Source organism: Haliotis cracherodii, unplaced genomic scaffold, assembly GCF_022045235.1.
Source record: "Haliotis cracherodii isolate W230 unplaced genomic scaffold, xgHalCrac1.p SCAF_2, whole genome shotgun sequence".
NCBI lineage: Eukaryota > Metazoa > Mollusca > Gastropoda > Lepetellida > Haliotidae > Haliotis > Haliotis cracherodii.
This window is the reverse complement of record NW_027266275.1, coordinates 3301907-3356170: the sequence shown is the minus strand read 5'-3', so window position 1 is coordinate 3356170 and position 54264 is coordinate 3301907. Positions and strand designations below refer to the sequence as shown.

At 41.3% G+C, this 54264-nt stretch overlaps 1 protein-coding gene across 1 annotated transcript; it reads right to left on the bottom strand.

Moving 5' to 3' along the window:
* Positions 1-4940: 4940 nt before the first annotated feature.
* Positions 4941-54013, bottom strand: LOC139469472 (xanthine dehydrogenase-like). The gene is made up of 34 exons (XM_071251653.1): positions 53617-54013; positions 47877-47929; positions 43873-44042; positions 42981-43141; positions 41631-41787; positions 40813-41059; positions 39467-39540; positions 38254-38403; positions 37775-37880; positions 37239-37387; positions 36986-37093; positions 36184-36250; positions 34595-34695; positions 33811-33966; positions 31394-31516; positions 30828-30923; positions 30354-30411; positions 28869-29018; positions 27565-27644; positions 26546-26655; positions 24224-24328; positions 24003-24081; positions 20775-20892; positions 20427-20507; positions 19919-20028; positions 19504-19617; positions 19069-19230; positions 16165-16293; positions 15380-15510; positions 11377-11517; positions 10291-10414; positions 9366-9462; positions 8069-8179; positions 4941-6389 (listed from the first exon to the last, which is right to left on the bottom strand). Exons 1-34 carry the CDS (start codon positions 53652-53654, stop codon positions 6322-6324), a joined length of 3924 nt encoding a protein of 1307 aa, XP_071107754.1. The 5' UTR covers positions 53655-54013; the 3' UTR covers positions 4941-6321.
* Between the last annotated feature and the right edge of the window lie 251 nt (positions 54014-54264).

The following is a 54264-nucleotide window of genomic DNA, read 5'->3' as shown; positions in this document are numbered from 1 at the left end:
CTCTCGCTCCCCAGTTCCTACTTCCTACTTTGAAAACTCAAAAATACGTAAGCAAAATTAGCTTACCCACAGAATAATGAATTACTCCAGTCACGTGGTTAAGGACTTCCGTAACACTTGAATCTCAGTGATGGGTACTTCTGTTTACACTAGAATATCTCAGTGAGTTTGTAAATGTCTTTTTTCAGAAATCTTTCAGCTATAGATGGAGACCACCGAAAAGTAAACGACCTAAACTATTGTGAGACGACATTTAAATATGAGAATAGAATAGCTATTCTATTGACAGCATTTGAGATAAACTTCAATATTACTGGCAATTGAAAATCAAATTAAAGGGAGATAACTCTCAAACATTTAGATAGGTTATTTAGGGGCTGGGAAAGTTATAACCCGTCGGATACGAACCACAAGTCAATATGTAGTCACATTGTAATCTCAATGTCAGTATTGGTTTTGTTAATTGCTCTGTACTGCTGGACGGTACAGAAATGAGTGTCGATCAAGCGAAGTGCCTTGTCAAATCGGCCCAGACTCAGTTTTTCAAGGGCTGTGTAAACGACCACTACATCGACTTCATGTGCAATGTGTTGTGAAGGAAAGTAACCCTGCGGGACCGACGTCCGTTTATGTGCAGTGTGCTGAGAAGTCCGCGACCCTGCACAGTCCTTCGCTTGGATGAAGTCCGCTGGCCTTAAAAGTGAAACAGAAGGCTTTCTGTTTGCTATTCAGGACCAGTCACTTTCTACTCGAAACCGTCAATATGTGATTTTGCACCAAGAGAGAGAGAGAGAGATTTGTAGGCCATCGACCCATGTACACAGTTGACACACCAATATCATATACATATACATATTGTAATATACAAGCCTTTTGAATATTTCAGTCAGTATACAGTGATATTTATCATATTGTACATGTTGTATGCGATCCAGCATACAACCGTAGAGATATACGTTATTGCTACATGAATTAACGCATATCACCTCTGATCTTACTGACTGTTTGTTCAATGTGCAATTGATGGTCAATAGTGAGTTTATATCTCACCAAATGGAGATACGTTCGTCATATAACATTTGCATTAACATGTAATTTGTGGTGTATTTTATCATTTTGAAAAATCCGATCATCAGTTAATGTAGGCCACAGAATTACTCGAGATCGCTCGACATACCCGTGTTCGTTAACACAACATACATGTAAACATAGGGCTTCTTCCTCTAACACCTCGACACTCTGTGAAATACCGGAAATACTTTTCAAAGGGACTTTCAACAACCCACTCATCTCTGCGTCCTTCGTAAAGTCGTTTATATATCAAAGAAGCTTCAGTATCTATAGTCAGTTTATGGACAGTCTATGGACTTATGGTTTACAAATGATGGTTCACATAATTTTATTTCGAAATAGGCAGGTGTACGGTACATGTAACTCTTCTCCCCCGTTTTACAATCTAAAGGGAAAGGTGCAGGTTCAGTTTATGAAAGCAACGTTTATGTTTTGTAAGAAGACAACGATTCAATCGAATGGAATACATGTAGTTTGAATGTAACTATTCATTATCGAACGTTATATGTTCAAGTACTATTTTACCATTTGGGACTTCAGTGGACTTATGATGGTTTACAAATAAAAGAAGTATCTCACTATAAATATCTACATGTAGATATCTTTACACCTAGATTAATTTGATCAAAAGCGTGTGACACATTAGCACTGCAACTAAGAGGCTTCTCACCCCTATTTTATTTTCTTAAAGGATTATCAAAAGAGATTATGAAAGAGTAGCATCTACAATTTACTCACAGTGAAAAGGCTCCTTGTTATATGGTTCGGAAATATGGGGTTGCACTTGTACAAATGTTGCCAAATCCGGAGTTTTATAAATCTTTGAACGACATTTTTGTGTTAATAAGACAGGTGTTTACCAATGTTGTGAAGTAGGTATATATAGAATAGGCGCAGACTGTTGTATATGGATAGTTATCGATACCCCAAATAATGTTATGCTATTTTGAAACTCCATGATGAAAACTACAGCCACAACTGGGTAACGCATGTTCGTTTGCTGATTTTAGAACCATTTTTTGATTGCACGGGATTACGGCAATATATTTATTTTATACACTGTTTGAAGCAAATATGTAAAGGATTCGGAATTGACATGAAAAGGTTATTCCTGTAATTATTTTAAAATCATTATTCTAAATATAAATCTGTACTCGTACCAGAAAAATACATTGTTGAGTTATGTCCAAATACAGATCTCATCCGCATGTAAAGTAACTTCCCATGTCTGAACCATCAACTGAGAATTCAATGTTTTCGTTTCAATGAAAAAGTCAACAATGACTGCAAGAACTGTGTAATACAGTAGAAGAGGAAGATCGCCTTCTTCTCCTTAGAATAATAATCTAATTATTAAATAATAATAGTAATTCTACGTGCACCTATTATTTCTATTTATTAGTATGTGAAATTTGATCATTGACCTTACAAAGAAGGCCTAAAATGTTGCCAACATTCATATGCGAAGATCAATATACAGCATAAAGTCGAATATTGGTTTGGTATGTTTTATTCGGATTAGGACATCCTGTGTTTTCAATAGTTCCTGTAGATTTGACAGCGCTACATTGAATTAGGAACCAATCGCACAGCGTGAGCAGTGATGCAATGACAGACATGGTTGTGGTTGGGTTTATTATGTTTGAAGTAGGTATGTGTCTCCGATTTGAAGTAATAGTAATAGTAATAATTTTCCAATGGAGTATGTCTCGTCACGTCGGGGATGGCGATTGTCCCGGTTGGGAGTGTCCTGCGAGGCGTGTGGCCCTTGGTGGCGGTTGTCCCGGTTGGGAGTGTCCTGCGAGGCCCTTGGTGGCGGTTGTCCCGGTTGGGAGTGTCCTGCGAGGCGTGTGGCCCTTGGTGGCGGTTGTCCCGGTTGGGAGTGTCCTGCGAGGCGTGTGGCCCTTGGTGGCGGTTGTCCCGGTTGGGAGTATCCTGCGAGGCCCTTGGTGGCGGTTGTCCCGGTTGGGAGTGTCCTGCGAGGCCCTTGGTGGCGGTTGTCCCGGTTGGGAGTGTCCTGCGAGGCCCTTGGTGGCGGTTGTCGTAGCTTGAACAGCCCGTGTGTCCTGCAGGTCCACATTCCCGACTAGTGAACAGTTCTAATGCCGAAATGAACATTATTTCAGATCATACATCAGCTGGATGTTGAGAGGAACACCCAAGTCATTTGGGAGTCGGACGTGAACTTTGATCGACCCTTAGGGGAGGGTATGGTACTGACAAACAGAAACACATAAATCGAATCTGGGATTCCAAGCCATTTCTGGCACGTCTAAGGCACGCAACTTTGCACAGCGAATTGTGAAGACTGAAGTGCCCCCTTCCCGTCTTTTGTCGTATGAGATCCACCAAGTCATTATGCTTCTAGAATAAAACATAGGATAACTCTGCATACTGAATATTGTTTTGCGTTTGGGGAACCTCTGAACAGGAGTGAGTGAGTGAGTGAGTGAGTATGTTTTTACAACGCTGTTAGCAATATTCCAGCAATATTGCGAAGGGAGACACCAGCAATGGGCTACATGCGTTGTTCCCATGAGGGGAATCGAACCCGGACAAACGCTCTAACCACTTGGCTACACCACCGCTTCCTCTGTATAGGAGTGTACATGAGGTGACAGTAGACGGACATTTAGTTCCAGAAATAATGAAATATCACTTTAAAAAATGAATTTAAAAAAATCCAAATCGATTCCCGAACAATTTCAGGGCTGTGGCAATCTGGACATGCCAAATCATTCTCTACATGAGTTGGACTACCTTTTGGATTTTTTCTCTTGGGTATGGGAGACTAGAGGTGACAGGTACACTGAATTATGTTTCATTTCATTTCTGTTGTCAACATAGAACGCAACTTACCTATTTTCTCCACCTTGTCCCCTTGTCCCTATTAACGTACACTAATATGACAACGTGGTTCCAGCAAGCATTTTGTTTTGGGGCGGTAACATTCCAAATGTTCTATTGGCATTGTGGCTGGCAATACTGACCAAACTGTATATCAAGGGTTTCCTCTGTGCATTGATAGAACCCATGACTGGAGTCGATCCCGATATTGTTCTTGGCGAAATTACGCATTTACCTCTAGGCTATGTCATCACTCCACTTGAAACAAGGTTGCTCTGCAAGTCGTGGGAACTGTTCCGTATTACTAAAATGTTATTACAGGACTTCGTAAGGCCAACACGTCCTCACCATACCCCGGCCTTTACTGAAGGTTGTCTGTGTAGCGCACGTTGTTATACACGCATCTTCATTCAGATCTTGTTGATCGAGACGCAAAATCAGTAACGACTTATCGATAACAATACTTATAAAATACGCCCTTTTTATTGATAAATATTTTATTTCTATATAAGGATGTTGACAAACATAATCATGTATAACAGAAACGGTCAATAACAAATTATTCTTGAATATACTGCTAAACTTTATAAAATCAATACAGTGAGGGATGTATCATTCATTATCAAGACTTGGTATCCCAACCAATCCCAAATTGTCCTCAATTTACGTCATGTAAATTATTTTGGAAATTTTAAACCATAAATTTAACGAGTATTGCTATATATATACCGGTTGCATTCAAATCCAAACAGAAGGATAACGCGATCAACTGCAAACAATAATGTAAGCATGTACACAAATGAAAATGTCCTAGTCAAGGCGAAGGGGTCTGGTTCCACTTCACCATACACTATACAAGAAACCACTTCGACTGTTGGCCAATCTCATGAGTAACGGCACTCAACTTGCCAGTGAATGGCACATCTGTCTGTCCTAAATAAGTACAAATTGACTATTCTAACGCTACCAGAAAATACCGTTACTACAAGCTAAAGCTCGTACAGCATTTTGTGCAATGCCATTGTTCTTTCAAATCTGTAAATTTTACAGTTTTAATAATGTATTTGTTTCAGCTCTTTGAAATGGTTTAACATTTGTGATTTTTGAACATGCAGATTTTAAAGCAAATTTAGTGCTGATGCATACTAATCCCGAGGAATTGCCATTACGCGTGCACATCGTGAGACTAGTGTAAACTGTGTCGGAGAGTGACTCTGAGTGTAGTTGAACGAATAGTAATATTATCCATGACATTTTAATAACCTCAATAACTAATATATAGAATAGACAGAAAACAAATCATTACAACATAACATGTATTTAAGAAATTTGTGAAATTTGTGAAACTATTTTATTCTTATAACATAACAAACTAAGCGCAAAAATGTAGGCTTTCAACAAACAATGAACTCGCCGAATGACGATTTTTATCTATCGTCCATAGCTCTAATATTATGCCAAACTTGCATCGATTGTCTTGGACGGTGTGTCCTGTAACAAGGCAGAGAGACGAGTCAGAGTACTTTCTCCCTGGGTTTAATGGCCTTAATAAGGAAGTGATTATGTAACCTTTTCTTCTTAAAGAAAAGATTAACAGATATGGATGAACGAGTGCTGAACAGGGTCTGGGATCAAATCTTATTATCTGCATAGATGACTCGGGGTATATGTGTGTTATCGTGACTATACTGTTTGAGGAAATGTTAGTAAAACATGAGATGAAACGTACGGAAGCATTATTTCACAGCGATTGGTGTAGCGTCAACCGAAGTCTGTGTCATCACTGCATGTACTCTACCTGTTACACAGCTCAGAGCACGGAGACGATATTTTTCAAACATCAAACCAAATATCTGTTTCGAAAATACAGCTATTTAACAGTTCGCTACTTTTGAAATGTCATATATAGATGGTTAACTGGGATTTGGGGTGGTAAATATCCTGTATTAGGAATAGACATTGTATTTACCGAGCCATGGGTATTCCTCATAAAGAATATTTACCATCCCAAAGCAGACAAGCGTGATAACCTCTTTATCATAAAATGTCACACCTAAACATCGCAAGTGTTCCTGGTATGTGTGCATTAATATATCACGTCACAGGGTGAGAGATTAGTTAGTCGGAGAGTTACAACAGTCAATATAGTTCCAACTGAAACTTGTATTCCTAGACAATGGCGTCACTGCATAAAGAAAAAAACGATAATTGTCCTACACATAAGTTTTCAACGTGTCCGCCCGATTGAGTAATTGCTCTATGCCAAATAGGGAAAGTAACTCTAGTCTGTGAGACGTTCGTCCCACACCGCGATTAAATGTAACTAGGGAAATATATTGGCCAAATCCAACTGTAATATGTCTGGAAAGTGAAAGGTTTCCTTGGTTGAATTGTGTCTCCCACCTACAGCGTCATCTTGTCGATGTTGAAGCCGCACCCGAGGCGGAGCCTCTCCACCGTCAACGGCGCAACTGAAACAGTTGGAAAACAAAAGATAATTTTTGTTCATAACTATGTTTTTTTTTCCTTCGTCAGCTTGTTCTTCCTATATATATTTATCTCGTGGATGTATCTGTCCCATGTGTAAATGGGCACTCTTTAAACATTATCATGTATTATCAACGTACCTTCTCACAGACATGACATATTCTTTTCTATCCGATAGGGTCTATATCTGTTCCATATGTATCAATCCCATATGTACATGTGTTCATATTGACACATGACATATTCTTTTCTATCCGATGTGGGTCTATATCTGTTCCATATGTATCAATCCCATATGTACATGTGTTCACTTTTAATATCATATTGTATTATCAATTGATCTTCAAACATACATAACATAATCTTATTGCTCTGATGTGGTCCATATCATTGACGTGCATGTGATTTATAGGATGTTGAAAGAGGTCCTACATTTAGAATACAGTACCACAAACTGTAAACCACGTCACACTACCCTGTGATCGTCATGAAGTTGTGGTAATGTGTTCTATAGGTGAACCAAAACCAATTTCCCATTGATATCAAGTTATCTCGCGAGTGGAATATTTTTTTACATGAGCGAGAGACAGAGAGAAATGATTTCACCGGGTCATACACTTGGTATGAAATGGGAACGAATTTTGAATTACCAACGATGATTTTTAACGAATTATCAACAGAATAACGCTATATCCATCTGACACTATGAAATGCGTATGAATACAAAGTGTGAAAAATATGTTCATGGAGCCCCATCACTCCCGGCATGCATACATGACATCCTGCGATCTAAATATAGAGACCCCTGAATTACTGGAGAAATCAAACTGAATGGGAAACTATGTACACTATAAATGTTTGTTTGTTTGTTGTTTAACGCCACACTATATTCCAGCTATATTACGGCGGTCTGTAAATAATCGAGTCTGGACCAGACAATCCAGTGGTTGATAACATGAGCATCGATCCACGCAAGTGGGATACGATGACACGCATCAAACCAAGTCAGTGAGCCTGACCACCCGATCCCGTTAGTCGCCTCTTACGACAGGCATGGGTTGCTGAACACAATAAATGAATCAAAAGTAGTACAGCGTGGGTTATAAGTAGAGACTCTCCCCCGGTTGTCTCTAGATAACAAATATTTCAACAGGAGTCGATAAAAGTTTTAAACTCTTGCCGTGGAATAATTTACATTATCAGGCGAGTGTTGACAACAAAAGACACGAGGGTGAGACTCTATTTATCATCCAAAATCATTCTACCAACTTTTTAAGTTTATCAACAATAATAACCAGTGTCTTGGGTGTAAAACTAGCCATCTTCTAGGGCAGAGATTAGTGATGTCATTTGATAGTGACGTCACGGTGACCAATGACGCCATCGTGGTCTGCGAAGCATTGTGATGCAGTTTCATTTTGCACAGCAATTTTCACCTAATTTCAGCCTAGCGATATCTCCTGTGTAAGACAGTTTAGGATGCTAAATATCTTCACCACCTTAACGTTTGACTTCACATTGTATAGTTTTATTCACCTGTAGATGAACGGGATATGGTGGACAGGTGCTAATGATATGGTGCTTATGTTTCACAGCTTATCGAACTAATATTCCAGTCTGTGTGGCAGTTTCTTCTGTTTCAATGCGATTTTACAGCATTTACCTGACTTCTGGAAGTCTCCGGAGCCAGTAACGTCGAGACTGGCTGCCTCCATGGCCTGTTTTAGGGAGTAGTACACCCCGGAGGACAGCGCAATTGGGGGTTCACCAGACGCTTTGAGAGGAAGAAGTAAAGAGTGAGTGAATCTTGTATTATGCCGCAGTGAGCAATGTTGCAGCTTCATTCCACCAGCTTGTGGTTCATAGCAAATTATATATATAACATTGTATATAATAATATATATAATTGTCAATGAAAGAGAATAAGCCTCCTATAGTTTCTGCCGAAACAGATTCCATTTTGTAAAGGGCAAATAGCTGTGGAAATATTATAAATGGACCGCTGAAAGTCAGAAATGACGCAAAAAGGGCAAACATGTCCCTCCATACCGGTAGCACCCGGCACTCATACAATTTAGATAAAAAAAATAAGTTTTTACTGCCTGAAACAGCACGGCGGTACCCCTGCCATGCGACGTCAGCCTGTAAACCAATCAGACAATCAAGTGATTGATGAACTAGAACATCCGGTGACACGAGAGTACCGTTACTGATTTTGTTGAAACTAATAAAAACGATATTTTAATTTTGAATTACATCTGCTGTGTAAAAGAGCAGAGACTTTGCTGCCAGTCCACTTCCCACGTCACCGGGGCACGATGGGCCACATCCAGGCAAGTCACAGAGCCCGACCCACTGGTGCCGATTTGGTGTCGGCTCCTACGATAAGCGTAAGGATGTGGGTTCATCTTATAATTACGTCCATGTATGTATGTCCACGTGATGATAAGGAAATTACTTCATCTAAGTACACATCCTCAATAACTTTAATGTCTGCTTTGAGTTTGTTCCACTTCTATATCTATAGCAGTGAGTAAGTTGGGCTAGAATACAGAATACTGGATACCTTCCGCCATATTGATAAGGAATGTGCACGTCCTCCTTCCCAAGTAACGGTTTTTAAACTGTTCAGCTGCCAGTTTTAGATTCCTCGCTAAAGTAACAGGGGTTTGGTTGTTGGGCCGACAAACATGGTGATAAGCTACATTTATCCGGTATCATGTAGATGTACCCAGACTTGAGTTAAAGGCTGTTGTGATGAGTATTTCAGTGGCATATGAGTGAAAATGCCCAAGACGTAGGCCGCAAGTGTGTACCGCACTGTTGAAATGAGCATTGCTGTGGATCTGACAGATCACAGGGTCGTTATCAAGACAATTCTAGGAATCGAACCCACCACTAGAGGAGCCTGTGACTGCACGCGATTATCGTGCCCAGCACTTCCCTTGTTTTTGACCCACCTTTCGATCCTCTGATCCCGAGCGGGTTATGAGCTTCTGCCAGCAGCTTCACCCTCCAGTCTATAGGGACGTCTTTTGCCAGTGGTGGTTTGTATTCCTGACGGAAGATGATAATAATAATAAATAAAAAAAAAAAAAAAAAAAAAATAATAATAATGAGAATTGAGGAAGGAAGGGTATCAGCCGGGACCTCCTCAGCACAGATCCCCAACACCCCTTACTCATTTCCTTCACATCGATGACCTTGTACTTATTGCCAAGGGAGGATCCACACTAAAAGAACAGATTCTCCTTGTCGAGTCCTTTTCTAATGACATCGGCATGTCTTGGACATGCAACATTTTTCGTCTGAAACATGGCAAGGTAGAAGAGGGAGGATCAGTCAGTTTACATTGCATTGGGGGGGGGGGGGGGGGGGGGGGGAGAGTTATTGACCATCTTGTGGAAGGTCAGGCATTCGCGTATTTAGGGATGCAGATTAGGGACAAACTCCAGAATGCCCATATCAAGGAACAACTTCGGGCAGAGTGCAATTTAGGCCTAAGGAAATCTGGAGTTCAGAGCTGAATGCTCGCAATAAAGTTAAAGCCACAAATACTTATGCTGTACCCATCCATAGGCATAATTTAACATATTTCGGCTTACAAATTACCTGTCAATAATTGGAATAAATTGTTCAAGGGACAGAAACCATCGTCAGCATCATCAGCACGCGTACACTACAGACAATAGCACATTACAGAAGCGGCAATAACATTTCCCGTGATAGGATTCGAACCACGTACCATCTGATCAGAGGTCGGACGCCTTGTCCACATGACCAAAGAGGTTAACCCCGTCAGACAGCTGACACAGTTAGGATGTCATCTGCGGAATGACTAGACGCCCTGATACGTCACTATAGTCTTCTATGTGTCATACCCACCCAGGTGCCATCGTTCAGCACACCCCCTGTCTCCGCGTCGTACTTGAGCTCCTCAAACATGAAGCCGCCCACACCCATCAGGTATGCGCCTTCAATCTGACCGATGTCAATGGTCGGGTTCAGACTAAAATATAACAAAACATTCATCTCTTAAGCGAGTTCAGGTGATACTTGTTGTTTCAATATGCTTTGAAAAGGAGCATCAACGCATGGATTTTCTTTTCTAGATGGAATTTAGATAGAACCTTAACAAAATGCGACGTTAAAGAACAAGCAGTTTCCTTGCAGTGCTTTGCTAGTGTAATACACCACGCTGATATGGCCTTTGTTCTTTCGGAAACCGGAATCCTTGCAATTGTGCTTGAAACTAAAATAGTGTAGAAGCTTGTTTTACACATGTGAGTTGCTAAACCCTGTCCGAAACCCAACTACACCACTCCTGCCCTAAAGTACATACGACCAACCCACTCTACCATAACTCAAACCTCCTTAATCACACAGACATAGTCATAAACCCACACCCATCAAACACAAATACACAATCAAACACCAAAAGTCCACGCTCACGTCCACACCCAGGACCACGGCCACTCTCAGGACCACTACCACACCCACGTCAACGTCCTCGCTCACTCCCACGACCACTACCACACCCTGGCTCATTCCCATGCCCACGTCCTGGCTCACTCCCAAGACCTCTACCACACCCAGGCTCATTCCCATGCCCACGTCCTCGCTCACTCCCACGACCACTACAACACCCAAGCTCATTCCCACGCCCATGTCCTCGCTCACTCCCAAGACCACTACCACACACAGGCTCATTCCAACGGCCACGTCCTCGCTCACTCCCACGCCCACACCCTTAAAAGACAGACAGGCAGTTCATTGTCAACATTCAAACACCCACGTCCTCGCTCACTCCCACGCCCACACCCTTAAAAGACAGACAGACAGTTTATTGTCAACATTCAAACACCCACGCCCACTCCCACAATCAGGCCCATGCCTCTTCTTACTCCTCAACGTTACTAATATAAGCAGTTTGAAGTTAGTAACGACGACAACGCTTTAACAGCTGCATACCTTTCGCCGCAGTCAAACAGGATGTCCACCCGCCGTATCTGACTCTCGCCAGTGAGAACATCAAGCTCCACTTCCGTGACTGCCGCCGAGTAGGAGAAGTAGTGGAACATCCCGGGGCCGTCGTGCTTCTTTGGTACCCACCTGGGGAGGCAGTGCGTCGGGTTATCAGATACGGATTGTTATGTGGCAGTACATACCGTCGTAAATATATTAAGTAATTGTCAGTAAAAGCTTAAGTCAGTGACCGTAAAATGTTGAACTACTAGTATTACATAAGTAGTGTTGCAGTGGCCGGTTTTGAATCGCAGGCAATAGCAGCAGGTGGATCTCTACTTATGTAGAGTGTTTTAGAGTGATCGCCCTTGTGTGAACATGCGCATGACAGGCTTGTTCGTTCGATAAATTTTAGGATGGGACATTTTCGAGAAGGCTGGCTGTATCTATATAAGCGCGAGAAAAGGCCTTTTTCTACATGACCTGTGTCTTATCTACTTGCCAAGCGCGGATTGGGTACCAAGTTGTATACACCGAATTCCTACCATCTTCCATCAATATTCTTGGTTCAAGAACTGAACCTCCGCTTTAACCCTTTGAATAGCCCTTTTTGTTGTAAACCTAAAACTGTGTTTCAATATAATTTATTGATAATTCATGCATCTTTTGTAGTAATCAACTGATCTCACAATTTCGTTATGTACATACCGATTTCTTAGTTCCCTTTCAGTTTCAATCTGCACATCACCTCGTAACGTTATAAGGCTTCACGGGCTCATTGTAACACTTCGTGGAGACAGGAACTTAATATTACCACAATACTCTCTTATTACTATAAAGTACATATATTACAACATAGTTTTTTTCTACTTACAGCACAAATAACTATATTTATCTACATACATTATTTAAAGATGCCTTTACGAGCAGACTCAGCTGTGAATAAAAATGACACAAGTCGTAACTTGTTGCCTTGTATCACGTATTTTCATACTTACAAAAAACGTATAACGAATAAATAGAGAATCTCGCCCGAGAGGCTATTGACGACCTATTTCATATAAAATGACACGAATGTGAGCTTCTATTTATCATCCAAAATTATGCTTCCAACCTTTTCAGTTTGTAAACAGTTCTAACAGGATTCTTGTGTGTACAGAGTACAACTAACCAGCTTCAAAGGAAGGGAGATTAGTGATGACACATGATTGTGACGTCATGGTAAGTGACGACGTCACAATGGTCTGCAAAGCATTGCGCTGCCACTTCACTACAACCATGGGCGCGTTGCAAGCTACCAAACGCTTAGAGAAAGCAACTTACTCGCTCACCCCGGGGTCTGCAACAGTTCGAAGCGCAAAATGGCGGCGCAACCACCGCTTGGTTGCTTTGACGTAATGAAGAACGTAATAGAAGAGGCTCGATGAAGAGCTGATCAAATTTATGACTACTTTTAAGATGTGGATCCGACCGAGGATGATGGGGTGTCAGCTGCCTTAGCTCATTTCCTCGTTGATCCAGTCAAGAATTTCTTCTTCCGCTGTCAAAGTCAGCCGCCATTTTGGTTTGACAAAGAAGCGACCTCAGCCAGCGATTGTTTCGCGGCGTTAAGTTAGCGCACTGTTGTAAGGCGAATCGCTGTACATCGCTTGCAAGCGATTGGCGCTTTGTAACGCATCCCATGGGTGTGTTGCAAAGCGCCAATCGCTTGCAAGCGGGGCGCTAACTTTCAGCCGCTTGAAATCATACTAATCGCTTACTGAGATCGCTGCTTTCTCAAACCAAATTGGCGGCTGAGTTTGACAGCGGAACAAGATATACTTGACTGGATCAACTGGGAAATGAGCAAGCTAACACCACATCATCCTCAGTCTGCTCCACATCTTCAAAGTAGTCATACATTTCATCAGTTCGCCATCGAGCTTTTCTATTTCGTTCTTCATGAGGGCAAGGTAGCCAAGCGGGATGGCGCCGCCATTTTAGAAGAGGCTTCGAACTGTTGCAGACCCTGGGATGAGCGTTTAATTTACTTACTCTAAGCGATTCGTGGCCTGAAACGCGCCCCATATCTCCTAGGAGAGATCCCCTGACAAGCAACATTACCCGTGGAAGCCCGTTTTGGGTGACAGGTAACAAATGAAGGGAAAACACAGGCTCGGCTCGAACTAATTGGCTATCCAAACAAGTTTGATTCCACTTATTTAAACAATTTTGTTTATCTGCTTGTTCATCGTTGTAGAATAAGTTGCGAACAATTGGCCTGACGACAGAGAGACTATATGAGTTCCACACAACTTCCAGTGTGCCCCATACTGCAACATGTACATCCAGTCTCATTGAAATCAGACCTTAGATCTCTCTACCTCGAAAACTTTAACATGGGGTATTCAGAACGATAGTTACGGGTTTAACGAATGAAACATTACAATCTAGACCATCTAATAGCCATTCCAGAATGTTTTTTTGTTCAGGTTTCAAATTTGCAATCGAGAAATATGTCAAAATATGTTTCGAAGCGTTGTCGCCAATTTGAAATTCGTGCCGTAAAGCACGAGATAGCTGCCTTCTGATTGGTCATTCCATTGGTCGGTTAAAGTTCGCGCAAGGTCGGTCTGACGTGATCCGTAATGGGATGTCCTCAGATCTTTGTTTAGCGGTAGCGAGAACTAAGATCTGATTTTAATGAGATTGCATGTACATCTCGCTTTGGTACAATGTCATAAAGCGCTCTCATTCAAGCCGTCTTTTTTTCTTTTTGTAAAATAACGAAACATGTTTATTTGTGAAATATATCGCAATAATGATAAGATAAAACTGTGCAGTACACAGTAAACTACAGTTTAGATTTGTGACGACCACATTTACTAATTCCCTCGTACATCATTGTTTGGTTTTATGGAGCCCAGTTTTCTTGGTCTTAATTTAACATCGACAGCAGATACCAAGGGTACAACACGTTGCTCAAAACGAAGTTGAAAACGGAATAAAACAAAACGGTAAACAATATGGTCAATAGTTTCACTAAAATGAGCTGTTTTTTAAAATGTTCACAATGAAATGTTGATTTTTGTTTCAGCCAAAAGTAGAACATGTAATGTAAGAATGTTTTCGGCTCTACAGGACGGACTGACGGACGGATGAAGACCGATAACATAACCTTCCACAGAGACCTGTGAGCAAACATGAATATCAATAATTTATCTGCCCCTCAGTGTCCATTGCTATGGTAACATGTTTAAACAACACATCAGAAGGAGAGACTCTGATGCCTATGTTATGTGACATGGACAAGAACTGTACATGTTGTATGTATGTGTTCACGATAAAAAACAAGGACCGAGTTCTTTTTATGACATACATAATTATTGGTAGCCGGTGTACACATATTACCGACCCGTAAAGATCCGGGGTAGAATAGGCCTTCTGCAACCAATGCTTGCCGTAAAAGGCGACTCTGCTTGTCGTAAGAGGCGACTAACGGGACCGGGTAGTCAGGCTCGCTGACTTGGTTGATATCATCGTATCTCAATTGCGAGGATCGATGCTCATGATGTCAGTCACTGGATTGTCTGGTCCAGATTCGAGTATTTACAGACCGCCGTCATGTAGCTTGAATATTGCTGAGTGCGGCGTTAAACAACAAACAAACAAATACTACCATCTCTTGTCAATAGGTTTGTGCCCAGGACGTTTCCACGCAGTCAATCATTACAATGGGAATTTGTCTGGTGATATCATTTTTGATATCAGAAGAGTCATTATGATTCGTGCATGGAACACATGGAAAGGGTTTGTCATCGGGGTGGAGATCAAACATTATTCGTTACTTAAATAAATACAGACTGAGTAAAATTTTCAGTTAAATTTTCTTTCAGTGTTATCTTTCATTCAGGTTTATTTTAATTGGTATTCGGCTTTATCGCCAATGAATTGGAGCGTCTTAATGCGTGAGCCTGTTCTAAGAGGCTGTACTTTGGGTGCACCGTCCTGGGTAATATTGGCGACATACTTGTGCTTGGCAGACAGGTCGGTGCCGGAGATGTTGGCCACTTCGACGAGGTTCTTCCAGTCGTAGTCGGGATGTTTGGTCCGGAATGGCGCCAGCCTCTCATTCAGTATCTCACAACAGTTAAATGCGGACTGAAAGGTACGAATGACACCCGACTCATCAACCCGAATATTGAGAATGGCCTATTATTCCCTATGGCATGTTATAAAGTTTTCGGCAACAATGATCCGTACAAATGATTCGAGCAGGTGCAAAAGTGAGAATCTAATTTCTGTTTTGTCCATAATCTAAGCATCGATATTTTGTTGAATTTCTGTAACAGCACTGCCTCAATGATGTTACAGAAGAGAAAAACCAATTGTTTTAAAAAACAACGTTACCAATGGTTTCTTTGGATATAAATTGGGTGTGAACAGCTTTGAAAACTGACGATTGGACGCGACATTGAACCCCTTTTCACCTCACCTCACCTCAAACTGACGAAATGACTGTTGTTATGGTTACGCTATGGACAACTGTTATGAGCATGTAACTATACTTGAACTGTGAAAAATAGATATGAACAAGTTATGAAATACATGCCAGGATATTATTTTCTTTGGATAACACATATTCCTTCATGTTAGGTGAATTCTGAAGAAAACAATTGGATTGAATGACAATTCCACACCTTCTCTGAAACAAAAACCAACGGTCCTGACACGACATGGTGTTTCTACAAACCGTTTTCTATTGTTATTGGCATTTGTGTATCCCACAGACAGAATTAGGCCTGTCAGTCTTACCTGAACGGCGTGCTCGCTGCTGACGCTCCCACCTGAGACGGTGTTGTTCGGGGACACGTGTGAGTTGACATGTCGCATTCGGACCATGCTGAGGGGTATTCCCAGGGTGCTGGCCACAGCCTGCAGGACCTACAACACCGCGCGTCCCAATACACATCCTTCCACATGTGGGAAACACGCTATACACTCTATACACAAACTGCATCTGGGGATAAGTTTTGTTAAATGCACTAAAATCGCGTGGAAACGTCCTGATACAAGTTCCGATCAGACAATAAACAGAAAGTTGCGTCTGTGTTATTTCTGTCAAATTTCGAACATGACCTCACGTTGTGTCTCTTTCAACACCAGGTTAATAATGGATACATGTGTATGTAGTTGCCCATGTACTGCTGTATTTGACATTACTGCCCCATGCTGGCATGTAGGATCATCATTACAAGCCTACACGGACTCAGTAGGATAATACTGCACAATAGTTCATGTTTGTTTATTTGTTGTTTGTGTAACGCCTCGCACAGAAATATTACATCTCTATGACAGTGGTCTGTCTATAATGAATCCAGTGATTGACATCCCGAGAATCTATCCAAATGGGATATGATGACATGCATCAACCAATTCAATCTCATTAAAATCAGATCTTAGTTCTCGCTACCACTAAACAAACACATCCCATTACGGGTCACGTCAGACCGACCTTGCGCGAACTTTGACCGACCAATGGAATGACCAATCAGTAGGCAGCTTTCTCGTGCTTCACGACACGAATTTCAAATTGGCGACTACGCTTCGAAACATATTTTTATGGTGGCCCATAAGGGACATGGCGTCTGTTTTTCCATATTTTAATATTTCACTTACTTTTATCGTTACCTTTTGCAAATTAACACGTTTTGTCTTACAAATATGTGATAAATCATGTGTAAAGAAGATATTGAATCGCTGAAAAGTGAAACGAAAATGTCAAAAACTAAAATGAAAATGTCAAAAAACAAAAACGAAAATGTCAAAAACTAAAATGAAAATACAGAAAACTATTTCCACCGCGGTGATAATATTTACACCGCGGTGAAAACCATTTACACCGCGGTGATAATATTTCTACCGCGGTGATAATATTTACACCGCGGTGATAATATTTCTACCGCGGTGTCAATATTTCTACCGCGGTGATAATATTTCTACCGCTGTGAAAACTATTTCTACCGCGGTGATAATATTTACACCGCGAGGAAAACTATTTACACCGCGGTGGAAATAGTTTTCTGTATTTTCATTTTAGTTTTTGACATTTTCGCTTTTGTTTTTGACATTTTCGTTTTGGTTTTTGACATTTCCTTTTTAGTTTTTGACATTTTCGCTTCACATTTCAGCGACTCAATAGCTACTTGAAAGTACATTTTCCATGTTTTCAGTTGTTTTTATACATGATTTATCACATATTTGTATGACAAATCGTGTTAATTTGCAAAAGGTTACGATAACAGTACGTGAAATATCAAAATATGGATAAACAGACTCCATGTCCCTTATGGGCCACCGTATATTTTGACAAATTCTCGATTACAAATTTGAAACCTGAACAAAAAACCCATTCTGGAATGGCTAATAGATGGTGTAGATTGTAAGGATTCAGTCGTTAAGCCCGTAACTATCGTTCGAAATATCCCATGTTAAAGTTTTCGAGGTACCATGATTAGAAATCACATTCCGACTGTCACTTTCATAATCTGGTACGCGACGCACTGATTGGTCGGATGAAAGGTCGTTCTGACGTGACCCCTAATGGGATGTCTTCAGAACTTTGTTTAGCGGTAGCGAGAACTTAGGTCTGATTTTGATGAGATTGCAACCAATTCAGTTGGACGGGCCACACGATCCCATTAGTCGACTCTTACGGCAAGCATGGGTTGTTGAAAACCTCTTTTTAAAATAAAACTATGTAATAATGACAGGATTTGATAATTTTGACATCTATATCTAAAGGGAATATATATGAGAAATGAGAATTAATCAGTTAAGTAACGATACGCATTCATTGTGAAGAATTAAAGATGTCCTCAAAACATGTGGATGCTGTGACGTAGAATTCTTATTGTATCTTTAAAATCCTGTCATTTATCGTGTACCACCATTAGTGTTGTTTTTCTTGAAAAATAAACTGTTCTGATTATTTTTTGACAATTTGTGAGGGACCTTGACTTTCAATTTCCCGAGATTCTCAGGAGGGCTATCGGGTATGAAATCAAGTCCCTAATGTCTGATAATTGTGGCGTTGTTGTTGAGAAAACAAATTGAAGAACGTAAACCCAGCTGCCAGCTCTACAAAGCAGCAATATTATAAGGTCAAAATGTATCGCAACTTTATCACGGCGGGCTGTACAAAATCGAGTCAGGACTTGACAATCCAGGGATGGACATCATGAGCATCGATCCGAGCAATTTAAATACGATCAACCAAGTCAGAGAGCCTGACCACCCGATCCCGTTATACGCCTCTTACGGCAAGCATGAGTTGCTTTTCGTTCATTCTTTTGTTGTTTAACGCCGCACTCAGCAATATTCCAGCTATATGACGGCGGTCTGTAAATAATCGAGCCTGGACCAGACAAACCAGTGATTGACATCATGAGCATCAATCTACGAAAATGGGATACGATTACATGCATCAACTAAGTCACCGAGCCTGACCAACCGATCCCGTTATACGCCTCTTTCCATGGGTTGCTGAACACCTATTCGACATCGGATCTTCACGGGTCCCCAAAACGTATGGGTCTACAGGAACATATATATGTATGCTTAATGTGACGTGATTGGACGTCTACAGGAACACATATATATATATATATGTGTATGCTTAATGTGACGTGATTGGACGTGAGAGGATCATCGTCATACCTTTGTGTATAGTCCCTGTCCCATCTCGACACCTCCCTGGCTGACGGTGACGGTGCCGTCCCTGCTGTAGATGGCAACGTCTACGGTGAAGCCGGCTCCCATGTAGAAGAACCCGTATTTGACCGGTGTCATTGTGATGCCGCGTTTCTTCCAGCGGTTTGCCTGAAGAGCAGAACAAATTGTATGTTTGTTCGGGTTTGTAATAATCGAATCTGGACCAGACAATCCCTCGTAATGATATAATCAACATCGATCCAAACAATTTGGATACGATGACAAGCATCACCCGAGTCTGCGAGCCTGACTGCCCGACCCCGTGAGTCGAGTCTTAGGACAGGCATGGGTTGATGAAGACCAATTCTAACCCGGATCTTTACGGGTACATAACGAAATATATGCTTGGGAACAACGAAATTTCACTTTGCTGTCACATACCTTGTTGAAGGTGTCGACCCCTGCCCGTCGTTTGTCAAACTCGGATGATTGTCTCAGCTGTTGCCACAATTTACCAATCGTGCAGTCCTTTAACTCGTGGCCAAGTATGTCAGTCTGTGAATAGATAAGACAAGGAATTACGTGGAAATATGTTCACCAAATTTCTAAATCCTTATTAGAGTAGTTTTGATTCCCCCAAATTCTAAATAATTATTGTGAGTAGTTTTGACTGAGGCACTACATATAATGATCATACATTTCCTATCAATATCTGAGAACAATGACGTATTTGTGAGATTTGTGCACATATTCTTATAACGTCAAACATCAACAGCCTGTCTACTTTGTGACGTCATACACCTACAGACGTCTAACCTGTCCAACTTTTGACGTCACGAGTGTGCTGTCATCTTACCTGTCCTTCTTTGTAAAGGTTGACTTCCTTTACATCAGCTGCAACCTTTCCGAGAGCCTTCGCCACATTTTCCAACACGGACTCGATAAGGAACCCCGCTGGGTAGGGGCCTGGACAGAATGCACAACAAGAGATGATAAAATATACTTGAATAAATGAGTGTGTGAGGTTTTACGCTGCTTTTAGCAATATTGCAGCAATATCACGGCAGGGGACACCAGAAATAGGCGTCACACATTGTACCCATGTCGGGAATCGAACACGGGTCATCGGCGCGACGAGCGAACGCTTTAACCACGAGCCTACCTGACCGCCCTTCTTGCCTAAATGGTATATTATGTAATAAAGAGAAACGATTACATATAAAAAAGCATCATTGTCCATTACGAGAACATGTCAAAGGTCAATGTGTGTTAACTGCATACTTTATACAATGTCCATATTTAACGAAGGCGTCTTTACCGACAATATATGTGAGATGCAGAAAAGAAGATGTAACATTTCAAACCTGGTCCACGCATTGGATGTCCGGGCGCTTTGTTGGTTTTACACAAGATGATTTTCACTCTCCAGTTGGGGACATGGTAACCTGGAACGCGTGGAATAAGCCTCAGATGTCTCACGAAATAGTCAGCAATGACAAAAAGATTAATTCCGGAAAACTGTGGAATCGGAAATTAGGCTGCATGGTCTATTAACATTGAACAATCATTAACGTGAATCCAACAATCGAAAGGTCATAATATCCAACGGTGACAGTTTAAGAGCAATGACATGTCCTAGATTCCTAGACACTAACACATCATTCTGACACTAGGACTATATGGCTGGTATTGTCTGTGGAGGGGGAACTTACCTTCGTCAAGATGAGTCATTATTTCATGATATATGACGGCAAAGTTTGCAGAGTATCCAGCATTAATGTAAATTTCAAAGCTGATGACGTTGATTTTGCCGCTGTCGTCGAATCCAACCTGTCACACAAGACGGAATTATCTTTAGTACACCAAAAAGACAAGGGAACCACGCTCTTACATCCTTAGTACATCAAGAAGACAAGGGAACCACGCTCTTACATCCTGAGTACATCTATAAGACAAGGGGCACGCTCTTACATCCTTAGTACATCTAGAAGACAAGGGACACGCTCTTACATCCTGAGTACATCTAGAAGACAAGGGAACAACGCTCTTACATCCTTAGTACATTTATAAGACAAGGGACACGCTCTTACATCCTGAGTACATCTATAAGACAAGGGAACCACGCTCTTACATCCTTAGTACATCTAGAAGACAAGGGAACCACGCTCTTACATCCTGAGTACATCTATAAGACAAGGGAACCCCGCTCTTACATCCTTAGTACATCTACAAGACAAGGGAACCCCGCTCTTACATCCTTAGTACATCTAGAAGACAAGTGAACCACGCTCTTACATCCTGAGTACATCTAGCAGACAAGGGAACCAGGCTCTTACATCCTGAGTACATCTAGAAGACAAGGGAACAACGCTCTTACATCCTTAGTACATTTATAAGACAAGGGAACCACGCTCTTACATCCTTAGTACATCTACAAGACAAGGGAACCACGCTCTTACATCCTTAGTACATCTAGAAGACAAGTGAACCACGCTCTTACATCCTGAGTACATCTAGCAGACAAGGGAACCAGGCTCTTACATCCTTGGTACATCTAGCAGACAAGGGGACACACTCTTAGATCCTAAGTACATCTAGAAGACAAGGGAACCACGCTCTTACATCCTGAGTACATCTATAAGACAAGGGAACCACGCTCTTACATCCTTAGTACATTTATAAGACAAGGGGCACGCTCTTACATCCTGAGTAAATCTAGAAGACAAGGGAACCACGCTCTTACATCCTTAGTACATTTATAAGACAAGGGGCACGCTCTTACATCCTGAGTACATCTATAAGACAAGGGAACCACGCTCTTACATCCTGAGTACATCTAGAAGACAAGGGAACCACGCTCTTACATGCTTAGTACATCTATAAGACAAGGGGCACGCTCTTACATCCTGAGTAAATCTAGAAGACAAGGGAACAACGCTCTTACATCCTTAGTACATTTATAAGACAAGGGGCACGCTCTCACATCATTAGTACATCTAGAAGACAAGGGAACCACGCTCTTACATGCTTAGTACATCTATAAGACAAGGGAACCAGGCTCTTACATCCTGAGTACATCTAGAAGACAAGGGAACCACGCTCTTACATCCTGAGTACATCTATAAGACAAGGGAACCAGGCTCTTACATCCTGAGTACATCTATAAGACAAGGGAACCAGGCTCTTACATCCTGAGTACATCTAGCAGACAAGGGGCACGCTCTTACATCCTGAGTACATTTATAAGACAAGGGAACCACGCTCTTACATCCTGAGTACATTTATAAGACAAGGGAACCACGCTCTTACATCCTTAGTACATTTATAAGACAAGGGAACCACGCTCAAACATCCTTAGTACATCTAGAAGACAAGGGAACCACGCTCTTACATCCTTAGTACATCTAGAAGACAAGGGAACCACGCTCAAACATCCTTAGTACATCTAGAAGACAAGGGAACCCCGCTCAAACATCCTTAGTACATCTAGAAGACAAGGGAACCAGGCTCAAACATCCTTAGTACATTTATAAGACAAGGGAACCACGCTCTTACATCCTTAGTACATTTATAAGACAAGGAAACCACGCTCTTAGATCCTTAGTACATTTATAAGACAAGGGAACCACGCTCTTACATCCTTAGTACATTTATAAGACAAGGGAACCAGGCTCTTACATCCTTAGTACATCTAGAAGACAAGGGAACCACGCTCTTACATCCTGAGTACATTTATAAGACAAGGGAATCAGGCTCTTATATCCTTAGTACATCTAGAAGACAAGGGGCACGCTCTTACATCCTTAGTACATCTAGAAGACAAGGGAACCACGCTCTTACATCCTTAGTACATCTAGAAGACAAGGGAATCCCGCTCAAATATCCTTAGTACATCTAGAAGACAAGGGAACCACGCTCTTACATCCTTAGTACATCTATAAGACAAGGGAACCACGCTCTTACATCCTGAGTACATCTAGAAGACAAGGGAACAACGCTCTTACATCCTGAGTACATCTAGCAGACAAGGGAACCACGCTCTTAGATCCTTAGTACATCTAGAAGACAAGGGAACAACGCTCTTACATCCTTAGTACATCTAGCAGACAAGGGGACACACTCTTAGATCCTTAGTACATCTAGAAGACAAGGGAACAACGCTCTTATATCCTCAGTACATCAAGAAGACAAGGGGCACGCTCTTACATCCTTAGTACATCTAGAAGAAAAGGGGACACACTCTTACATCCTTAGTACATCTATAAGACAAGGGGCAAGCTCTTACATCCTTAGTACATCTAGAAGACAAGGGAACAACGCTCTTATATCCTCAGTACATCTAGAAGACAGACAAGGGGACACACTCTTACATCCTTAGTACATCTAGAAGACAAGGGAACAACGCTCTTATATCCTCAGTACATCTAGAAGACAGACAAGGGGACACACTCTTAGATCCTGAGTACATCTAGAAGACAAGGGAATCACGCTCTTATATCCTTAGTACATCTATAAGACAAGGGAACAACGCTCTTATATCCTCAGTACATCTAGAAGACAAGGGAACCACGCTCCTACATCCTTAGTATATCTTTGCAGGCATGTTTTACAAATCCAGCCTATTGAAAGGATACATTGCCTCAGGGTAAAGTAGTCCGATTGTATAATCTCCATCCATCACTGATGAAAACGCGCGTGTGTGCGTGCATACGTGCGTTTGTGCATGTGGGTGTGACAGAAATTGAGTGAAAACGCTGATTTGAAATTTGTATCATAGTTGTTCAGAGTATCGTGTGAAGAAAGACCTTCGATAGGCCTGTGGGCAAGATTATGTAAATCGGGCACACGATCACCTGATCATGGCACAACTAAGGGGCGCAACTCAGTAAATAGGGTGACTGGGCCCCCGTGGTGTCATTGTACTGTCAAAAACCACTTACCTCATACTTCGCCCAAAGGGGAGGTCTTTTCCCATTCATTCTCATGGAAGTCGATAAACTGACATTAGATTTCACCGGCCTGTGGGAATAAATAGCAAAATTACTTCAATTAGAATTAATATTTGAATTATGAATAACGTTATATAATAGCGCAAGCTATAATAGTGAAATATTAACTGTACAATATGTGCTGAATTGCACACAAGCAGGTAACAGCTCACCTGTTGTGTTTATAAGCCCCCACAGCAACCGCTGCAGCAACTGGGATGCTGGAAAGAGCTTTACCTCCGAAAGCCCCGCCAACTCGGGGGGTGTACACGTTGAAACTGAAGAAAAATCACATTTATCTTTTTACATGCAGCGGTTATTCATATACAGTGACCTATTCTGCATCAGTATTTTCTATATTGATTACATGGACGAGCATAATAATAATCATCTGCCATACCACCGGTTGTTGTTTAGACTGAATATGTTTTGACAAAAAGTAACTGCAAATCTAGATATGCGGTTGATATATACATGCAAATTCATAATATTTGACTTCAACCAAATAGGTACCATAAGTTAACAATGAGTAAATACAGAAGCGTTCACGCTATTTTGCGATGATGATCGGTTTATCAACTCTTTAGATTAATTAGGCATCCTGTACCAATCTTTTTATGGTCCCCGGTGGGTTAGCCTAGTGGTTAAAGCGTTCGCTCGTCACGCCGCGGACCCGGGTTCGATTCCCGACATGGGTAAAATGAGTGAAACCCATTTCCGGTCCCCCGCAACACCCCCCCACCCCCCCACCACCCCACCCCCAGTGATATTGCTGTAATATTGATAAAAGCGGCGTAAAACCACTCACTTCCTGGACTAATACAAGAGTGTATATCTCGTGGAAAGAATATCTAAAATGATATGTTTTAGTGTTGCCAAATTATATCTGATAAGACTAGTTTTACTATTTGATAGTTGTTGTACTGTGTGACTTACTAGTATTTAACTCGTTATATATGGTGGATGGGTTCGCGGCCGTTACTTATTTCAAACAGAACATCTAAGAAATGCATTGAGCTGTTCTGTAAGTGAAGTCCTAATTTGGAAATATTCAAACTGTCAGCAACATAACACTTGTTAAATGGCCAGATATAAGTACTACATGTAGTTCTTTCTACGCTTTGTTCGGGCTTTACTTTAGTATCAGCTGGTATAGAAATGAATTGGCCTCACATTCTAGGTAGGCGGTCGTAAAAATAATTTAAACACTTTTCAACCTCCAGATTCCTACTTATAGACATCTACAAATGAATGAAAATAAACAGGTTTTAACATGGCAAGATACCGACAGATAACCGACAGTTTTCTTGTCAGAAAATAGATTATGCTTACGTTTTATTTACCCTTTCTTACATCGGTGTCAAAATCTCATGGTTTTTTTTCTTTTCATTTCACCTAATTGTACATTAAAATCAGCCATGTTTTTGTCAAAAGTAATTTTTTTGTCGGTCGGTGTCGTAAAGCAACTAAGAAAAGTGTGCCTGCCTTTCGGATTCGCCAAATTTTACACAAATGTGGAATATAAGACATATTTGAGTTTGTTTATTCTTCCCACTGAGTAAACAAATTTCACCAAAGAAAGATACAAGAAGCGAAAGAACCCTTTTGCAAACCTTTTCATGTTAAATATATTTGTTTCACCCGACCGCTAATATACTCTTAAAAAAAGAAACGCAACACGGGTGTTTTTGTCCATAAAAGCGAAATTAGCTGACCAAGAGGTGCAAAATGAAGAAGTTTAATGTGTTTTAGTATCAGTGACAAACTTCCCGGATCAAAATGATCACAACAATGAAATGCAAACAATTAGTCGGGAAACACGTACGATTCGGAAAAATGCACCCAGTGCATTAACAAAAGGGCCATGGAGCTGCACGTACTACACGTGCAGCAGCAATATGAACGGTATCAATGTGCCTTGTTTTTGATTGTTTGGCATCTGCGTCAATCGAACCGTGACAGTTCAACAAAATCTCAACATAACCAGAAGTGCAAAGAAACAACGTCATATGCCGTTTGCAGGCAGGGGATTCCCGATCAGCTGTAGCCATGGTTTTCAATGTAGCGCCCAGCACCATCACAAGGCTATGGGATCGGTTTCAACAGCATGGGTCAACACGTGATCGGCTAAGGTCGGGACGACCAAGAGTAATCACCCCCGCAGATCACTACATCCGACTGCGCCACCTACGTGGAAGGACGACCACAGCCATCCTAACCGCATCCCAAATACTTGGACTACGCAGAATCTCCGGCCAGGCCGTACGAAACCATTGAAGGGCAGCAGGTCTACGAGCAAGACGTCAAAACGTTCAACACGTCATACTGAGTCGACAATATCGTCAACAACGGCTGCATTGGTGTCGTTAACACAAAAATCAGTTAGTTCTGCCAAAGCAAACCAGTCAATCAAGTGATGGACCAAAAATCCAGCCACACGATAGAGCATCTACTGATTTTGTTGAAACTAAATACGAAATTTCCCAGATACGTACTAGTTAAGTGGTTTGTCTAGAGCCATGGCAACGCCTGCATGAACGAGGTCGGTACCCTGACAGGAACTGTACACGTCAAGGCGGTCTTCAGCAGGAACTGCCAGCGCCACCTGCAGGAAAGAGTAAAATCAATGCCTCTGATATATTGTGGCAGAGACCAAGGCGAAGCGAATCAGGTATTGTAGCCCCTACCGACTTACAAGTATCAACATATCCTGATAATGTACCGTTACGGGTTTTCTATTTCGTTTAAAGTGCGTGCCTCATTCAGGACAGAACGAGCCATATCACCGCAGAGACATCAAATTTGGGCTTCAAGTACAACAAATTTCAACGAAATGCATGAAGCGTGGAACAGCTGTGTTACTTCTAGTGTTAACATAGTTTGAAGAAAGTGTTTTGCCTAAGGAGACACCACATGTGCTCAGTGTTGGGCAGGACCGAAACCCAAACTCTCAAGAGTCTAGTTGCTGCTGAACGCTGTCACCCATCCAGCTACTGTCCGCGATAGACGTTGCTTAATTTCGCCTGGTTTGTAACCTGCGTGCTTTGTCTTGGGCCACGTTCCGTGTTGTATCAGAACTTTGTTTATCAGGGTTTATGCGTGAGTCAGGTGGCTTTAACGCCGCTTTGAACAGTATTCCAGTTATTTTACGGGGTGTCCGTTTATTGTGGGAGGAAAGCCCGAAGTGATACAAATTTCAGACGTTTACCACTGCGGTGAAACCCATGAGCACGAGAATTATGTAGAAACATAATTAGGTCGAACCGGGTTTCGAACCCACGATTGTAGGTTTCCTTCGTTCCCAAGGGACGCAACTCAGACGACTGGGACACCTGTGCCTGGTATAATATGTACACCACGTGACAAGACTCTTTTGAAGCGATTTCAGACAGATGAAATACGGGTTAGTCGTGTTTGATATAAAAACATTTCAAAGAGGCTCGAATAGTGTTTAGAATTTAAGCTTAAAATATTTATGTTTGAAAAGAGTTAAAAATATTAATTTTCAACTTACGTTATTTTCCATGTAGAAATGATAAAGGCCACTTTGTCTGCATTCTCCTTTCAGTTTGCGAGAAGCATTGCCCAAAGCATCTGGAGTGAGATATGTTTCATCAGTGCCCATGCGCTGTTATCAGTGGAACTATATACTAATAGTGAGAGACTGAACTTGGAGCAGTATGTCAGTCACATTACGATGTGTCAGCTTAACGTTTATTGAACGATCAAAATTACAATCGTACTACTTTGGTTAAGCTGAATGACACAAACGTACTGACGAACACGGGCCTTCTTCAGGGCTAACTTCTAACCCATGACAGAAACCAGAGATAAGGGTGACCCTGACTAAGGGACACAACTCTGCACATAGAATTGTTGGTCCTTGACCACTGGGCCAAGGTACCTGATTCATCGGTCAGCATTAAAGTCAAATGAACAAACGTATGTTCATAATTAAATATTCAAACATAGCAGTTATAGTCCATCATAAATCAATTAGTATAATTAGTATATAGGATATACAGTGGAAATATCGTTCTTTATGGCGGAGGTTTCCCGTATTCCGACTTCATTCATAGTACACCATCAGCTGGTCTCTATGTCACAGCAAGGATCGAAAACGGAAAGAAGTAGCTGTTTCGTGAATGACCCCCATCGTGTTATCAAAACCCCATACCGGATTTCGTTAACGATCTATCTTCCTCATTCAAATATAAATGGCCAATGCAAGAGAATAACAAGCCTAGATTTTCTGCCGAAACAGATTCCACCTGGCGTACAAAAGTCAGTGAAAATTAAATATAAATGAACCACTTAAAATCAGTGATGACACCAGGTGTCACGAAAAGGGTAAGTATGCCAGCATCAGCCATTCATACAATTTGGATGAAAACAGTAAGTACTTATTGCCTGACGCAGCACAGCAGTACTCCTGCCATGCGACGTCAGCCTGTAGCCAATCAGACAATCAAGTGATCGATGAACCAGAACATCCAGTGACACGAGAGTACCATTACTGATTTTACTGAAACTAATAAAAACGGTATGCTAATTTTGAATTACGCCTGCTGAGTTCATTGTCATTTTCAATGACTGTTCATTTTCGATGGAATAAGGAGAATATATTTGGACATCTGTCATTTTGGTGGAGATGGTACCTAACATTTTTGTGTATCCAATCTGAGATGCTGGAATACGCTGCAAAGCGTACAGGATACATTGGCACACGTTTCTCAACGTGTGGAGCCGTGGCTCAGTCAGGGTACAGTAATGATCGATGAACGGGTGAGGGAATGAAGTAGCTACGTGCGTTCGTACCCTCCGGCTCTCCATTTTTATGATCTACAAAAGGGTTGGCATGGTAACTCTCCTCTCTAATGGCGTCTTCGATAGTCACAATGGCGGGTCTGACGTCCTTGTACGTGACCTTCACCTTGTCAGCAGCTGCATCGGCCAGAGTTTGAGATTCTGGAGAATAAACATATTCAGATTGACATGGAGCTTTCTGATATTAGTTCATATATCAATGGCACTGTAAGACTGATCAACGGTTCGCCCTGATAACGTTTATAAATTTGTCCAAAGCCAATCAGTACTCGTGGGTATTACCGAAGTAGTGACGCCTAAGGCCTGCATGGTGTACCTCCCACATACAGGCAAACGAACAGTGGGTGAGTTAGTTTGTATTATTGCATCTTAATCAGCGTATCAATTTACTGTGGGATTTAAAGAGGCAAAAACTCTTGCCATGATCATAAAAATACTTTGTACGATTCCAATTATATCATAAGCATTTGGACCTCTATCAAATGGTGATGACACCAGATGTTCGTGACAAGATGAGCGTATCCAGCGGTCTCTAAAATACCAAACACATCCACAGGCACGTTAAGTGTTAACCTGAACAAACACGGGAACAAGTCAAAATAGGGAATTGCATCAGACATCATGTTGGTCACTCTGAAGCATCAAATTTGGAACCTCCACATGTCTACTATATCACGAGAAAGGTTTACTAATGCCGTAACCCTGACCAAACGATTTTCGAGCAAGATTCGTTTGACGCTGTTTAAAAACTTTGTAGAGAGAGAATGCTCGATTGTTCCTCACAGTGACCTTAAAGGCAGGGAAACTGTAAATAATGCAGGCATACATCACTTACCAATTTGCGGGCACCCAAGAGCACGGGTATGGTGCCGACAATAATTAGAGCGAATCTCGGATTCGATTACAAGATTATCGTATTCTGGCAAACATAAGTGACGCTACGTTACAAGGAATTGTCTTAGACGACTGGGCCAACCGCGCCTCGTCGCCTCCTTGAATAGCAGGGATATCCATATCATAAGAAGGTTACACGTGGGTATCATACTAACACAATCCTAAAAACTTGGTCGGGTCGAAAAAGAAAAGTTGCTCGGATCCCGAAAATCGATAAATTGACCCCGTATGGTTAACCTTGACATCACCGTAATGCCGCGCTGTGCGCATGTAGGTTTGTGATACATAATTTTCTTTCTGAAGTATGACCTTGTCTTTTTCAAATATGCGAACTGTTTCAGTAGATTCTCGTCCATACTTTCACTTGGTGAGACTAGGATGAGCCTAGTTTGTGGATTACTATGCATCAAAGTGATGTGAGTGATCGGGATTATGAAGCGTCAAGACAAGAAATCTGAAGTTAAACCTACTCCCCAGTTTGATAACCATAAGCAATCGGTATAAGGTACCTCCTACATGCCAGATTGCCACGGTACACGCCTCGCCAGCCATACTCCACCGAGGGCCATGAAGTTCACTCACCCGCAATAACGAATCCCACTGATTGCCCTGAGTATTTTACGTCTCCACTGCAAAAGAGCTGCGAAAGAAATAGGTTCAAATATAAACTGATGGGACAAATGTCCAATCCCTGCGCAGGTAATAGGTGTCTTATATCACTGAATATCAATAATCACCTGGACACATATTCTCGAATATATTATGTATTTGTTTATTTACACGTTATTTGCTATACGGCGCAGATAAAGAAGCTATGAGTAGTAATGTTGTCATCTGCGCTTCAAGTTTATTTTTCCAAATTCAGAGAAGGGACGGAGGTGTCAACGAACGGACAAACAATCATATGGCCCTATCGGAGTCGATATCGACGCTGTGACAGGAAGATACACATCTCGAGCTAGCAAACTGGAGATAATCGTTCCCTGACCAAACTCGTACGCAGGAGGTGAAGAATTACTCGGGTTGTGTCTGACGGTAAAATTCAAGTGTATTTACCTCTTCTGGGAGGAACTGCATGCCGGGGATGTTTGGCATTGTGTTGTTCTCGACTACGTCTTTGGCTGTGATGAAGTCAAAAACTCCAGGCATCAGCTGCGTGAACAAATAAAACAGTAATTATATCACCTTCCTCCCTCGGTCACTCTCTGAGACAGACAGACAGACAGACAGACAGACAGACAGACACACACACACACACACACACACACACACACACACACACACACACACACACACACACACACACACACACACACACACACACTCGGCAGCACGCCCCTGACGACTTTTACGGGCCAGGCCGAACAATAACGGAATGTTACGATTGGTAGATAGTACATGTAATATGTCAGTTCTCGTAATCCGTAAAACACTTTACTGAACACCCGTTTCAAGAAAAGAAATTTACAACTCTGGCTCTGTGTAAACTCTGTGTCAGCAGTACTATGTTAGTACACATCATATATAGAAGAAAAATGTTGAAAAATGTACACCATTTACCTCCTAAAGTGATGGAAATCAGTTACAATTTAGAAGCTTTATGAAATCAAGAGTCCGTTTACCAATGCTTCCGAAGGATCAATGTGGTCAATAGTTCCTCGGCCAACAGAGGTCAGGACGAAAGCTCCAGACAACTCTTTTGATGAGGACGGCATATCATTGATGAACTCCGCCTCGCCAGAAGCCTACATCAAATAATAAATATATAACATAAATAAATATGAAATGAAAAGTGTGTGAGCAGGGAATAATCGATTCAGACAGTTAATAGAAGCAGGTTGAAGAACAGGCTCCCAGTGCAACTTGGGCCATTTGATGAACACGATGGCAGGACGGGTAGAATCTGTACTTAGATAACTGTGTGCCATCGAACCTGACGGTGTAGATCGTTCACCGTTCTATCAGCCAGTGTTTTGGCTGGAATTTGTAATCTGCGGAGCGCGGCGTAAAACAACATCTAATAACTCTTATGCAAAGAAGAACAGGATTTGAGACACAAGACGCGCTGAGTTGTCATGAGTACATCATTCACGTTTGTCATCTGCAAGCACGATTATCGTGTTGATACCACGGGTAAACTTTTACACTGAAATAATATAATGTCATGTGAGTGAGACTGGTTCAACTCCGCAGTCAGCACTATTTGAGCTATACCATGACGGCCTGCAATGACAAACCAGTGGTTGATGGTATGAGCAAAGTCCATGTAGTCAGGGTACAAGCATCCAATCCAAGGTAGTCGCCGCTCAGAGACAACATAGGCCATGGAGACCAGTTTTATTCCGAAATCTACACGGGACAATTGCGTTGTAACGTCGAGGTATGGGGACGTTTGTATATACATATATATGATTATATAATGATTGGACAATAGAAGAAGAAGATACCTTCATAATGATTGGACAATAGAAGTAGAAGATACGTTCATAATGATTGGACAATAGAAGTAGAAGATACGTTCATAATGATTGGACAATAGAAGTAGAAGATATGTATATAATGATTGGACAATAGAAGTAGAAGATACGTTCATAATGATTGGACAATAGAAGTAGAAGATACGTTCATAATGAATAGACAATAGAAGTAGAAGATACGTTCATAATGATTGGACAATAGAAGTAGAAGATATGTTTATAATGATTGGACAATAGAAGTAATCGGTAGTTGGGTTACGACGCCATGCATGTGCCAAGTAATCAGTAGTTGGGTTACGACGCCATGCATGAACCAAGTAATTGGTAGTTGGGTTACGGCGCCATGCATGAACCAAGTAATCGGTAGTCTGGTTACGACGCCATGCATGTGCCAAGTAATCGGTAGTTGGGTTACGACGCCATGCATGAACCAAGTAATCAGTAGTTGGGTTACGACGCCATGCATGAACCAAGTAATCAGTAGTTGGTTACGACGCCATGCATGAACCAAGTAATCAGTAGTTGGGTTACGACGCCATGCATGAACCAAGTAATCGGTAGTTGGGTTACGACGCCATGCATGAACCAAGTAATCAGTAGTTGGGTTACGACGCCATGCATGAACCAAGTAATCGGTAGTTGGGTTACGACGCCATGCACGAACCAAGTAATCGGTAGTTGGGTTACGACGCCATGCACGAACCAAGTAATCGGTAGTTGGGTTACGACGCCATGCATGTGCCAAGTAATCAGTAGTTGGGTTACGACGCCATGCATGAACCAAGTAATCAGTAGTTGGGTTACGACGCCATGCATGAACCAAGTAATCGGTAGTTGGGTTACGACGCCATGCATGAACCAAGTAATCAGTAGTTGGTTACGACGCCATGCATGAACCAAGTAATCAGTAGTTGGGTTACGACGCCATGCATGAACCAAGTAATCAGTAGTTGGGTTACGACGCCATGCATGAACCAAGTAATCGGTAGTTGGGTTACGATGCCATGCATGAACCAAGTAATCAGTAGTTGGGTTACGACGCCATGCATGAACCAAGTAATCAGTAGTTGGGTTACGACGCCATGCATGTGCCAAGTAATCAGTAGTTGGGTTACGACGCCATGCATGAACCAAGTAATTGACGAACTTTTTCTGTGAGCTGGAGACTTTTTGCCTGTCTTGCAGCAGAGGGTGGTCATACACACTTTTAATGTGACGTGTCTTTGAACATGCGCGATTTTAGATGTGTGTGCCCTTTTTATATATTTCTCATTACGTTGAAAGCTCACCTCAATTCGGGCAACTGTCATGCCAATATCGGATGTTGTATGACTGTCATTTTAATTGTTGATTTCGTTGAGATTTTGATCATTTTAATACATTTTACTTCATGCATCTATCCAATTGTATATTTTAACCTTGAGAGAATTAAAACTATCGTAAATTTATTTTGGCCGTCAGCCTTATGATAGATTCTGTATAGCACGTATATCTATCCAATCGTATATTTCAACATAAAGAGATTTGCTGTTTACCATGGATGACGAAGTGTTTATACACACCTGAAATGGGGCAGCAATTTTGGGCATTGGTTGTTTCAGAGGCCATTCCGCCTTTTGTTCTGGGAAATCTCTCTCCCCCTTGGAAGGTGGACGCTCCAGAGGAACTCCCCCGGACTGCACCGAGGAGGTCTTGGACTCGCAGATGTTGAGGATGAACTGAGGAACAAATGACAAATGATCTGTATCTGTGTTTGACAGAAGGACGTAACATGTGAGTGGCGTGTTTGTCTTACCTAGAAGAGAAATAATCAACCCCCACCGTCTCTACACGGCACGATTAAACACCTGTATATGATATGAAGCCTAAATGGTCATTTACGCTGGATAATTTCACAAATATGTTCAATTTAATTCAAATCAGATGTTGTCCTTCAATACGGAATTTCTCATGTGCCTGCAAATGCTGGATGTTCTGCTCCGTTCAGTGATCATCAAATTATCATCATTTCCATCAAATGAACCATTCATTTGTTCCAAATCATTTACAACATGGCCAGAAGATTTGTATAGAAAAGAGTTATCTCTCTCGTCCCAAGACAATATGGCGCCAAAGAAAATTCTTTGATGATCCCTGTATGGGTTCCACAAAACAAATTCTTCACACAACAGCTAGGTCAACAGTTGCCGGGAAGATGTTGCAATATCGTGTCTAGATTTATTTCGAAATAGCTCGATTCCCAACCTCCAAATAGTCTGCGGGAGCCCTAACAATTATATACACTAATGTTGTTTCAAGTTACATTTAATTTGTTCATCCTGCTGGGGAAACGTTCAATTCCCTTACCTTGTAGAAGAGACTGACGGCCAGGTTCCTCCGGAACTCGACGCTTGCTAGCACTGCCTCGTATTCGGGGTTCAACTCTGATTTCAGAGAATCCAGCGCACCTATTGGATAACAAAGTAAAACATTGACATATAGCCTAAATGCCTGGTCATTACGCTGGACATTTTCACAAATATGTTCAATGTCATTAAAATCAGATGTTTACCTCCGATAAGACATCGAAGAAGATCCGGGGTCACCTCTACAAGTCGCTTTAGATGAACACTCTAATCAGTGTGTCAATGTCAAGCCTTCTAAGCTTAAGACTCCAATATTTGACCCCAAACAGTCTACATTTGCGAACTTTATCGAACGTGTGTACTTCGGTACGAGTGAGCGAAGCATACAGATAAGCATGTCTGATTTCTGTATCTCGAAAACGGATATAATCAAGGAATTCCGAATGCCAAAAATATAGCCGCTCAAGTTGTATTGTTGTTGATATTTTATATATCCAGACGTTTTAGAGCGCCATGACATCTGTGCCCAAAAGGGTTTAGTCTTGAGGGTATATTTCTGTTCTGTGGCGGTTTTCTTTTCCTAAGATCGAATCATTTTCGAAAGCTTCCATTTTCGATTAGCTCAAGCACCCACGCATCCTTCATTTAGATAGGGTGGTCAAAGTTCGCTCGGCGTTCGCTTGCGAGATATTGTATGGAGGTGACTTCGACCTCCACGCAGAGAGCTGTCGTATCGGAGTGATAGGTCTGCTTTTAATAAGATTGTAATATGTTCAACTTTGGCACCTTCACGTGGAAAATGTGTATTTGAGGAAAGCAATATAATATCTGGTAAACCCTTTCCTCTCTTTTGGAAACATGGAGGATATTTCATGTTTCAAGTGAAATGTGATGTATCTCTAATCGAGTGACGTGGAAAGGGAGATATTTTCATTGGTGGCGCAGCCATGAGTGTAAATATCTCCTTTTCCACGACACTTGATAAGCGATATATCATATTTCACTCGACACATGACATATCCTATTTATTATTACTTCACTTTTAGCTGACAGTCTCCTTTTAAAACAAATTACCCAAAACAATTTAAGCGCACGCAAACGAGATTTCGTGCTAATTTGAAGGACATAATTATAAATAATAATTAACTACATAAAATATTTGAATTGAATGTTTTAATTTCAAATCTTGTGAATTAATGAATACTCATTTTCTGTTTGAGGTATTGCAGTCTATTTTAAACAATTAACATGTTACGATCGTGAAGCAAGGCATTTGATGGATGGCTGTTGAAATAGGAACACTTTCAAACAAGTAATGCAAGAGAACATCCCTTATGCTGGTAATCATTCGCTGCATGTAAAATATTTTCACTGAAATGTAAGTGTTCCGAAGTCCGGACAGTTCAGGTACAGGGATAAGAGAAGTAGCGCTTGTGTGGAAAGTACTCGTAGTTCCGGCAAAGTGTTATTTTCACTGTAGTGAGCATTTCACTTTCTGTCACTGTTGTGAAAATATCTCTTTTCTAAACGTAAGACATTTCAGCTTTTCACACTTAAGAGCATAATAAGTTTAACTAATATCCAGCATACCGCGTAGGACTGCAGGGTCCGTGAGGGTCTTTCCTGTAAGGAACTCCTCTGTCTTTGTAGCGTGGATCTGGAGAGATGAAGTTAAACATGGTCGTAAAGTACAGGTAGATATAGTATTGGTACAGCGATGGAACTTTCGTGTCATTTGCAATGCATTTATGTATTGTTACCGTCATATACGTAGTATAACGTCAAGATCAGTATCTGACTAAAGAGACTGGACTGAAGTAGAAGCCAGGTCATCCAAATACTCCCACAGAAGATGCTAGTACTACTACTTCTACTGCTGCTGCTGCAGTGTACAGTATTACTACTGCCACCACCACTACCACTTCCACTGATACGGATACAAAAACTATTACCCTCATCTACCACCACTACCACCACTACTAAAACCACCACTACCACCACCACTACTGCTACTATTATTACTTCTGCTACTACACTACCACTACATTCACCACTTCTCCTACGTCTACCGCTACCCTACAACTTTGACAACAAACAAGTTACTATTATTAATACGACTACTACCATTACCACCACCACTATACTACTACTACTACTACAGCTGCTGCTGCTACTGCAACTACTACTACTACTGCTACTACTATCACTACTATTACTACAACTACTACTACTACTACAGCTGCTGCTGCAACTACTACTACTACTGCTACTACTAACTACTATTACTACAACTACTACTACTACAGCTGCTGCTGCAACTACTACTACTACTGCTACTACTATCACTACTATTACTACTACTACTACTACCAACACTATTACCACTTCTCACCGTCTTTTTATCAATTCCGCCATACACAAGGGAAGGTTTTCCCAGCACTTGGAACTTTGTTGGCTCGATAGTGACCCGGAAGGCAGCGTTCACATAGGCGTGTGCATTCTGGAAGACATGTACCGCACATACTTTACCATACAGCACATGGGTATGTTTTAAACTCGGTATAGAAGTTGACATCAGTTTTCTTTTCATTAGAAATTTTCGAGGACATACATAACCTTTAACTTTACAGGTGAAAGTAATATACCTGTGATCTCGGCATGACTTTGTAAGACCGGAACCTGTATTTGTCAAGCTGCTTGAATAACTCAATGGATGTGATGATCTTCCCCGTCATGTCCAGGTTCAGGGCCAGGCTGGTCAGCGTGTGAGACTTGACACTACCATCCTTGCTGTCTGAACACACAGGGGCCAAACCACGGGATATAAATCTTATATATCAACTTGAAAGTACAACATAAGTTTTAGCACTTTATTACTTTGATATTGGCAAAATAATAAATCCCAAAATATGACACTTATTAAGCTAACCTGTGCGAAGATATATGGCTTCATACAAATGGCAATCCAAATATATATAGCTATTGTCACTGACTCGTCACAACATCGCCATAAGAATCCATGATACAATTATTACAATACCATTCACTAAGTGACGAACAATGCCAGTATATTTCCGTTCACTGTGGGAATTCTGTTATGGTATTCGACTGTAAACATATCTCTGTGACTACTCAGTTGATACATGGAATCTTGTCCTGCAGCTATCAAGCGTGAACACACCTAGGACGAAAATCTTTGCCCCTGCGGCCTCCATGGGGGTGAAGACATCGGAGGGGAAGTCGGGGTGGGCGTTCTTGATCATCAGATTCCCAGCCCATGACCCAGCCTGGGGGAGAGGCAACAGAATACAAGGCCCCTGTGCGCGTGCTCGCGAGAATGGTTGAGCTACATACCTACATACTAGCATCACCATCAGCTACAATTGTACCTTCATGTTCACGTGCAATTAAATAAGTATTTCAAACTCATAAGTTTCACTTTAACTGACAAGCGTGTGGACTTGAAGTTACAAAATATAAGTTGTACTATAACTTAATGTCAAGTACATATATTTTACTCTAAATTGTAACGCTTCTAATCATTGATACATTTGTGTTACTTTTATTGGTGAGTTTACTTTGGCTATCATTACACATAGACTCGAATAACGGTGAATAAACAAGTTGGACATACACCGTATCATAAATGCGGATATTTACATTTCTGACGAGGACGTTGCCGATCTTGAGGAGGTGGCTTGCGATGCCGTTGAAGTAGCTGTAGCCCTTGTCCCCCGCCCTCTCCTGCAGGGCGTCGATGAGGGCGGAGATAGACAGACCAGCCCCGAATCGGACGCTGTTTGCAGACACCTAAACCACAAAGTGAATGGCATTGTTCAATCTGTACAAATGATCACAACTATTTGTTGGAATGTTCTTGATAAAATGGGGAGGGTAACACCTAATCCTTGTACGGCTTGATCGTGTAAGAAGTTTGGCGCCGTAGAACAAAGACGTGAATCGTCAACATGTATGACTGGTGACAACGGTGTTAATAAATTTGAAGAAGAAATACAAAAGTTGAGAAACTGCCTATTTGGTCTGTTATTAATTGTAATCTGTTTACAGGTGATCTGGTGAATGATGGAAGTGCAAGTGCTCTGAAGTTGCTATCCATAGAAGTCATGTAATCATGTGCTCCAAACTTCTAAATGCCCATCAAAGACTTGACCTGAACACTTTGAGTTAATGTTGTTTCCCGCGATTGTCAGCAGTGGTTCTACTATGGTACGGTGGCCCGTTAATATTCGAGTCTAGGTGGGCAGAATGACCAGTGGTCTATAGGATGAACACCAATCTCCGATTTCGGGTCACCATGTCAAATAGTCAACCACCTCACACACTGCAAGCAGCGGATCCCGGTCAACGACTCTTATTCCAAGCTTAGTTGATAGGGTGTCATCGTACACTGACGGCGTGAATCATTGCCCGTATCAATCACTGGACTGTCCCGTCGGGTAGCCTAGTGGTTAAAGCGTTCGCTCGTCACGCCGAAGACCCGGATTCGATTACCGACATGGCTACGGCGTAAAACCATACTCACTCACTCACTCACTCACTGGACTGTTCGGTTTTGATCCAAATATTTACAGATCTCGGTGAAACAGCTGGAATATTGCTTAGTGTGGTGTTAAACAACAAACACTATGACAAGCACGAGGCACCTGGGACTTTGTCTGCCCCATGTGGATTATATAGATGAAAGAAAAGTACCACTGATTGCATAAAGCGTCCCAGAAGTGAAAATGCATTTATTCTCTTTCATACGTCTTATGAAAAGAACGTTCATTATATTATTTCTCAATGGCAAGTGATGATTGAATTACTCATAATACCGCCATATTATATTAATGTATTGTATGATGTGTGTCACCTCAATCTTGTACAGCTCTTTGATGTCATGCAAGTCCACAAACACGTCGAACGGCCCCTCGTTTTTAAATATACCTGGAACATGGGGAAAAGATAAAGGATCTTGTCATACGGTTATGAATAGAATGTCCCTCAGTCAAGAACGGGGAACAGCAGACATTGCGTCGCTCGCTTATAACATGTGTTGCCTGCATCAGGTCAGGTAGCCCGACAGTGCCCTCTGTGTCTTAGGCACAGAGGTACTGAGTTCCCATGTTATCAGGGGGCGGTGCGGTGTCAACTGCTGGAGACAGGAGCTATGTCGACGCTCTCGCTTCATTGGCTAGTGTTGATAATTGTAGGACGCATTGAGGATGACTTAAGCTTTTGCTTCCCTAATTTCAAGAAAATGAATTGTGTACATAAGGCCACACTTTTTCATTTTTATGTTTCACGAATTTATTCCAGCTTTTCCCAACAAGGTCGGTCAAAATACAGATAAATAGCTATGTCAATCGTTTATTTATACGAAAATCATTCGGCTGATGAGTTAAAACTGCAGCTGGCTTCTTGAATCACTGATGGTGAATTAGACATGTAATATATATATATATATAGCATTATTTATTGAGGTCTATATGACTAGTGGGATACATAATAAAAATAATTATTTTTAAGTTTATTTTTTTCTTTTCCGGCTGCTTTTCAGTAGCGGCTCGGGGCAGTGAAACGAAAAATTAAATTGTGTGGCCTAATGGCTACAGTTAAGTTGCTATATTCATTGCAACTAGAAACACTACAGTTACAGATACATGGTGGTTCTCTGAAAAGGAACCAACAACAACAAAGTGATACTGTGGGATGAAGGTTGTGGGTTTGGTGAAACCTATGCGCGATGTCATGTTGTTGACAAACCAGTGCAACCCATCCACCAGACACTTGTAGAGAAGGGACGTAACTCTGCACAATATAATCTGTGGAAGTGAAAATAAAGTGGAGACATCTAGATGCTGATGTGCTCCTAAATAAACAGCTATTACCACGGAAGGCTAAGTTATTTGAGATGGAGTCTTAGGCGCAGCTGTTGGATATGGATCCAGAAACGTGCCAGAAACAAATCATCGGGGGTTCGATTCCCGTAATCGTTCTGATCAGATTTGTAGGTTTGTCAGCCCAGGAATCCAGCTCGTGGGTTTCACCGAAGGTAATGGGCTGTGTCAAACCCTACCATTATACCCGCCCCAGTTATGTTACTCCGGGCTTCCCTCCCACGTGAAGCTGACACGCCGTGCTATAACCGAAGTATTGTTCAAAGCGGCGGCGTTCAAGCAAACGCACTCACTCACTATGTCCGACTTAAGGGCTCACCCGACGCTGTGTTTCCATGTACAAGTCGAACCTGTGCCCCTTTGTTGGTTTGGAGAATACGGACCAGGTTCTTGAGAGTCTGAGGTCGGTACCAGCTCTTTCCACCCGTCTTGACCAGGAAACCGACACTATCTGCGGATCCGTTAGCACTGGAGCCATTAGCGGAACTCCCGTTAGCAGATGATCCGTTGGAGGAGTCGCCATGTCCTTCACACGATTTTCCAGTTCGGGGGCATATCTTCAAATCCTGAAAAATTGACCGTAAAACATGGGAACCATTCAACAAATAGTAACGTACGAGAGATTGATCGACATGCTATGTCCCGTTAGATAAGAACCAAGATCTCGACACCGGTAGATGATTGACACACAGACAATCATGCAGTCTGTTCGATTGTTTGTGCAGGAATTCAACTTGTCGCTTCTCTGCCACACGAGAAAAGAAAAGTTTAATTTGAACAAATTTGAACAAATTTGAATCAATGAAGAGGTGCAGTGAGGACCCCGGGATGACTGCGTGGTACTTCCGGTCTTCATCAAACACTGGAAACGTTTCAGTCGAGACTGAGTTTTAAGGAATCATATAGTGAGAACCACAGAGCGACATAATAAGACACTCAGGGCCGTTTTCCAGAAACGATTTTAACGCTAGTTGAACTATTGGGTTGGGGCTAATAATATTACTTTGACATGGCCCAGCCTAGCGTCTAAACATTTAAATGGTCTATTAGTTCTTGAATCAGTATACACCATAGGTTGCCTTGCCAACGAAATACACAGTTTCTACTTTGCTTGGTTCATGACGAAACAGCGCTTGCCTCAATGTCAATGCATGATGCGCCGGGTATGGTGGAGTCTTTCGCAAAGGATTTCATGGCGTCGAGGATGGGTCTGTATCCGGTACACCGACAGATGTTTCCGCCAAACTGGTCTTCGATTTCCTCCTCGGTCGGAGTAGCGTTCTTTTGTAAAATTCTGTTAATTTTCAAGAAAAGAATTGATTGATTTCAGTAAGATATATGAGGCTTTAATAAAATATAAATTAAATATATGCAGCTTTGATGATATTAGAAATGGATGTAACCTCTCTTTTACAATAGCAAAACTTAACAATACATGTTCATGGCCATCCCTGGAGTACAGGAGCCACACTTACCCATACATGTTTATGACCATCCCTGGAGTACAGTAGCCACACTTACCCATACATGTCCATGACCATCCCTGGAGTACAGGAGCCACACTTACCTATACATGTTCATGGCAATCCCCGAAGTACAGGAGCCATACTTACCCATATATGTTCATGACCATCCCTGGAGTACAGTAGCCACACTTACCCATACACGTTCATGGCCATCCCTGGAGTACAGTAGCCACACTTACCCATACATGTTCATGGCCATCCCTGGAGTACAGTAGCCACACTTACCCATACATGTTCATGACCATCCCCGGAGTACAGGAGCCACACTTACCTATACATGTTCATGGCCATCCCTTGAGTACAGGAGCCACACTTACCTATACATGTTCATGACCATCCCCGAAGTACAGGAGCCACACTTACCCATACATGTTCATGACCATCCCTGGAGTACAGGAGCTACACTTACCCATACATGTTCATGACCATCCCTGGAGTACAGGAGCTACACTTACCCATACATGTTCATGACCATCCCTGGAGTACAGTAGCCACACTTACCCATACATGTTCATGACCATCCCTGGAGTACAGTAGCCACACTTACCCATACATGTTCATGACCATCCCTGGAGTACAGTAGCCACACTCACCCATACATGTTCATGACCATCCCTGGAGTACAGTAGCCACACTCACCCATACATGTTCATGACCATCCCTGGAGTACAGTAGCCACACTCACCCATACATGTTCATGGCCATCCCTGCAGTACAGTAGCCACACTTACCCATACATGTTCATGACCATCCCCGGAGTACAAGAGCCACACTTACCCATACATGTTCATGGCCATCCCTTGAGTATAGTAGCCACACTTACCCATACATGTTCATGACCATCCCTGGAGTACAGGAGCCACACTTACCCATACATGTTTATGACCATCCCTGGAGTACAGGAGCCACACTTACCCATACATGTTCATGACCATCCCTGGAGTACAGGAGCCACACTTACCCATACATGTTCATGACCATCCCTGGAGTACAGTAGCCACACTGAGTGCCGTTGAACTCTGCGATTCTCTTTTGTATTGGGTGGAATCCATCCCTGGAGTTCCCGAGTCCCTCGGTCGTGGTGATGCCCCAGCCGTCCACACTGTACAGGGGACACAGGCACTGGGGGTACATATTGATAATGCATCAGTGACACACTGTACAGGGGACACAGGCACTGGGGGTACATATTGATAATGCATCAGTGACACACTGTACAGGGGACACAGGCACTGGGGATACATATTGATAATGCATCAGTGACACACTGTACAGGGGACACAGGCACTAGGGCAATTACCAACAAAGTAAGTAATTTTATAAAACGCCAAAGCCAGATTATCGATAACTCGATTATCCAAAGAAACATTTTCCGTTGTGTTTAAAGGGTAAGGTGTAATACCAACAGCCCCGGATAAATGTGTCGTAAATACTGATAAGGTCTTAGATAACATGGTTGTACTTGGAGGTTCCCGTTGTGGTATAAATGTTGCGTTTTGTGTAATGATTATATCTTGAGTTGACATTGATTGGTTGAATGTGGAGTTTGAAGGATTGATTGAGTGTGGTTTGTCTTTGATTGGTTGAATATGAGGGTTAATGGAATGGTTGATGTTTATGGACTGGTTAACAGGATGGCTTAAGCTTGTGCTTCAAGGGCTGGTTGAATGTTTGGAGGTTCGCAGAATGGCTTAGCTTGTGGTTCATAGACAGGTTGAATGTATTGAGTCCTGGATTTTAGAACTTCAAATGGTCACCGTCTCGAAATCCATCTATCTGAACGGTCTGGAATTATACAGATAGCATCCTACTTCAACATAAACACGGTCCCAGGAATCGTTCCGTACACTTACGGAGTTGATAGAAAATGACGTGTCCTTCCCGGTGCTGGGGTCAGGTTTGGTGACAGTGACGGCACAGCAACCACATCCTCCCTCCTTACACATCACCTTGGTCCCCCTCAGACTCGCGCCCTCGCGGATGTAGTCGTTGAGGGACGTCGTCAGGTCATATTCGCCATTCACTATTTTCAAATAAAGCCGAATATATCATTATATCGTCTATTTTCTTACTTTAGAGTTTCCATTGGCATTTGTAATAAGAAGTATACAAGATAGTTCGCATAGCTGCATATGTATGTAGATGAACCCTGCTTTCCCGGAAAACCGTTTTTCTGGGGCTTACTCATGACAAAGTCTAAATATTATAATACAAAGGTCATCACCCGAGCCCATGATTCATCAAACCAAACTGTATTAGTTTAGAATACCTTAAGGAATACTCTTCAGGCTAACCCTATTGTTCCATCAAAGACATTTCTTCACAAATAGTATCTAAGTCTTACAAATCAAGGAATACAATTATGAAGAGTGGGGTACCATGAACGAGAGAAAATGAACCTTTCACACAGACATATATACAAAAAGAAAACATTGAAAATTATCAGTTAGACATATTCAATGTATTAAGGAATGTCTCTTATAGGAATATGAATATGGTGAGAGCGACGGACTCACTGAGGGACCGATTATCGGTTTTTCGAGTTAATTGTCTTGCATAAAACTCAATAACATTGTCATTTTATAAATAACGCTAGAAAAGGCACTTGTATGTATAAAATTATCAGCGACAAAACCCTTTCCATATTCATAAGAAATCGCTGCTAAAAACAGAGTCCATTGTTCGATTCCGACAATATCATGAGCATGGGTTTGTGAATCACTATCACTATAATAGCACATTGTGATGATGTTTATTTGATGATTGGGGGAGACATGAATGCCAGAACTAGCACTGAATCGGATTTTGTAGAAGATGATATCCTTGAATATCTCGATGGACATGATACCAGTGTATGGGGATTTCTGTTAGACAATTTCAGCTTAAAAAGATTTTCTGTGGATTTATCTTTGAATAATTTTGGTAAGAGCTTACTAGATTTATGCAGTATACTAAATATACATACTATGAATGGAAGGTGCGGGTCAGACGCCGGGATGGGAGATTTTACTTTTATAGGAAACCAGGGTGCGAGTGTGGTGGATTATGTTATTGCCTCGTCCGAATTGTTTGATATGTGCCATAGCTTTGACATACAGTGTCGAGCCGAGTCACCACACCTTCCTGTCACGACTAGTTTGCGTACGCTAGTATGTGACCTTATGTCACGCAATACACGTAACAATGCTTCCTTCAAATTTGTGTGGGTTGAAGAGAGTGAGTGAGTTTGATTTTACGCCGCTTTTAGCAATATTCCAGCAATATCACTGCGTGGGACACCAGAAATGGGCTTCACACATGGTACCCATGTCGGGAATCGAACCCGGGTCTTCGGCGTAACGAGCGAACGCTTTAACCACTAGGCTACCCGACCGCACCTGGGTTGAAGAGAAGGCTGAACAGTTTAGAATAAACCTTATTTCTGGGACTGCTCATGATTTACTGGAGAAGGCTGTAGATGTAGCATTTGTTAACGTTGAAGAAAGTATTGGGTATATTATTGACGCTGTTATTATTGCTGCATCTGATATGAAGAAAATGAATAAGGGCTGTTAATATGACCAACAATGGTTTGATAGCGAATGCCAGCTACTTAAAAAGGAACGATGTAGACGTTTAAATAACTTTGGAAGAATAAGGACAGAGGATCACTAACAGACTATAATAGAGTAAGAAATCAGTACAACGATGTTTGTAAGAAAAAAAAGAAAAAATATTTCGAACAAAAACAGAACCTGTTGGAATCAAGCATAGATAATTCTAAAACATTTTGGTCATCGCTAAAACCCATTAAACCAAATAGATATTGCAAAAATGATATTGATATTTAAGCCTGGTTTAAGCATTTCTAGGAATGTGACATGGAATTCAACAAAGATAACGTTGACAGTGTAACAGCTGATATTATTGAATGTCCAATATCTAAAGAGGTAAGATAATGAGGCATCTGGAAATGATAATGTGATAGCAAAGTTTTTTAAATATTCCTCAGATATTTTATTACCATATTTGGAACTTATCAAAGACATGGGCTAAGTAGCAAAATTGGAAAGTTATTGTGCTCTCTGTATAAACATGTGAAGGTGTGTGTCCGGAACAATGGCGCTATATCGGATAATTTTGTAAGTAGCATGGGTGTCCGAAAAGGGTATATATGAAGTCCCTTCTTATTTTCCTTTTTCATAAATGATTTAGCATATCAAATCCAAAATAATTGCACTGATGGAATACAACTACACCCCGAAACTATTAAATTATTTCTGCTTCTTTCGCTGACGATATAGTCATGTTCTCGAGCACAATACATGGTTTGCGAAAACAAATACATGTATGAGAGAGTTATTGTGACGGGTCAAAATTTACTGTAAATATGGATAAAACCAAAGTTGTAGTTTTTAAAAATGGTGGTAACATATCAAGAAAAGAAAAATGGCTTTACAGAGTTGTTCCATTTTATAAATACTTAGGCGTGTGTTTTACAAGTAGATTAACTTGGTCATGGAATGCACATAACATTTCATTGCAAGCCAAGAAAAGTTTTGTAGGCATATTAAAAAGTCTTAGAGTTCTGGACAATATTACATATGATGTTCATTTTAAAATATTTAATACAAAAATAAGCCCGATTCCATTGTATTGATCAGAAATTTGGGGTCTAGAACATTTGGATGTTATTGAGAAAATACATTTATATGCATGTAAAAAGCTCTCTGGTGTAAAATCTAGCACAGAAAACGCAAGGGTATATGGTGAATGCGGACGGTTTCCCATGTATGTCAATAGTTATTTAAAGGTTATTACATACTGGGTCAAGCTATTAAATATGCCATCTTCAAGATACCCTAGAAAATGTTATAATATGATGCTTCTCTACGACAGCCACGGGAAACAAAATTGGGCATCAAAAGTTAAAAACATTGATACGAACGTGGATATGGTTATATTTGGTTACAGCAACATGTAGATATGCCACAGCATTTCTTCTCCCGTTTGACACAGACCTTAAAAGATATGTACATCCAAAAACGGCATGGTTCTTTGTCCAGTTCTAGAAAAGCAAATTACTACTCTACATTTAAGACTACTATTATACTAGAACCTTATCTATTAAGTGTAAATTTACATAATTTTAGAACAGCTCTTTCTCGATTTCGTTGTGGCTCACATGATCTATTTATTGAAACAGGCAGATATGAAGGTATTTCAAGATAACACAAACTTTGTAGGATTTGTAAAACTGATTGTATTGAAGATAAATATCACTTTTTATGTGTATGTCCAGTGTATAAAGATTTAAGAGCAAAATATCTAAATAACTATTTCTACCGCAACCCAATCGGTAACAAATTTTGTAAATTAATGACTTGTGGTTGTACAGAAACTATTAGAAATTATCAATGTTCATTTATCATGCTATGAAACTAAGAAAACGTATGAATTTGTAACACGCCCCAGACAATGTACTTTTGGCCTTTGGCATCATAAGTACCATGAATAAAGATTGATTGAATCACTATCAAATAGTGATGATATCAAGTGTTCGCGATAAGGTGAGCGTATCCTGCCTCACCGGCGGCACCCGTCACAAACACATGCACAGGCAAATCAATTGTTCACCTGAAAAAGAAACAGGGGAACATATGGTTCAAATCAAAATAGGGAATTGAATTGACATAATGTTTGTCACTGTTGCGATAAATTTGGAAATGTCCTCCATAAAATGTTTTGAAAGCTTTCACTAAGGCCTTGAATGTTGTAACCTTGATTAAACCGCCACCTTACAACACATTGATACAACCTCAGAAGGGTGACTATCAGGACGACGATGCATAATGCTATTTGTGAGACGGAGGCTTACCTGTGTATGGTTTTCCATTGATGGAGAAGTTGACGGGGCTGATGTCCTCCGTTCTGGGGAAAACCAAATGAAGATATTGTACATGTAAAGAAACTAGATGGATTTAGTACAAATTATTAATCATATGAATACAACAACAACAACAACAACAACAACAACAACAACAATAATAATTATAATAACATAAGTTTTTCAAGGTGAGGCTATCTGAACGACCACTGCATCGAGATTATGTCAGCAATCCTGCAGAATCCTTCATTTGGATGAAGTCGGCTGGCCTGAGAAGTGAAACAGAAGGCTTTCTGTTTGCAGTTCAGGACCAGCCACTTCCCACTCTAAACCGTCAATGTGTGATTTTGCATCTTAAGGTTTGGATGCATCTGTGCTATTTTCTTTTCCAAATACATTTCCTTTGTCATAACCATGATAGTATTTTAGGGCCTTTTAAAAAAATGATTAATCTATTATTGCTAAGATTTTCTTCCAACAGGGCTAGCGCTATATGTTGTATTACACCTTCCTTATCGTTATTGTATGTTGTGCCTATTTGAAAACGCTGTAACGTAATTTGTTTTATTTTCTTTAGAAGTCCCGCTGTCAAAAGATAACATACATTCAACTGCTTTAGGGTGGTGGGTGACCCAGAATGAATGCTGGTATCTCGACAGCACACTGACAGCGACACATTAACTGACCCGTCTACTTGTAAACGGTGAGGAATTCCTAAATAGATGCAGCATGTATGCGCACAGAAACACGTTTTAATCAAAAAGTAATGCTTTTGAGGTAAATGCAGATGATGAACATGGAATATGCCGAACAGGGTGACAGTGTGTAAGTATTCAGCGTATCGTGTAACCCGAGTCGTTATGAAGCCATGGATGTGATGTGACACGACACGGGCGGATCCAGCAGTTTTAAAAGGCGAGGTCCACAAGATGAAAGTACTCTCTCAGTCAATTCACAGCCTACAACAAACTACACCGCCCCCCCCCCCCCCCCCCAAAAAAAAAAAAAAAAAAAAAAAAAAAAATGTGGGGTGGGGTGGGGTTTGATGGGGTGGGGTGGGTGGGTGGGTGCGGACGGACCCCCTGGACACCTCCTCGGGACCCCTCTTCTGGACCCCCTCTGGACCCGCCTGTGGACAATTAACGCGAAGCGCCCTTGGCCTACACGGAATGGTGGCATGCACACTAAGTGAAGGTATAATACTTATCATATAATATTAATAAGTTCTGAAAGTTCAATTATATCACTGGAAAGAATTACTAGTTAGTCATGTCAGAAAGCAATTTAACAACAAACTGTAACAAAAGATGGTTCAAGTGTTAAAAGTGAACCGACATGTATTTTTTTAACTTAAGAACAATTATTGTGACTTATTGTATAACATCAACAGATGATGGCTTTCAATAAATGATTTTGCTTTCCCATTAAATGAATACATGTTCAGCAAGAGAACCCACACATAATGCCGGGACATTCGGCGTAATACTGCCAGCATACTCTTTCACTGAGTCTACACAGCAGTGTACACAGTAAGGAAATTGTCACAAATCAGGGCATTCACTGAGAAGAAAGGACATATCATGAATGGACTGTGGTGAATAGAATAGGACGTGTCCTTAATCACACAGGTCCGGGATGCACGTAGTTAAGTGGTTAGTTCACAGAGGAGATGTATTTCGGATGAAGTATCAATACTCAGACTGAGTATAATTGAGTATGGGTTTAGGAAGCTTTTTAGCAATTTTCCAGCAATACCACGGTGGGAATCACTAGAAATGGGCGTCGTGTATTGCACCTAAGTTGGGAATCGAACCTGGGTCTTCGGTTCGTGCGAACGTTTTAACCACAAGGCTACCCACTGCTCCTTTAATACTCGCAAGCTAGAGTGAGGCCTGAATACACCTGTGACATGTGCGTTACACAACAGCACTAGCAGCAGTAAATGTGAATATGTGTCACATTATGTGGCTTGTTGATAAACGTGGCTTAATGGAATGAGAAGCACGATCATGCCTGGGTGAATGTCGGCATATGACAACGTTTCGCAGTTCTGAGATTTACATTTAAATGTATTTCAGTATACAGCCATCTGTACAGGGATCCCAGACACTCTCTTGACCAGGCCCTAGCTGTAGACGAGTCGTCAGTGCCATCATAATAGAACACTCATTTTACTAATTTCTAGTGTTTCATTATTATGAAAGTGGTGCTCGTTTATGGTGTTCATCACGATATGTTGGTATGTTTATTTATGACTTTGTGTATACATTTCCCTGGTACTTCAGTCGTACAACCGGGCTAGCAAAGTTACCAAACCAGATTTTCTAAACAGACGAACAAAAGACGGATAAACATAAAACTAGCATGAGGACAGAAACTTGATATCAACATACGCAGAAGTAACTAAATAATGAGTTTAACGTTGACGGTTACCTCTTACACTCAATTAAAACTAGAATGCTGAGGTACTTTAGTGAATACACTACTAGCCCGATCACGGAACAGTTTTACCTTACAATGATAACATCAGGAGTTCGGGTTACTGGTATTAGATTCTACCGGCCTTCTACGTTTCACTACAAATCAAAAACCCTCTTCAACAACACCTACCCAGTTTGTTTTGAGCGCGAGTTATCATCCGTGCGAAAGCGGACGGGACAGAAAATATTATATTTTTGCTGGCTGTATCTTATCATCTCGGATTCGAAGTCCAGATTTAGACCGATTGTGACCATTGATCTGTCATCCCTATGTTCGTGGCAACCGTTGGCGACCTGGTTCGCTCTTTAGATTTCTTCCACATAATGTTGGCACAATGATATAATGTACTCAGCGCCCCATCTTTTCCGAGGATCGTGTTGTCAGGCGATACTGCTGTAATCTAGACTTGCTAAATAGCATAGACTTGCATGGGCTGTATTGGATATATTTGTGTCATATATGTATATATATTTGTGTATGACAAACTACCCCCACCCCCCACCCCCCTCCCCCACAACGATGCTGTTGACCACGTTGACAAATAGAGAACTGACATCCATTTGTCTGTCGGAGTTGAGTGATCCTGTCAGGCATAGAACGGTCCCTGTGTCTGTTAGCTGGGGATTGCGTCAGTACAGCATACGTGCTCTCTCTCCAATAGCCTTGGGGATTCCGCGGGTTGTGTATTTATATATGGTACATGATGACGAATCGTTTCTTAACATTTGTACTTAATTTCAAATCGTTCCTAACACTGGTATTTGATATCGAATCGTTCCCAACACTGGTATTAAACTCAAATCGTTCCAAACACTGGTGCTTAATGTCGAATCGTTTCCAACACTGGTACTTAATGTCAAATCGTTCCCAACACAGGTGCTTAATGTCGAATCGTTTCCAACACTGGTACTTAATTTCAAATCGCTCCCAACACTGGTATTTGATATCGAATCGTTCCCAACACTGGTACTTAATGTCAGATCGTTCCTAACACTGGTATTTGATATCGAATCGTTCCCAACACTGGTACTTAATGTCAGATCGTTCCTAACACTGGTACTATATGCACACAATGCTATCGGTGTCACCCGCAATGATATTGCTGCCAATGCAACCCAGCTGTTATGTGCAACATTATGACAAGCTCCGTGAATCTGTAACATGACACGTGAATAAACTGCTGAAACCCTTCACAAATAGTGTCAGTTTCACATCAAAATGTGTGAAACACGTGCATAACACACTTGATATAGCAATGTTGAAATGTTTACTACTGATCAGTATATCTGATAAATACGACTGACAAATATGTTCCCTCAAAATACTGCCAGTAACAGAAATTCCTATCAGCATCTTATAAGAGTTATGTTAATAACCGTTAATTGTTGACTGAAAATGAATTTTCGAAATCACATCGGCATTATAAACCCGATATGTACGTGATTACTGAAGGAAATGTGGAAAAGTAGAACTTTGTTCCAATAATATTGTGCAAACATAAACTTAAGTACAAACGAAACTTGATATCCCCATTTTTCTTTCCAATATAAAGAAAAGCATACTATTTTGATTTGATTCACAGAAAATATTATTTATTAGTCTATGGCACGTGAAAAAAACTAGGTGTCATCGGTGTAATCCGAGTAATGGAGCGATCAGTCTGTGTGACATTATATTGTCCTAGCTAGAAAAGTTGGTAATATACTGGTAATATATGTCTTGTATGACCACCAATGGCAGATGACGGCGTTAGGTAGTGTTCGCTCAGAATATTTCTTTATTGCTGAAACTCAGCATGGTTTTGAGTTTTGCTTCGAAATATTACCATTGATAGGTGTCATGTTTCTTTAGTACTTCAGTTCATATGGTAGATCATCTATTGCTATATGCAGTAACAAAGGAATATGACGTCAATGAGTCGTAGACGTAGTCCCCCGGTGCTTGAAAATATATTAGGGAATGGGTACATAGGCATACGACTACGACTGGGGTGAACACTATATTTGTGGAAAATGAAATATTAATTTATCAATTAATGAAATATAAGGCTTTAGTTTCAGTGCTCGACAAATGCCTTCATTACCAAGGAAGGAAAATGTTGATAACGCATACAAACACATACGCACACACACGCGCAGGCACACACATATACACACACACGCACGCACACGCGTAACACATACATACACACACAAACACACATGCACACACTAATACACACACATACACGTACACACACACGTACACACACACGTACACACACACACACACACACACACACACACACACACACACACACACACGCTATATCCATATCACACGCGCGTTTACACCTGTTTGAGAAAGATAGCTTGCATATTGTGATCATAACTATACCGTACAAGTGTATTTAAATGTAATCATCTTCGAAAAACTAGTGTTTGGTACTCTTAATTCTTATTGAAAACACATCACAACATGACTTAGTAATAGTGTTGTCATACGTTGATCATATTTGGATCTGTGTATGATATCATATGCGCACACAATGATTAGTATCGGGCAATTAAATAACCTGCGTAACGAGATATAATAATGTCGTCCATTGTCAACGTGGCCTCTACCCGTCTATTCTCTGTCCGCCATATTTTCATAAACTGCTACGTCATGTGGTTAAAGCCGGGGACGAGCCAATGAAAAAATCCTTACCTTGAGCTTTGGACTCGCTCCCCGTCACTCACTCTACAGGCATGACTTGCATATTCTCCATGTTTATGCACATAGAATTAACATGCACAATTCCTTGTCATGCAGAAATGTGTGTACCCCGGAGTTCATGAATACATTGTTGAACAAAAATATATCCAACATGTTTATTTCATTTACACCAGGCAAAGAACTGCGTTACATAAATACAGTCACTTAAACGACACTGCAAGCCACAGTTAGGTATGGCTGAGGTCTGTCAAACTGACTTAATAATCCGTTGCTCCGCAGAGAAGGAAATGGCTTATAAATGTCGCTTCGGCAATTAGCGAATATCTCCTGCCGCTGTCAGTTTCTGGTATATCACATTGTAGTGTGTAACTAACATACCAGATATATCTATGAATGGCTTGTCAAGCGAAGTCGTTATACCTGACACATATAGTTACACAAAAACACCACACATAACGATCGATAATTCTCCCTATCCTGCACAAGCTTCACTAACGGCTAATGGGCAGCTGGGTTCACGATACACCCCTAATATGTAAAAAAATATTTTTACCTTCTCTTCGTGATTTTCAAACCCCCAACGGCAGGCATTTTGCAATGTCAGTCAACAAAGTGGTTCAATGCCGGCGTTGTGTTACTGGCTGCTACGGGCGGTGTACGAAGTCCTCGTCCCAGGTCAGTTTATAACTGGGTGGATGTTTACATTCCACTACCGGCCGACACAGACCCTCCTCGCAACTGGATTTCCGTCGAGTCACCCCCTCCGAGGGTGATCAACGTCGAGAAAGTTCGCCGAAAGACACTTCAGCAGTGACACTGCAATGTGTGCTCAACCATCGACTCAGTTTTACCCATGTATTAGTCAATAACCTAATACAAGCGTAGATTGCATAAGACCGCCACGTTCACTGACTATTCAATATTCGACACTGCAAGTACAAGCAGCCTTGACTGTTGCAGTACGCGACACAGTTTCCGTCACACAGCGAACCGCCGTGGGACACTATCCGATACCAGCGCTGATCGAGTGTATGGATGGTGGCCGAGCATGGATCTATATGTCCTTAAATAAGATGTGTGATTGACTGCCGAGCATGGATCTATATGTGCTTAAATAAAATGTGTGATTGACTGCCGAACATGGATCTATATGTCCTTAAATAAGATGTGTGATTGACTGCCGAACATGGATCTATATGTC

Bases quoted from the DNA above. Each gene is read 5' to 3' on its own strand.
- LOC139469472 (XM_071251653.1), bottom strand. From the start codon at position 53,654: ATGCCTGCCGTTGGGGGTTTGAAAATCACGAAGAGAAG. The intron at 31,517-33,810 runs GTGTGTATAAAC...TATTTGATGTAG, and splicing joins AAATTGCTGCCCCATTTCAG to GCTTCTGGCGAGGCGGAGTT. The intron at 11,518-15,379 runs GTATGTCGCCAA...CTGCCTCCCCAG, and splicing joins GACCTGTCTGCCAAGCACAA to GTGGGTACCAAAGAAGCACG.